The sequence below is a fragment of the Meriones unguiculatus genome, chromosome 17 (genome assembly GCF_030254825.1).
Source record: "Meriones unguiculatus strain TT.TT164.6M chromosome 17, Bangor_MerUng_6.1, whole genome shotgun sequence".
NCBI classification, from domain to species: domain Eukaryota; kingdom Metazoa; phylum Chordata; class Mammalia; order Rodentia; family Muridae; genus Meriones; species Meriones unguiculatus.
The window spans coordinates 20859930-20932018 of NC_083364.1; the positions used below are offsets into that span (position 1 = coordinate 20859930).

General features: G+C 39.1%; 2 pseudogenes; both read left to right on the forward strand.

The window, feature by feature from the left end:
* Nucleotides 1–492: 492 nt before the first annotated feature.
* LOC110543867 (vomeronasal type-2 receptor 116-like) lies at nt 493–27910 on the forward strand (annotated as a pseudogene).
* Nucleotides 27911–38126: 10216 nt separating this feature from the next.
* On the forward strand, nt 38127–50747 carry LOC110542306 (vomeronasal type-2 receptor 116-like; annotated as a pseudogene).
* The last annotated feature ends 21342 nt before the right edge of the window (nt 50748–72089 follow it).

The window sequence follows — 72089 nt, forward strand, 5'->3', positions numbered from 1 at the left end:
CAATTAGAAACAAATAAAACTATTCAATGAATCAATGAAACTAAAAGCTGGTGTCTGGAGAATTTATACATATGAATAAAAATATAATTAATAAATATATATTAGATTTTAATCATTTCATACTTGTTTTAATAATTAAAAATAAAGTATAAAGCACTGTGAACTGGATATATTGTTCACATCATTTGCTTTTCATGTTTCCATAGAATGAGAGTACCAAGACAGACAGACATATAGAACTCTCACTGTCTAGATCTAGTCCATAGATGTGTCTCAGAAATAAAACCAGCTCTTTATAGATTTCCACCAATAAAACTCTCAACCAGCATGACTCACTTGATGAATTCTGAAAATGCTTTCATCTTTAAAGATCTCTTATTTTATACTGTTATAATAGGATAGGTGGAACTTATACAGAAATTTAGAGAGGGCATATTAAAACGTTTACTTCAATACATTTGAAAATTTGATGTTTGCAGTATCCTTTATTATTCTCCTTTGTCTTCTTTTAGAATAACGGATCAGAAATATGAATTTGTTCTTGTACTGCTTTTTGCTACTGATGAAATCAACAGAAACCCTTATCTTTTACCCAACGTGTCTTTGATATATATTTTTGCTACTAGCATATGTTTTAATGCATTAAGTACTTTTGACATCCTAATTTCACAAAACAGCAGTCTTCAAACTATTCTTAATTATATCTGCGGAGAGCCTACGTGGCTTGTAGGCCTTACAGGACCATCGTGGACTACATCTGTAAAACTGGCAAACTTTTACGAGGAACCAAAGGTGAGGCTGTGTGATAAAAAGGAGATTAAATAGCTTATCAATGCCAATCCCAAGGTCATACAGAGAACGAATGGGCAGCATGGATTGCTGTGTGCTAATCAATATATATTCTAGAGGATTAAGGAGTCAGATATTGATATGTCATTAACATTTCCCTATATTAAAAAATAAATGAAATGGAGAAACACAGAAAATGATTTGTTGAATGTCCAGACTTGAAAGACATATTGTAGAACCGTATAAGAATAATGCATGATACTTACAAGGCAACCTTAATTGCCTCTTGTAGGAATTCTGGAAGGTGAGTAACACAACTCATATCTACATATGAACTTCTAGCTAATCATGCTTCTCACTTTGCTTCCTCTGTGTCACAACCTTCAGATTTTCTTTGGACCATTTCATCCTATCCTGAAGGACAAAGTCAGGTTTCCTTATGTCTACTAGATAGCACACAATGATATATGTTTGCCCAATGCCATGGTGTCTCTTATGCTTTATTTTACATGGACCTGGATAGGGCTGGTCATCTCCGATGATGACCAGGGAACTCAGTTTCTCTCAGACTTGAGAGAAGAGATGCAAAGTAATGGAATCTGTCTAGCTTTTGCAAATGTCATTCCAGATAGCATGCAGTTATACTTGACAAGGGCTGTAGTATATGATAAACAAATCATGACATCATCAGCAAAGGTTGTTATTATTTATGGTGAAATGAACTCTACCCTAGAAGCCAGCTTCAGACGATGGGTATATTTAGGTCTAGAAAGAATCTGGATCACCACCTCACAATGGGATGTCACCACAAGTATGAGAGATTTCAGCCTTGATACCTTCCATGGAACTGTCACTTTTTCACACCACAATGGCGTGATTACCAAATTTAGAAATTTTATGCAAACAATGAACATTTCCAAATATCCAGTAGACATTTCTCAGATGAGAAAGAAGTGGAATTATTTTAATTGTTCAGTTTTTAATGTAAACTATAGCACAATGAACCATTGTTCATCCAATACTTCTTTGGAATGGTTATCATAGCATGAATTTGACATGGCCCTAAGTGAAGAAGGTTACAGTTTATACAATGCCGTGTATGCTGTGGCTCATACCTACCATGAAATTATTCTTCAACAAAGAGTCTCAGAAGCTAGAGGATGCAATATTCTTTGACCATCAGCAGGTAAATGATATTACTTTACACAATGCTTATGTTATGGTATTTTTAAATCATACCACAAATGCTCGTATAAATTTTTCAGACACTATTTCCTCAATACAGGAATTCTATAGCAAAAATCTACTTAATACAATAATTTTTTTGTGGATAAATAGACTGCACAACAGTAAAATTTTAATGACTGACAACATTTTTGTGTATCTGTTATTTTTATGAGACTGTGACTTTACATTTTACCAAATTAGTTCAATATTGGAAAGAATAGAGATTTTATTTTACTATAAAATACTCATGTGACAACTAGAAGCAAATTTGTTTTTCAAGAAACAAATCATGTGATGGTCAATGTAATTGATAATTATTTATATGAAGTGTTAATTCATTATGTAGACAAATACTAAGGACTAAATAATCCTTTCATGATATTCATTTTTATTTTTATGTGTATTATATATTTCTTGGTTTACAAGTCCCTCTCTTCTTTTCTTTTTTTTTTTTGTAAATTTTTCATCAATTACACTTTATTCATTCTGCATCCCCCCATAAGCCTCTCCCTCCTCCCCTCCCAACACCACCCTCCCTCCTCCCTCTGCTTGCATGCCACTCCCCAAGTCCACTAGTAGGGGAGGTTCTCCTCTCCTTTCTGATCTTAGTCTGTCAGTTCACATCAAAAGTGGCTGTATTGTCCTCTACTATGGCCTGGTAAGGCTGCTCCCCCCCAGAGGGAGGTGATAAAAGAGCAGGCCAATCAGATTATGTCAGAGGCAGTCCCTCTTTACATTACTATGTAACCCAATTGGACTCTGAGCTGCCCTGGGCTACATCTGTGCAGGGGTTCTGGGTTATCTCAATGAATAGTCCTTGGTTGGAGTATGAGTCTCTTGGAAGTTCCCTGTGTTCAAATTTTCTTGTTCTGTTGCTCTCCTTGTGGAGACCCTGTCCTCTCCAGCTCTTATTATTTCCCAGTTCTTACCTAAAATTCCGTTCACCTGCCCAACAGTTGCCCATCCGGCTCAGCATCTGCTTTGATAGTCTGAAGGGCAGAGGCTTTCAGAGGCCCTCTGTGGTAGGTTCCTAGGTTGTTTCCTGTTTTCTTCTTCTTCTGATGTCCATCCTCTTTGCCTTTCCGGATGGGGATTGGACATTTTAGTTAGGGTCCTCTCTCTTGCTTAGTTTCTTTAGATGCACAGGTTTTAGTGGGTTTGTCCTATGTTGTATGTCTATATGAGTGAGTATATACCATGTGTGTCTTTTTGCTTCTGGGACAACTCACTCAGGATGATCCTTTCCAGATCCCACCATTTACCTGCAAATTTCATGATTTCCTTATTTTTCATTGCTGAGTAATATTCCATTGTGTAGATGTACCACAATTTCTGCATCCATTCTTCAGTTGAGGGGCATCTGGGTTGTTTCCAGCTTCTGGCTATTACAAATAAAGCTGCTACAAACATGGTTGAGCAAATGTCCTTTTTGTGTACTTGAGCCTCTTTTGGATATATGCCCAGTAGTGGTATGGCTGGATCTTGAGGAAGCGCTATTCCTAGTTGTCTGAGAAAGCGCCAGATTGATTTCCAGAGTGGTTGTACAAGTTTACATTCCCAACAGCAGTGGAGAAGGGTTCCCCTTTCTCCACAACCTCTCCAGCATGTGTTGTCACTTGAGTTTTTGATCTTGGCCATTCTCATGGGTGTAAGGTGAAATCTCAGGGTTGTTTTGATTTGCATTTCCCTAATGGCTAGTGAGGATGAGCATTTCTTTAAGTGCTTCTCTGCCATTCGGTATTCCTCTACAGAGAATTCTCTGTTTAGCTCTGTTCCCCATTTTTTAAGTGGATTACTTGGTTTGCTGCTTTTCAGCTTCTTTAGTTCTTTATATATACTGGATATGAGTCCTCTGTCAGATAAAGGGTTGGTGAAGATTCTTTCCCAATCTGTAGGTGGTCGCTTTGTTTTGATGACGGTGTCCTTTGCTTTACAGAAGCTTTTCAGTTTCATGAGGTCCCATTTATTGGTTGTTGCTCTTAGAGCCTGTGCTATTGGTGTTCTGTTCAGGAAGTTTTCCCCTGTACCAATGAGTTCTAGGGTATTTCCTACTTTTTTTCAAGCCGATTTAATGTGTCTGGTTTTATGTTGAGGTCTTTGATCCACTTGGACTTCAGTTTTGTGCAGGGTGACAAGTATGGATCTATTTTCATTTTTCTACATGTAGACATCCAGTTAGACCAGCACCATTTGTTGAAGATGCTATCTTTTTTCCATTGTATGGTTTTGGCATCTTTGTCAAAGATCAGGTGTCCATAAGTGTGTGGGTTTATTTCTGGGTCCTCTGTTCGGTTCCATTGATCCACCATTCTGTTTCTATGCCAGTACCATGCAGTTTTTAAAACTGTTGCTCTATAGTACAACTTAAGATCAGGGATGGAGATACCTCCGGAAGATCTTTTATTGTAGAGGATTGTTTTAGCAATTCTGGGTTTCTTGTTATTCCATATGAAGTTGAGAATTTTTCTTTCCAGGTCTGTAAAGAATTGTGTTGGTAATTTGATGGGCATTGCATTGAATCTGTAGATTGCTTTTGGTAAGATGGCCATTTTTACTATGTTAATCCTACCAAGCCATGAGCATGGGAGATCTTTCCATCTTCTCATATCTTCTTCTAATTCTTTCTTCAGAGATTTGAAATTTTTTTCAGACAAGTCTTTGACTTCCTTGGTTAGGGTTACTCCGAGGTACCTTATGTCATTTGTGGCTATTGTGAAGGGTGTTGTTTCCCTAATTTCTTTCTCAGCCCTTTTGTCTTTTGTATACAGGAGGGCTACTGATTTTTTTGAGTTAATTTTGTATCCTGCCACTTTGCTGAAGGTGTTTATCAGCTGTAGGAGTTCCCTGGTAGAGTTTCTGGGGTCACTCACGTATACTATCATATCATCTGCAAATAGTGATAATTTGACTTCTTCCTTTCCAATTTGTATCCCCTTGATCTCCTTCAACTGTCTTATTGCTCTAGCAAGGACTTCCAGCACTATGTTGAAGAGATATGGTGAGAGTGGGCAGCCTTGTCTTGTCCCTGATTTCAGTGGGATTGCTTTAAGTTTCTCTCCGTTCAGTTTGATGTTGGCTATAGGCTTGCTGTATATCGCCTTTACTATGTTTAGATATGTGCCTTGTATCCCTGATTTCTCCAATACTTTGAACATGAATGGATGTTGGATTTTGTCGAAGGCTTTTTCAGCATCTAGGGAGATTATCATGTGGTTTTTTTCTTTCAGTTTGTTAATGTGGTGGATCACATTGATGGATTTCCGTATATTGAACCACCCCTGCATACCTGGGATGAAGCCTACTTGGTCATAGTGGATAATATCTTTGATGTGTTCTTGGATTCGGTTTGCAAGTATTTTATTAATGAAAGCAGTGCTAAGAGGAAAGTTCATAGCACTAAGTGCCTTCAAGAAGAAATTCGAGACAGCTCATTCAAGCACCTTAATGGCTCACTTAAAAACCCTAGAAAAACAAGAAGCAGACACACCAAGAAGGAGTAGACGGCTGGAAATAATCAAACTCAGGGCTGAAATCAATCAATTGGAAACAAATAAAACAATTCAAAGAAATAAACAATTCAAACATTTTTGCATCAATGTTCATAAGGGAGATTGGCCGGAAATTCTCTTTCTTTGTTGAGTCTTTGTGAGGTTTAGGTACCAAGGTGACTGTGGCTTCATAGAATGAGTTTGGTAATATTCCTTCTGTTTCTATTTTGTGGAATAGTTTGAAGAGAATTGGTGTTAGCTCTTCTTTGAAGGTCTGGTAGAATTCTGCGCTGAAGCCATCTGGTCCTGGGCTTTTTTTGGATGGGAGACTTTTGATGACCGCTTCTATTTCTTTGGGGGATATAGGTCTATTTAGTTGATTTACCTGGTCCTGGTTCAGCTTTGGTAAGTCAAATCGATCAAGAAAATTGTCCATTTCATTTAGATTTTCAAATTTTGTGGCATATAGACTTTTGAAGTAAGTCCTAATGATTGTTTGGATTTCCTCAGTGTCTGTAGTTATATCCCCCTGTTCATTTCTGATTTTGTTGATTTGGGTGGTGTCTCTCTGCCTTTTAGTTAGCCTGGTAAGGGTTTGTCGATCTTGTTGATTTTCTCAAAGAACCAGCTCTTGGTTTCATTGATTCTTTGAATTGTTTTATTTGTTTCCAATTGATTGATTTCAGCCCTGAGTTTGATTATTTCCAGCCGTCTACTCCTTCTTGGTGTGTCTGCTTCTTGTTTTTCTAGGGTTTTTAAGTGAGCCATTAAGGTGCTTGAATGAGCTGTCTCGAATTTCTTCTTGAAGGCACTTAGTGCTATGAACTTTCCTCTTAGCACTGCTTTCATTGTGTCCCACAAGTTCAGGTATGTTGTGTCTTCATTTTCATTGATTTCTAGAAAGACTTTAATTTCTTTCTTTATTTCTTCCCTGACCCAGCTGTCATTTAGTAACAAGTTGTTCAGTTTCCATGTGTGTGTAGGTTTTTTGTTATTTCTGTTATTGTTGAGGTCCAGCTTTATTCCATGGTGATCAGACAAGATACATGGGATTATTTCAATCTTCTTGTATCTGTTGAGGCTTGCTTTGTGACCCACTATGTGGTCTATTTTGGAGAAGGTTCCATGAGGTGCTGAGAAGAAGGTAAATTCTTTTGTGTTTGGGTGTAAAGTTCTGTAAATGTCTGTTAGGTCCATTTGATTCATGACCTCTGTCAGAGACATTGTTTCTTTGTTTAATTTCTGTTTGGTTGACCTGTCCTTTGTTGAGAGTGGGGTGTTGAAGTCTCCCACTATTAATGTGTGTGGATCTATATGTGCTTCAAATTTTATCAATGTTTCTTTCACAAATGTGGGTGCCCTTGTATTTGGGGCATAGATGTTCAGGATTGTGATGTCTTCCTGGTGGAATTTTCCCTTGATGAGTATGAAGTGTCCTTCCCCATCTCTTTTGATTAATTTTGGTTGAAAGTCTATTTTATCAGATATTAGAATGGCTACTCCTGCTTGCTTCTTGGGTCCGTTTGCTTGGAAAGTCGTCTTCCAACCCTTTACCCTCAGGTAATGTCTATCTTTGTGTCTTAGGTGTGTTTCTTGTATGCAACAGATTGCTGGGTTTTGTTTACGTATCCATTCTGTTAATCTGTGTCTTTTTATTGGAGAGTTGAGTCCATTGATTTTGAGAGAGATTAATGACCAGTGGCTGTTAGATCTCTTGATTCTGATGTTGGCTGTGGTCATCAGGTTGTGTGCTTGGTTGCTTTTTGTTTTACTGAAGTGAGGTTATTTATTTCCTGTGTTTTCTTGAATGTAGCTAGCTTTCTTGGGTTGTATTTTCCCTTCCAGTGTCTTCTGTAATGCTGGATTTGTTTGTAGGTATTGTTGAAATTTGTTTTTGTCATTGAATATCTTGTTTTCTCCATCTATGAGGACTGAGAGTTTTGCTGGGTATAGTAGCCTGGGCTGACATCTGTGTTCTCTTAGGGTCTGCATGATATCCGTCCAGGCCCTTCTGGCTTTCATAGTCTCTGTTGAAAAGTCAGGTGTGATTCTAATGGGTTTGCCATTATATGTTACTTGGCCTTTTTCCCTTGCAGCTTTTAGTATTTTTTCTTTGTTCTGTATACTTACTGTTTTGATTATTATGTGGCGGGAGGGTTTTCTTTTCTGGTCAAATTTGTTGGGTGTTCTGTAGGCCTCATGTATTCTAATTGGCCTCTCCTTTAGCTTGGGGAAATTTTCTTCAATGATTTTGTTGAAAATATTTTCTGGGTCTTGGAGAAGGGAGTCTTCTTTTTCCTCTATACCTATTATTCTTAGGTTTTGTCTTTTCATATTGTCTTGCATTTCTTGGACGGTTTGTGTCAGGAATTTTTCGGATTTAACATTTTCTTTGACAGATACATCAATTTCTTCCATTGTATCTTCTACACCTGAGATTCTTTCTTCCATCTCTTGTAGTCTGTTGGTTATGCTTACCTCTGTAGTTCCTGTTTTCTTCCCTAGATTCTTCCTTTCCATTATTTCTTCCATTTGTGTTTTCTTTAATTTTTCCAATTCTATCTTCAGGTCTTGAGTTGTTTTGTTTACTTCCTTCACCTGTCTGATTGTACTTTCCTGTTTTTCTTTTAGTTCCTTCAACTCTGTTTCTATCATTTCATTCAGTGTTTTAAGCATTTCCTTTCTAAAGGCCATAAACTGTTTGGCTGCAGCTTCCTCTATTTCTTTATGGATGGCAATATTCTGTTTGAATTTATCTTCCTCTATGTCTTTACGTATCTTATTTGTTTCCTCTGTTATCATCTTCATGAGTATACTTGTTAGGTCATCTTCTTGGATTTCAGTTATGGTGGGGTGTCCAGGGCTACTTGCCCCTGGGTAACTGGGTTCTGGAGATGCCATATTGCTCTGTCTTTTGTTGCTTGAGCTTTTACGCTGGCCTCTACCCATTGTGTTATCTTAGGTGTTTGGGGTTATTTTCTGGTGGTTCCTGGGGATCCTGTGGTGGAGAGAATCCCCTTTGCAGAAAGCTGGTTTTTCCTGAAGGATGTTTTCTCAGCTTTTTGGGTATAGTCTCTGGATGGCTGGTGTTTTTTCAGGAGTTGCTCACCTCAGGGATATAGACCTGAGTGGTAACTGTGGTCTTTGTTAGTCGAGAGAGTTCTCCTCTCACCCAGGGAAGTCCTGAGGGCAGCTGCCCTGTTTCTGGGTTTCTTGTTGCAAATTTAATAATCAGGTGATGTGACCCAGTTGGACATCAGGCGCGCCTCAACTGTTTGTGCTTGTGTCTAGAGCACAGCTGAGTGCTGGCGCCTCGGCCCCACTAGACTGCTAGACTTTTTCTAGGGAAGGATTGGGTGATTTAGATCAGTACAGTTTCCTTCCTTCCCCGTGGATTCTCTGGAGACACGGACTCCTAGTGTCTTTTTTTGCCCTGGTGCACACTGCTCAGTGTCCGCCAGCTGGCTGGCTGCAGAAATTGCCTGTGCCTGGAGCACAGCTGTGTGATGGCGGCTCAGTCTCTGCCAGCTGTCTGGTGCGCAGAATCTGCTTGTGTCTGCCTTTGCGGCTTTTGGGAGTCTGAGTGGCTCCCTAAGCTGGGTAATTTTCCGGGGACCTTTTCAGGTTGGGGGTGAGCTGAGTGCTCTGAGATCAGACCCGCCGTTTCTATCTCCGGCGGCGAATCAGGCGCGCAGGCAGGCAGGGCTCTGTGCCGGAACCTGGGTTCCCGGCTCCGGGCTGGCTCCTGGGGTGCCCGTGGAACCTGCCCGAGTCTTTTCCAGGGGATGTCTGGGTGACCTAAGGCCGGTCCCAATCGTTTCCTGTACCCTGGGGTTATCTCTCGACTGAAAATTCCAGTCTCTGATAGTGTGGTGCCCACGGTTCGGACCGTGACCAGAGAGACTGGCTTGTGGCTCTGGGCTGGGGCTGGGGCTGGCGGCCGGCAGCCAAGCGTCTGGCAGAACCGGGATCTTTTAGGTGGGTGAGTTAAAAGCTGATTGAATCCCCCACCGTGGGGTATCCTCTCACCTGGGAAACACAATGACTGTGTTTTATGGCCGAGAGTTCTGATTGCTGGTCACTGTGCTGATCCTGCTGTGCTGCTGCTCAGAATGAGAGTCCTCCCGGCTCCGCCATCTTGCCCCTCCTCCCCTCTCTTCTTTTCAACAACATGAAAACACATTACTCACTGTCAGTTTTATGACTTCTCTTTTAAAAAATTAATTTTGACACACATACTTCTGTAAAAATATCTATACTTACTGTTTAGCAGTTTTCATATAAGTAATGAGTATCCAGCTCTGTTGCACTCGGTTATCCAATATTTGGTAAGTGTTTATTTACCATAAAACACAGATGAAGTATAATTAAGTTTAATTAGCCATGAGATACCTTGTTTTTCACTAGATAGAATACCTTCAATATAGTTGCCTTTTCTAGAATATATTGAAAAATATAAAATATTTACAATGTCTCTCAGCCTTACTGGTGGACATATGTAATTATCTAATGATGTATCTCACTTAGGTGGTTTCTTTGCTGGAGAATGTTGTATTCACTAACCCTGTTGGCGAACTGGTGAACATAAATCAGAGAAAAAAAACACTGTGCAGAGTATGACATTTTCAGCATCTGGAATTTTCCACAAGGCTTTGGATTAAAGGTGAAAATAGGAGGCTATTCCCCTTATTTGCCACAGAGCCAACAACTACACATATCTGAAGACTTAGATTTGGCTATGGGATCAACACTGGTGTGTACACATAACTTTCATATTTTAGTATGTTTATATTATTAAAAATTTGTATCATTAAAGCTATGGCTAATTGGGAAAGAAAAATTGCTGCTTTTACAAAGGATCCAGGACCAGTTCATAGCATTCTTGATGGCTCACAGTTTTCATTTTCTTATTTATTTATCTATCTATCTATCTATCTATCTATTTATATTATTAGTTACATTTTATTATTAACTCTGTATCCCAGCTGTATCCCGCTCCCTCACTCCCTCCCAATCCCACCCTCCCTCCGTCATATCCTCCTTGCACCTTACCAAGTCCACTGATTGGGGAGGATCTCCTCCCCTTTTATCTGACCCTGTTTTATCAAGTATCTTCAGAACTGGCTTCAAAGTCCTCTTCTGTGGCCTAGCAGGACTGCTCCTCCTTTGGGGGGTGGGGAGGTCCAAGAACCTGCCATTGAGTTCCTGTCAAAAATAGTCCCTGTTCCCCTTACTATGGGAAACCAATTGGTTACTGAACTACCACGGGATACATCTGAGCAGAACAGAGGTTCTAGGTTATATCTATACATGGTCCTTGGTGGAGTATCAGTCTCAGAAAAGACCCCTGTGCTCAGATATATTTGATCCTTGTGGAGCTCCTATCCTTTCCACATCATACTAACTCCCCCTTCTTTCATATGATTCCCTGCACTCTGCTGAAGGTTTGGTTATGAGTCTTAGTATCTGCTTTGATACACTGCTAGGTAGAGTCTTTCAGGGTACCTCTGTGGTAGGCTCCTGTCTTGTTACTTGTTTTCTTCTATGTCCAGTGCATCTCCCATTTGTATTTCTAAGTAAGTATTGATCATCTTAACCTGAGTCCTCTTTCTTGTTTATCTTCTTTAGGTGTATAGATTTCATAATGTTTATCATATCTTATAGGTCTATATAAGTGAGTATATACCATATGCGTCTTTCTCCATCTGGGATACCTCACTCAGAATGATCTTTTCTAGATCCCACCATTTGCCTGCAAATTTCATGATTTCCTCCTTTTTGATTGCTGAGTAGTATTCCATTGTGTAAAAATACCACAATTTCTGTATCCATTCCTCCGTTGTTGGACATCTGGGTTGTTTCCAGGTTTTTGCTATTACAGATAAAGCTGCTACAAACATGGTTGAGCAAATGTCCTTGTTCTGTACTTGAGCAAATTTTGTGTATATGCCTAGCAGTGGTATAGCTGGGTTTGAGGAAGCGCTATTCCTAATTGTCTGAGAAAGCACCAGATTAACTTCCAAAGTGGTTGTACCAGTTTACATTCCCACCAGCAATGGAGGAGATTTCTCCTTTCTCCACAACCTCTCCAGCTTGTGTTGTCACTTGAATTTTTGATCTTGGTCTTTCTGATGGTGTAAGGTGAAATCTCAAGGTCTTTTTGATTTGCATCTCCCTGATGGCTAAGGATGCTGAGCATCTTTTTAAGTGTTTCTCTCCTATTCTATATTTCTCTACAGAGAATTCTCTGTTTAGCTCCGTACCCCATTTTTAAATTGGATTATTTGATTTAATGCTTTTTAACTTCTTTAGTTCTTTATATATTTTGGATATCAGCCCTCTGTCAGATATAGGGTTGGTGAAGATCTTTTCCCAGTCTGTAGGCTGTCATTTTGTTCCGACAACAGTGTCTTTAAAGCTATACTTACCCAATTATTTGAGGCTCATAAAGAGGAAATAATTTTCTTAGAGCAATAGCTACGCAAATTCAAACAGTTAAAATAGAAATGAACAAATCTATCAAAGATGTGGCCAGTCAATTAGAGGTAAAGAAAGAGGAACTGGACAAAATTCTTAAAGAAACACAGGCAAACATAGCCAAACAAATACAGGCACAAATAGAGATATAGTTAGTGGCATATAGAGAGGAAATGAACAAAAAACTAGAGTCTAGCATAGAAAGACAGGAATCCACATTCAAACAGATGAAGAAAATGGTGCAAGGCATGAAAACAGAATTAGAATCAATAAAGATAACAAACTGAGAAAACCCTGGAGATGGAGAACTTGGAGAAAAGATCAGGAACTACAAAGGTAAGCATCACCAGCTGAATACAAGAGATGGAAGACAGAATCTCTGGAGCTGAAGATACAGTCGCAGAAATTGATACCTCTCTCTCTCAAAAAAAAAAGTAAAATCAGAAAAGTCCCAAACACAAAATATCCAAGAAACCAAGGATGCCATGAAAAGATGAAATCTAAGAATAATAGGAATAGAAGGGAAAAAAAAGATTTAAGGCTCCAAGGTCCAGAAAATATTTTCAAGAAAATTATAAAAGAAAATTTTCCCAACTTAAAGAAAGAGATGTCCATAAGTATACAAGAGGCCTACAGAACAACAAATAGACTAGACCTGAAAAGAAACCCATCACGTCACATCATAGTCAAAACACTAAATCTACAGAACAAAGAAAAGATATTAAAAGCAGCAAGAGAAAAAGGCCAAGTAATGTATGAAGGTAGACCTATCAAAGTCACACAGGACTTCTCATCAGAATCTATGAAAGCCAGAAGGGCCTGGGCAGGTGTCATGCAGACTCTAAGAGACCACAACTGTCAACCCAGACTACTATACCCTGCAAAGCTTTCAATCAACATAGATAGAGAAAACAAAATATTCCATGACAAAACTAAATTTATGCAATATCTACACAGCAAACCAACCCTGCAGAAGATACTAGAAGGAAAACTCCAATCCAATGAAAACAACTTCACCCAAGAAAACATGGCACACAGGTAATATCTCAACAAAAATTAAAAGAAAACAAGCAATGAAACACAGTAAGACCACCGACTCCAATATAAAAGGAACTAACATTCATTGGTCAATATTATCTATTAACATCAATGAACTCAACTCTCCAACAAAAAGACACAGACTAACAGAATGGGTGTGGAAACAAGATCTAACATTCTGCTGCATCCAAGAAACATACCTCTGCAACAAAGATAAACACTACCTCAGAGTAAAGGGCTGGGAAAATGTCTTTCAAGCAAACGGACCCAGAAAACAAGCTGGGGTAGGTATCCTAATATCTAATAAAATAGACTTTCAACCAAAATTAATCAAAAACATGAGGAGGGACACTACATTCTCATCAAAGGTAAAATCCACCAAGGGGACATCACAATTCTGAACATCTAGGCCCCAAATACAAGAGCTCCTACATTCATAAAAGAAACAATATAAAAACTTACATCACACATCAATCCCAACACCTTAATAGTGGGAGACTTCAACACTCCACTTTCACCAAAGGACAGATCATCAAGACACAAGCCTAATAAGGAAATAAAGGCACTGACAGAGGTCCTAAATCAAATGGACCTAATAGATGTCTACATAACATTCCACTCAAACTCAAAAGAGTATAAATTCTTTTCAGCACCTCATGGAACCTTCTCTTAAATAGACCATATAGTTGCTCACAAAGCAAGCCTCAACAGATTCAAAAAGATTGAAATAATCCCTTGTATTCTATCTGACCACCATGGACTAAAGCTGGACCTCAACAACAATGGAATTAGCAAAAAGCCTACAAGCCCATGGAAAATGAACAACTTGCTGCTCAATGACAGCTGGGTTAAGGAAGAAATAAAGAAAGAAATTAAAGACTTCCTAAAATTCAATGAAAATGAAGGTACAACATACCCTAATTTATGGGATACAATGAAAGCAGTGCTCAGATGAAAATTTATAGAACTAAGTGCCTTGAAGGAGAAATTTGTGACATCTCATATAAGTAAGTTAATGGCCCAACTGAAAGCCCTAGAAAAAAAAAGGAGCAAATACACCCAAGAGGAGAAGATGGCTGGAAATAATCAAACTCAGGGCTGAAATCAATCAATTAGAAGCAAATAAAACAATTCAAAGAATCAATGAAACCATGAAACCAAGAGCTGGTTCTTTGATAAAATCAACAAGATAGGCAAACCCATATCCAAACTAACTAAAAGGCAAAGAAACTATCGAAATCAGCAAAATTAGAAATGAAAAGGTGGACATAACTACAGACACCGAGGAAATCCAAACAATCATTAGGTCTTACTACAAAAGCCTGTATGCCACGAAATTCGAAAATTTTAAAGAAATGGACAATTTTCTTGACAGATTCCATCTACCAACATTAAGGCAAGATCAGGTAGAAAGACTGAATAGTCCTATATCCCCCAAGGAAAGAGAGGCAGTCATCAACAGTCTCCCTTCCAAAAAAATGCCCTGGGCCAGATAGTTTCAGTGCAGAATTCTACCAGATCTTCAAAGAAGTGCTAACTCCAATTCTCTCCAAACTATTCCACAAAATAGAAACAGAAGGTACATTACCAAACTCATTCTATAAAGCCACAGTCACCTTGATACCTAAACCACACAAAGACCCAACAAAAAAGAGAACTTCAGACCTATCTCTCTTATGAACATTGATGGAAAAATACTCCACAAAATACTTGCAAACTGAATCCAAAAACACATCAAAGATATCATCCACCATTACCAAGTAGGCTTCATTCCCGGCATGCAAGTGTGGTTCAACATATGGAAATCCATCAATGTAATCCACGACATAAACAAACTGAAGGAGAAAAAAACACATGATATTCTCCTTAGATGCCGAAAAAACATTTGAGAAAGTCCAACACCCATTCATGTTCAAAGTCTTGGAGAGATCAGGGATACAAGGCACATACTTACACACAGTAAAGGCAATATATAGCAAGCCTATAGGCAACATCAAACTAAATGGAGAGAAACTTAAAGCAATCCCACTGAAATCAGGGACAAGACAAGGCTGCCGACTCTCTCCATATCTCTTCACCATAGTACTTGAAGTCCTAGCTAAAGAAAAAAGAAAACTAAAGGAGATCAAGGGGATACAAATCGGGAAGGAAGAGGTTAAAGTGTCATTTTTCACAGATGATATGATAGTATACATGAGCAACCTCAAAAATTCAACCAGAGAACTTCTTCAGCTGTTAAACACCTTCAGCAAAGTGGCAGGATATAAAATCCTGAACACCAAAGACAAAAGGGCCGAGAAAAAAATCAGGGAAACAACACCCTTCACAATAGCCACTAATAACATAAAGTACCTTGGGGTGACACTAACCATGTAAGTGTTTGAAAAAAAAAAGCCTTAAGTCTCCAAAGAAATAAATTGAAGAAGATATCAGAAGATGGAAAGAGCTCCCGTGCTCATGGATTGGTAGGATTAACATTGTGAAAATGGCCATCCTGCCAAAAGCAATCTACAGATTCAATGCAATTCCCATCAAAATACCAACTCAATCCTTTACAGACTTTGAAAAAAAGATCGTCAGCTTCATATGGTGAAACAAAAACCCCAGAATCTCCAAAATGATCCTGTACAACAACAGATCATCTGGAGGTATCTCCATCCCCGATCTCAAGCTATACTACAGAACAATAGTAATAAAAACTGCATGGTATTGGCATAGAAACAAAAAGTAGGATCAATGGAACTGAATAGAAGACCCAGAAATAAACCCACACACCCATGAATACTCAATTTTTCATAAAGCAGCCAAAACCATTCAATGGAAAAAAAGACAGCATCTTTAACAAATGGTGCTGGTCCAACTGGATGTCTACATGCAGAAAAATGAGAATAGATCCATATTTATCACCCTGCACAATACTAAGGCCCAAGTGGACCAAAGACCTCAACCTAAAACCAGATACTCTAAATAGGTTAGAAGAAAAAGTGGGGATCTGTCTGGAACTCACTGGCATTGGAGACAACTTCCTGAACAGAACACGAACAGCACAGGCTCTAAGAGCAGCAATCAATAAATGGGACCTCATGAAACAGAAAAGCTTCTGTAAAGCAAAAGACACTGTTATCAGAACAAAACGACAGCCTACAGACTGGGAAAGGATAACAGTTTTCTTTAAGTGTACGTCATGAGAATATTTCCCTTTAGCTTTCATGGACACCTAAAATCACATTACAATTCACTCCACACCAGAGAAACATATATACAGAATTAAAAATATCAAAAGTATTAAAAAATTGTAACTAGGTGTAATACATGAACTGTGTTGAGTACATCTTCACAGCATAAGAAAGATTAAGATGCAACTGTTCACAAACATTTCTCTGTATACTAGACTTTCATTGTAACTTTAAATTATTTTTATGTTTGAGGGTCTCCTACATAATTTGTTCATTTTTAATCCTCCAACCCTTCACGGTTCTATCATGCTTTCCTTCAACACTCACTAACCTTGCTTTTTATCTATAAACACTCAAAAGCAATTCATGGCACTCATGTATTTCTGGCGGATCAATTCAGGAATAAACAAATTCTGATGTTGTCATCCAAACATTTATACATAAAAATGTTACACAATGTCCTAGATGTTGTATGGTCTTCAATTTCATTGCAGGTTTATAGGAAATGCTCAGATGCTGAATTTGATAAATAATTCAGGATAAAAGGAGCTTGTGTAACCCATGTCTGTTACCAATGCTTGTTTTAACTGCCTCAGGTTCCCACCTCTACATGCAGTGTGACGTGCCCTCCTGGATTCAGGAAATTTCATCAGAATCAAACAGCAGACTGCTGCTTTGATGTGTCTCCTGCCCAGAGAATGAGGTTTCCATTGAGACAGGTACGTGTTTGTGTGCAGAAGAGTTTTCAGAAATTGATGATCTTCTCTTTTTAAAACTAGAACTTTGAAAGGGCCTGAAAGGAAACTACAGAACAAGATGTCTGTTTTTAATATAACTGATATCAGTAAATGATATCAAGCATAGTATGAGCTCTGAATTTTTAATATAATCATTTTACTGATATAAAGTATAGTATGAGCTCTGAATTAATATATACTGTGATGCTCAAAACACTTGCTTTGCTTACATTATGATGCTTACATATTTTATATTTTCTAGAGAATTTTTATGAAAAAATGTAACTAGTATTTTATCAGAACATTTTACACATAATATTGATATGTACATTTCTAATCATTCATGTTCCTTGGAACAAATTAAAGTGATATCAAGATCACTCCACAATCTTATTCTGGCTCCCAGCATGGTCTGTGACAAACACTCAAGGCTCAGGCTCTTGCTGTTGTTTAATACGATGTATTTAAGATCATGGGAATAGCTTATAGAATGAAGGAAGAACTTTCTGTGAAAGAATTAACACAGAGTGCAGACACAAGAATGAACACAAAGATGTGGTAGTGTTTTCAGTGGGCACTTCCTACTGACAAATAGAGAAAGGGCTCAGGATATTCTTAGTGCTGCATGATATCTAGCTTGTAAAATATACCTGAAGATAAAAAGAGACTTTACCACAAAGAGTGGAAAGTGAAGAAAAACACCTTATGATGCCTTCTGAACTGCAAATGCATGCAGAGCTGCAGCTGTTTTCACACTGACATGCAGAAATCACTCTCACATACAATCATGCACACACCTTTATGCATATCACATAAATTCTTACATGTGTAAGAATTTAAGTAATTTAAATATATTTAATTGAATAAAGGTTAAATCTCCTTCCCATTTCCCTTCAGCATCAATCATTACCCTCTCTCAAACCACTTCTATATATCCCCTCTATTCTCAAGTTGATAATATAAGGAATAAAGAGGTAGATTAAATCCAAATATATTATATGTATACATTACATTTAAATAAAAATTCTAAGAAAAATCTATAATTTTATGTTGTGATATATGAAAAATTTATGAATTGTTTGGACATTTTTGCTTCTAATTTACAAGTGAGTTACAGGAACCAAAGTAAATGAATTTAGAGAATCCCATATGGCAGGCATTGTAAGACTATAAATAAATAGAGAATTAAATGTCCCTTTTGTAATTATTACATTAATTGTTCAGGTGAGGGACTTAAACAGAAGAGGATTTTGATGCATGAGAAGCACAGCTTCTTTAATGAAATATTGTATTGTGTGAACAGTACATGCCTGAGGGAATTGCATCTCCTTGTTATATGAAGATCAGACTAAGAGCACAGGGCAAAGTGCTCAATGCATTGTATCAGCTGGCTGTGATCTAGACTTGATTTCTAAGTCAGTGTCTTATTGAATATGGTAATTCTTTAAAAAAGCATTTGGGGGCTGGTTTACACTTTCAGAAGTTTAGTCTATTACTGGAACGGCAGGGAGGATGGCAGCACACAGTCAGGATTGGTTGTGGAGAAGCGGCTAAGTGTTCTGTATCCAGATACTTGGGCAGTAGGAAGAGAGAGACACTGGGGCTCCTTGGGCTTTTGAAATCCCAAAGCCCACCCTCAGGGACACCCTTTCTACAAGGTCAAACTTTCTCCAAGGAGACAACACATTCTAATTTTTTAAATAGTGTTACTCCCCAGTGACCAAGCAGACAAATCTCTGAGCCTATGGGGCTAACCCTTGGTCATACCAGACACCATGTTTTAATTCCGTAGGTGTTTAGCCATACCTTCATGCAAAATGCAGCTATTCCAGCTTCCAAAGTAGGCATCATTTACCACATTATTGACACCGTTTAAGTGTCCAACATTCCAGATTCTGGCTATTACCAATAAAGCTCCTACAAACACGGTGAAGCTAATAATGTCCGTGATGTATACTTGAGTTATCTTGAGGAAGCACTATTTCTAATTTTCTGAGAAAGCGCCAACTTGATTCCAAAGTGGTTGTACAAGTTTGCATTCCCACCAGCAAGGAAGGAAGTTTTCCCTTTCTCCACATCCTCTCCAGCATGTGGTCTCACTTGAGTTTTTGATCTTAGGCATTCTGATGGGTGTAAAGTGAAAACTCAGGGTCATTTTGATTTGCATCTCCCTGATGGCTAAGGACATTGAGTATTTTTCTGCCATGTGATATTCTTCTACTGAGAATTCTGTTTAGCTCTGTACCCCGTTTTTAAATTGGATTACTTGATTTGTGGCTTTTTAACTTCTTTAGTTCTTTATATATTCTGGCTGTTAGTCCTCTGTCAGATGTAGGGTTGGTGAAGATCCTTTCCCAGTCTGTAGAACGTCATTTTGTTCTGATGACAGTATCCTTTGTTTTAAGGAAGCCTTTAAGTTTCATGAGGTCCCTTTTATTAATTATTGACCTTAGAGATTGTGCTGATGGTGTTCTATTCAGGACGTTGTCTCCTGTGCCAGTGTGTTCAGGCTCTTCCCCACTTTTTTTTCTAACAGATTTAGTGTGTCTGACTTTATGTTGAGGTCATTGATCCACTTGGAATTTGGTTTTGTGCAGGGTGATAAATATGGGTCTATTTGCACTTTTCTACATGTAGACATCCAGTTAGACCAGAATATCCAGTGTTATTCTTAACAGCAGTGTTATTCTTAAGAGCCAGAATCTGGAAAAAACCCAGATGTCCCTCAACTGGGGAATGGATACAGAAAGTGTGCTACATTTACAAAATGGAATGCTATTCAGCAATCAAAAACAAGGAAATCATGAAATTTGCAGGCAAATTGTGGGAACTAGAAAAGATCATCCTGAATGAGGTACCCAGAAGCAGAAAGACACACATGTTATATACTCACTTATAAAGATATTAGATATATCATATAGGATAAACACACTAAAATCTGTACACCTAAAGAAGCTAAGCAAAAAGGAAGATGCTGAATAAGATGCTCAATTCTCATTCAGAAAGGGAAATGGGATGGACATCAGATGAGGGAGAGGGAAGGGAACAAGAAAGGAGCCTACCATAGAGGATCTCTGAAAAACTCTACGAAGCTGGGGATCAAAGAAGATGCTGAGACTCACAGCCAAATTTTAGACAGAGTACAGGGAATCTTATGAAAGAGGGGAGAGATAGAAGGACCTGAAGGGGATAGGAGCTCCACAAGTAGAGCAACAGTATCAAAAGGTCTGGCATAGGTGTCTTTACTGAGACTAACACCCCAACCAAGGACCTTGCATGGAGATAACCTAGCATCCTTGCTCAGATGTAGCCCATGGCATTCAAGTGTCCAAGTTGGTTTCCTAGTAATGAGAACAGGGACAGTCTTTGACATGGAGCCATTGGCTGGCTCTTTGATCACATCTCCCTGAGGGGGTATCAGCCTTACTATGACACAGAGGAAGACAATGCAGCCAGTCCTCATGAAACTTGATAGGCTAGGGTCAGAGAGAAGGGGAGGAGGACTTCCCCATCAGTGGACTTAGGGTGAGTCATGGGAGGGAAGGGGTAGGAGGGTGGGTTTGGAGGGGACAATGGAGGGAGCTACAATTGGAATACAAATTGAATAAACTGTAAATAAAGAAATAAATAGGGAACAAAATGGCAGCACCAGGAGAACACTGCATCTGAGGAGCAGGACAACGTTTTAGGTACAGCGACCAAGATACTGAACTCTGGGTCCTAAAACAACAGCACCATGTTTCCCAGGTGAGAGGAAACCCCCACAGCATGGGAATCAGTTGGTTCCACTCTCAGGTCACTTAGCCAGAACCTGGAAGAAATCCCAGGTGGCGCAGGCGCTAGATAGCAGACCAGAGACTTGCTGTGTGCCAAACTCTCCTTCACAGACAGAACTGTGCACCCCAGGGCATCAGGGACTGGGAGTCCCTGTCGGGAGAAAATCCCAGAAGGAAGGAAGGAAGCAAACGAGACTAACCTAGATTCAACCAATCTTTCCCTGGAAAAGGTTTTGCAAAATGGAGGGTATAAGCCAACGTCACTGAACTGGGCTCCAGCCATGAGCACAGAGACAGAGACTTTCTGTGTGCCCAGCTCTACGGCACAGACAAAGCTGTGCGCCCCAGGGCAACAGAGACTGGGAGTCCCTGTCAGGAGTAAACCCCACAGAGAAGGAAGGAAACAGGGACCCAATTAGGTCATCCAGTATATCCCTGGAAAAGGTACCGCCGACCGGCAAGCATGCGTGTCGCCAGCTCAGAGACCTGCTCTGCACCAACGATTCCTCACAGACAGAACTGTGAACCCCAGGGAATCAGAGACTTCGAGACCCTGTTGGGAGAAATCCCCACAGGGAACTAAGCGAACGGGATGGACTTAGGCCACCCAGTACATCCTTGGAAAAGGTCCAGCAGACTGGCCCAATGCAGGAACCTGCTGTGGACCAGATAGTCTGCTGCTACTAGGAGAGCAGTACTCACCTGCCACAGATTACCACTTGGGTACTGGGGCATAGAGCCCCATCCTCAGACCTACAGAAGCCTGGGATCCCCGAGATCAACCCTCAGTACCCTTGGAGGTACTGCTCCAAGGGGCAACCAGTTATTCCTAACAAAACTGACCAAACCATGGAACACCCAGGTTACAGCAACAGCTCACTAAATTTGGAGCAAGAAACCCAGAATCAGGGCAGGTATCTCCAGGACTTCTCTGGGTGAGAAGAGAGCTCTCTCAACTAACAAGGACCACAGTTACTACTCAGGTCTCTATACATGAGGTGAGCAGTGGCAACTCCTGAAAAACACCGGCCATACAGTGACTATACACAAAAAGCTGAGGAAACTTCCGCCAAGAAAAACCATCTTCCTGCTAAGGAGATTCTCTCCACCACAGGATTCCAGGAACCACCAGAAACTAACACCCAACACCTAAGATAGTCCAATGGGTAGAGGCCAGTGTAAAAGCTCAACCAACAAAAGACAGAGCAATATGGCATCTCCAGAACCCAGTTATCAAGGGGCAAGTAGCCTTGGACACTGCAGCATAAATGAAATTCAAGAAGATGACCTAACATCTATGCTCATGAAGAGGATAACAGAGAAAAAAATGCATAAAGACCTAGAGGAAGATAAACTCAAACAGATAATGGCAATCCATAAAGAAATAGAAGAAGATAAAGAAAAACAAATTATGGCCATCCATGAGGAAATACAGGAAGTTGCAGTCAAAGAGTTTGTGGCCTTTAGAGAGGAAATACTTAAATCACTGAAAGAAATAAAAGAAACAGGATTGTTCAAACAAACAACTGAAGGAACTGAAGGAAAAACAGGAAAATACAGTCAGACAGGCCAAGGAAATCAACAAAATGGCTCAAAACATGAAGATAGATTGGAAATATTAAAGAAAACACAAATGGAGGAAATTGTGGAGAGAAAGAACTTAGGGAAGAAAACAGGAACTACAGAGGTAAGCATAACCAATAGACTACAAGAGATGGAAGAAAGAATCTCAGGTGTAGAAGTTACAATGGAAGAAATCAATGTACCTGTCAAAGAAAGTGTTAAATCTAAAAAATTCCTGACATAGACTGTCCAAGAAATTCCAGACAACATAAAAAGACAACACCTAAGAATAATAGGAATAGAGGAAAAAGAAGATTCCCTTCTCCAAGGCCCAGAAAATATTTTCAACAAAATCATTGAAGAAAATTTCTGCAACTTAAAGGAGAGGCCAATAAGAATACAAGGGGTCTACAGAACACCTAATAAATTAGACCAGAAAAGAAAATCCTTCTGCCACATAATAATCAAAACAGTATGTATACAGAACAAAGAAAAAATAGTAAAAGCTGCAAGGAAAAATGACAAGGAACATGTAATGGCAAACCCATCACAATCACACCTGACTTCTCAACAGAGACTATGAAAGCCAGAAGAGCCTGGATGGATATCATGCAGGTCCTAAGAGAACATAGATGTCAGCCCAGGCTACTATACCCAGCAAAACTCTCAGTCCTCATAGAAGGAGAAAACAAGATATTCAATGACAAAAACAAATTTCAGCAATACCTACACACAAATTCAGATATACAGAAGAAATTACAAGGAAAAATACAACCCAAGAAAACTAGCTACTTTCAAGAAAATACAGGAAATAATTAACCTCACTATAGTAAAAGAAAAAGCAACCAAGCACACAAATTTATGACCACAGCCAACATCAAAATCAAAGGCTCTAACAGCCACTGGTCATTAATCTCTTTCAACATCAATGGACTCAATTCTCCAATAAAAAGACACAGACTAACAGAATGGATGTGTAAACAAGACCCAGCAATCTGTTGGATACAAGAAACACACCTAAGTCACAAAGATAGACAATACCTGAGGGTAAAGGACTGGAAGACAGCTTTCCAAGCAAATGGACCCAAGAGGCAAGCAGGAATAGCTATTCCACTATCTGATAAAATAGACAAAATTAAACAAAAGAGATGGGGAAGGACACTTCATACTCATCAAGGGAAAATTCCACCAGGAACACATCACAATTTTGAACATCTATGCCCCCAATACAAGGGCACCCACATTTGTAAAATAAACATTGATAAAACTTAAACCACCCCTGGGGGCGGGGGTAACAGCCTTACCAGGCCATAGTAGAGGACAATGCAGCCACTTTTGATGTGAACTGATAGACTAAGTTCAGAAAGGAGAAGAGAACCTCACTTATTAGTGGACTTGGGGAGTGGCATGAATGCAGAGGGAGGAGGGACGGTGGGATTGGGAGGGGAGGAGGGAGGGGCTTATGAGGGGATGCAGAATGAATAAAATGTAATTGATGAAAAAAAAGAATGCACAATACCATAAAAAAAAACTTAAACCACAAATAGATCCCCACACATTAGTAGTGGCAGACTTCAACACCCCACTCTCAACAAAGGACAGGTCAACAAAATAGAAATTAAACAAAGAAACAATATCTATAAAAGAGGTCATGAATCAAATGAACCTAAGAAACTTTTACAGAACCTTATACCCAAACACAAAATAATTTACCTTCTTCTCAACACCTTATGGTACTGTCTTCAAAATAGACCATATGCTTGGTTAGAAAGTAAGCCTCTACAAATACAAGAAGTTGAAATAATTACTTGTATCTCATCTGATCACCATGGGAGAAAGCTGGACCTCAACAACAACAGAAATAGCAAAAAGCCTACACACACATGGAAACTGAATAACATACTACTCAATGATAGCTAGGTTAAGGAAGAAACAAAGAAAGAAATTGAAGTCAGTATTAACAAACTGAAAGGAAAAAAAACCACATGACGATCTCCTTAGATGCTGAAAAAGCATTTCATAAAATCCAACATCCATTCATGTTTAAAGTATTGGAGAGATCAGGATACAAGGCACATATCTAAACATAGTAAATGCAATATACAGCAAGCCTATAGCCAACATCAAACTAAAGAGAGAGAAACTTAAAGTAATCCCACTGAAATCAGGGACAAGACAAGGCTGCCCACTCTCTCCATATCTCTTCAACATAGTTCTGGAAGTCCTTGCTAGAGCAATAAGAGTTGAAGGAGATCAAGGGGATACAAATTGGAAAGGAAGAAGTCATATTATCACTATTTGCAGATGATATGATAGTATACTTGAGTGACCCCAAAAATTTTACCAGGGAACTCCTACAGCTGATTAACCTTCAGCAAAGTGGCTGGATACAAAATTAACTAAAAAAAAATGAGTACCCCTCCTGTATACAAAAGACAAAAGGGCTGGGAAAGAAATTAGGGAATCAACAATGCCACAAATGACATAAGGTACCTTGGTGTAACCCTAATCAAGTAAGTGAAAGACTTGTAGAAAAAGATTTCAAGTCTGAAGAAAGAATTAGAAGAAGATATGAGAATATGGAAAGATCTCCCATGCTCATGGCTTGGCAGGATTAACATAGGAAAAAGGGCCATCTTACCAAAAGCAATCTACAGATTCAATGCAATGCCCATCAAATTACCAACACAGTTCTTTACAGACCTTGAAAGAAGAATTCTCAACTTCATATGGAATGAAAAGAAAGCCAGAATTGTTAAAACAATCCTCTACAATAAAAGATCTTCTGGAGGTATCTCCATCCCTCATCTTAAGCTGTACTATAGATTAACAGTAATAAAAACTGCATGGTACTGGCATAGAAACAGAATGGTGGAACAATGGAACCAAACAGAAGACCCAGAAATAAACCCACATTCTTATGGACACCTGATCTTTGACAAAGATGCCGAAAGGATACAATGGAGAAAAGATAGTATCTTCAACAAATGGTGCTGGTCTAATTGAATGTCTATGTGTAGAAAAATGAAAATAGAACCATACTATTCACCCTGCTCAAAACTAAAGTCCAAGTGACTCGAAGACCTCAACATAAAACTGGACACATTAAATCGGTTAGAAGAAAAAGTGGGGAAGACCTCAGAACTGATTGTCACAGGAGAGAACTTCCTGAACAAAACACCAACAGCACAGGCTTTAAGAGCAACAATCAATAAATGGGACCTTCTGAAACTGAAAAGCTACTGTAAAGCAAAGGACACCGATTTCCAAACAAAAGAAATGCCTACAGATTGGGAAAGAATCTTCACTAATCCTTTATCTGAAGGAGAACTAATATCCAGTATATATAAAGAACTAAAGAAGCTGAAAAGCAGCAAATCAACTAATCCAATTAAAAAATGGGGAACAGAGCTAAACAGAGAACTCTCTGTAGAGGAATATCGAATGGCAGAGAAACACTTAAAGAAATGATCAACCTCATTAGCCATCAGGGAAATGCAAATCCAAACGAGCCTGAGATTTCACCTCACACCCATCAGAATGGCCAAGATCAAAAACTCAAGTGACAACACATGCTGGAGAGGTTGTGGAGAAAGGGGAACTCTTCTCCACTGCTGGTGGGAATGTGAACTTGTACAATCACTCTGGAAATCAATCTGGAGCTTTCTCGGACAACTAGGAATAGCGCTTCCCCAAGATCCAGCCATACCACTCCTGGGCATATATCATGAAAGAACAGTCTCTTAGCCTCTTTGATTTTCTCCTTTTTAAATTTTTGACCTGGACAACAACTATTCAAATGTCCCTTATACTGTCTTTCATGATCCTTCTGATATGGCCTATTCGTCCCCACTTAAAGCATTCAACTTCTTTCCTAATCCAAAATACCAAAGTTCACATTCCTCCAACAGCAGAATGGTCAGGCCCGTCACAGAAATACAATTCCTCTCTAGTATTTCTGCCTTGGTGTGTGTTCTATTGTTATAAAGAGACACCATGACTATGAAAATACTTATAAAAGAAAGTATTTAATAGGGGCTTGCATACAGTTTCAGAGGTAGTCCATTACAATCATGCCAGGGAGCTTTAGAAGCATGCAGCCATGCATGGTTCTGTAGAAGTTGCTGAGTATTCAGGAAGCAGGTATCAGGAAGAGAGAGTCACTGGATTTGGCGTGAGCTTTGGAAAACCCAAGTTTTATGCTCAGAGTCATATATCCTTCATCAAGACCACACCTAATCCTACAAAACCAAACCAACTCCAAAAATAATGCATCTCCTAATCTTTACAAGTCACTCTACCCCTAGGGACCAAGCATTCAAACTTATGAGCATATAGGGAAATTTCTCACTCAAACCACTATGCTTGCATAGCCCAAAGATATGTGTTAATCTTAAAGCTTGAAGTGTTAACCAATCTGTGCTGTTAAAAATTACCATTTGTAATGTACCAAGAAATTAAAGTATTTTTCCTATTTTAAAATCTTTTATAAATATAAAATTTAATAAGTAAGAATACGTTTTTCTTTTCATTTTTTTATGAAGTTGGTATGCTTCATCATTAGGGATTGTTACAAAACAGCATGATCTCATTCCTTCCTAGAGCAATAAATACTAAAATTGTTAATGAATAATAAAATGTTTATTGTGCTATTATCTGATTAATATAGATACTAAATTATTAAGTACACAGTGATGAAATTTTATTAGAGTTTGTTTGTGTGTTCTTCAGCAGATATGGAACAGTGTGTGAGCTGTCCAGATGACCAGTATGCCAATGCAGAGCACACATACTGCCTGCAGAGGCAGGTCTCCTTTCTGGCTTATGAAGACCCATTGGGGATGGCTCTGGCTTGCATGTCCTTGTGTTTCTCTGTACTCACAGCTCTCGTACTTGGTGCTTTTGTGAAGTACAAGGACACTCCCATTGTGAAAGCCAATAACCGCATTCTCAGCTACATCCTACTGGTCTCCATCACCTTCTGTTTCCTCTGCTCATTGTGTTTTATTGGGCATCCCAACATGGGCTCCTGCATCCTGCAGCAGACCACATTTGGAGTCTGTTTTACAGTGGCTCTTTCTACTGTTTTGGCCAAGACAATTACTGTGGTCCTGGCCTTCAAGCTCACTACTCCAGGAAGAAGAATGAAATGGATGCTGGTGTCAGGAGCACCTAACGTTGTCATTCCCATCTGTACCCTCATCCAACTTATTATCTATGGAATCTGGCTGATAATATCACCTCCATATGTTGATACTGATACACACTCTGAACATGGGCAGATCATCATTGTGTGCAACAAAGGCTCAGTCATTGCATTCCACCTTGTCCTGGGATACTTGGGCTCTTTGGCTCTGGGGAGCTTCACTCTGGCTTTCTTGGCCAGGAATCTACCTGACAGATTCAATGAAGCCAAATTCCTGACCTTCAGTATGCTGGTGTTCTGCACTGTCTGGATCACCTTTCTGCCCGTTTACCACAGCACTAAGGGGAAGGTCATGGTGGCTGTGGAGGTCTTCTCCATCTTGGCCTCCAGTGCAGGGCTGTTAGGGTGCATCTTTGTGCCAATGTGTTATGTTATTTTGATAAGACAAGATTCTAATTTTCTTCAAAGATACCGTAATAAACTACTGTATTGAACCCTTAATAGTTTAAAATTTTTGATTATACCTAAAATATCTCTGTTCCCTTCCCTATGAATGACCACTTTTACAATTCCCAGATTTTTTTCAGTTACCTGTGGTTCTTTGTGTAGGCTTGAATCCTTTTGATCTTTCCTCCATCTACTTTAACAAATTCATTGGTGTCATCTTTGTTCTGCTCACAACTTGAGTGTCATGTGAGTAATAACTTTTCATATGCTTTCTGCAGTTCCTAGAAGACATTATCACAGTATGCTTCCCCATCCTTTGACTCTCAACATTTTTGAAAATTTCTTCTTCAATAATCTGTGAGTCTTTGATTCAGGAAGGCTTTTTCGATGAACCCCTTGATTGAACTGGAGGAATTATTAACAAATTGGCACCAGTTAGTCTTTATTTCTCCTCCTCCTCCTTCTACTTCTCATAGCATTGAGAGTATTTTCTAGGACCTTTCATGCTAGTCAGCAGGCTTGACTCTATAAGTTGGGCCCCAAGTCAACTGTTCTATCTTTGATGACATAAGCAAATGTTGACCCATGAAATATCACCTTACCACCATTGCATAAAGAACAATTCCACCACTGAAGTCTCTGGGATCTATGTTGAAAAGGTGGGGGAAAGACTGTAAAAGGTAGAGTTAGTGGGAAAATTTAGAAAAGCATCATGATGCAGAAATAAATGGACTTATGATCATATGAATTTACAAGCAGTTTGGAAGCATTCATATGGCCTGCAGAAATACAAGCCATAAGCATTCCAGTTCCAACAATTAGACAAGGACTCAAAAATCTCATCTTACAAATCTCATGTTGTAAATCTCATTTACATTTTACACATTTGCTTTGTGAAGGTATTCAATAAAGCTGTTGGTATTAAAAATAAAAAATAAAATGTTGAGACCAGTTCTTGACAATTATATGTCTGCCAGATCCACCTGGGGAAGCACCAGAAAAGGTGAGCTTCATTTTGTCCTCTGAGATCCATTGTCAGGCCCTTGTCTCTGCCTTTTTTCCCAGGAGACCTACAAGACCCCAGGAACATTCATGTCCACCTAGGACACAGCCAGCAGAGGTAAGCGGTGGGTTGTTCTCCAAGCACAATTGTCAGGCCTATGATTCTGTCTACCTTTCTGAGGACTCCTGTCAATATCAAGAACATCCAACCCAAATCAGAGCCAACAAGATGGATAAAGGCCAGCATGAGAATACAATCAACAAGAACCAGGGCAATATGGCACCACCAGAGCCCAGACATTCTACTACAGCAAGCTCTAGATATTATAACACAGCCAAAGCACAAGAAGATGACATTAAAAAAAAAACAATCTTATGGACATGTTAGAGGCTTTTAAAGAGGAAATAAATAAACCTCTTAAAGAAACACAAGAAAATACAATCAAATAAGTGAAGGAGATGAATAAATCTGTTTAAGACATGAAAAATGGAAATGAAAGCAATAAAGAAAACAAAATATGAGGTAGTCCTGGAGAAGGAAAACCTATGGAAGAGAACAGAAACTAAAGACACAAGCGTCACCAACAAAATTAAACAGATGGTAGAAAGAATCTCAGGCATAGAAGTTATAATTTAAGAATTTTATACATCAGTCAGAAATGTTACATCTACGAAGTTCTTGACAAAAACATTCAAGATATCTGTGACAGCAGGAAAATGCCAAACCTAAGAATAATAGGAAAAGAAGAAAGAGAAGACTCACAACCCTAAGGTCCAGAAAATATTTTGAACAAAATCATTGAAGAAAACCTCCCCAACCTAAAGAAATAGATAGCCTATAAATACACAAAAATTGCACAGAGCACCAAATAAATTGGAGCAAGCATGATTCCTACTGCCTCATAATAACCAAAACATTAAATGTACAAAACAAATAAGGAATATTAAAAGCATCAAGAGAACAAGGCCAAGTAAAGTCAGAGCTGTCAGAATTACAGCTGACATCTCAACAGAGACTCTAAAAGCCAGACAGGCCTGGGCATTTGTCTTGCAGAATCTAACACACCACAGATGTCTAAACATACTACTATACCCAGAAAAACTTGCACTTACCATAGATGGAGAAAACAAGATATTCTAGAACAAATCCAAATTTAAATAACATCCAACCATAAATCCAGGCAACAGAATATAATAGAAGAAAAACTCCAATCCAAGTAGATTAACTACACCTAAGAAACCATGGAAAAGAAATAACTCCACACCAGCAAAATAAAAAAAAAATGTCTTAACACAGGATCTTGAGAGATGATGAAGCATCTTAGAACCCTGATAACTCTCCCTGATATCCCAGCCTCCATTCCCAGCACCCAAGTGACTATGGATTACTGTCCAAAAATTTAGCCCCAGGATGAAAAATGCACACTTCTGTTTTATATAGGCAAGAGGAACACATATGTTGCTCAGACCAAGCATCCATACACATAAAATAGCATAAAAATAAAATGTTATTTATCTTTACATTTTAAATAAAAAACTAAATAAAACTAAAATAAAAACTAAAGCCACTTTGAAATTTCATCCTACTAGAATCAAAATGGCTAAGATATTTTTAATGACATCAAATGCTGCTGTGGGTGAGGGAAAATAACAACCACTTATTCATTATTTTTGGAAGTGCAGACTGGTTTTTGAAACCATGTAATTTGATATTTCAAAAAAAGGAAAAAATTAGAAATAGATCTATTATATTTCCTACCTATCCCAATTTTTTTTATATACCCAAAGGATTTTATATCCTACAACAAAAATAATTGCTCCTACATATCCATTGCTGCTCTCTGTACCGTAGCCTAAAATGAAAAGCCTAGAAGTCAATAAGGAGGGGGTAGATAATAACAAAATGAGGCCACTACACTGTAGTGTATTATATACCTATTAAGAAAAATAAGACTCAAAGATCACTAAATGGAGCTAGAAATTATCATTGTAAGAGAGGGAACCTAGATCCAGTAAGAGAAACATTGCATGGTCTCTCTCATCTGTGAATGCTAACACTGAAATCTTCCAGAATTGGTCTTATTTTATTCCCCAACCCCCTCACCCCAGGCCTGTGGTGCAGGAACCAGGATTGCTTTTGTCTCTCTCATCTGTGAATGCAAGAAGAGCAGAACAGAAATAAATGTCAGTATTTTTCTTTTCAACATGCCAGACTGACCAGAAATGAAACCCACATCAGTAGATCAAACAGAGGTGAATGTGTGTAAGGATATGTGGACAGTTATTCATGTTCCCAGAAAGTCCACTAATACTTTATTACTCCATTCACCCCATCTTGTTTCTCTCCTTAAGCCAAATCTTCAACTACCTCTAAACTCAGGCTTCACAGGTCACTTGTTCTTTAAAGGTGGCATACATAAGTTGAAAAAAAAATACGCCTTAGGATAGGAGCTCCACAAAGACCAAATATATCTGGGCACAGGGGTCTTATATGAGACTGTTTCTCCAACTAAGGACCATGTATGGATATAACCTAGAATCTCTGCTCAGATGTAGCCCGTAGTAGCTCTGTAATAAAGTAAGTTATCCTAGTAAGGGGAACAGGGACTATTTCTGACAGGAACGCAATGGCATGCTCTTTGAACTCCCCAACCCTCCAAGGGAGGAACAGTCCTGCTAGGCCACAAAGGAGGACTTTGCAGCCAGTCCTGAAGATACCTGATAAAATAGGGTCAGATGAAAGGGGAGGAGTTGCTTCCCTATCAGTGGACTTGGAAAGGAGCAGGGAGGAGATTAGCGAGGGAGGGTGGGATTGGAAGGGAATGAGGGAGCAGGAAAAAGGTGGGTTACAGAGTTAATAAAATGTAACTAATAATAAAAAGAAAAAAGAAAAAATATGCCTTAGGATAAGCTGGTAAGGGAGATTGTAACCCATATCTAAGAAAAACTAAGCCAGGGTTCAACTCAACTTGGGAAGATTGACCATTCCATTTGCTATAAACACCATTCAAAATTAAGTTAGTGGCTTTCTATTTCTGCTCTAGAGCCAATCCCTCAGGAATGTTCTAAATGCTTCAGGATAAACCAGCTGTAAACAGCTTTATCTCTTCTCCACATCTGTGGATTCCCTAGAGCATCCCTTTTTCATGCTTCCCATCTCTAGGCACTGTATCTCAGCACCCAACATCAGTAGGTATTCCACATGAACCTATCGGCTGACTACTCCAGTAAAACAGGAAACAGTTATCACAGTGTCTGAAAAATTCAGAGAGGAAACAAAATCCAAGGAACAAATAATAATAATAATAAAAATAAACAGAAGGAAAAGAAAACCCCCCATCCAAGAAGATAAGCTCACAAATCAGTCCCTAGACCTGTAATCATCCCAAACCCAGATTCCTTATTCCACTGTAAAAATACATTCAATAGTAGCCAGGAAATATGTCTCCACTAGAGCCCAGAAGTACTACCTCACTAGGCCCTCCTTATTCCACCAAGAATGAACATGAGAAATAGACCTTAAAGCAACTTTTTGAAGATAGAGGTTCTTTAAATAGGACATTGGAAAAGTAACTTTTATTCGCCTGATGCAATTGTTGTGTTGGAGGCTTATTGCCTTCATCTTCTAACCTAGGTCAGTTTCTGGAAGCCTCTAGCCTCTGTACAAGCTAATCTAGGCCTAGAATAGGCCTCTGAGACTGACTGCTGAATAAGATCGCCCTTTCTAGATCGTTCTGAATTCCTTCTGGCTGGTTCAGCTCAGGTGGTCTGGTTCCAAGGCCTCTCCAAGCAGACTGATTCACACTGGCTTCTCTCAGCCTCTGATGGAATTGCTCTGCTTGGCCTCAAACTAACTCTACCAATCTCTTGTAATCTTCTGGATCCATCTCAATCTCTGACTCATTCTGCCTTTACCTGTGTCTAGATTGTTCTCTCTAAAAACACCAAAATCTTTTGCAGTAAAACTACCTCTGAATTCCAGGAACTGAACTGCCATAAACTCAAATCTACTGCACACTGCCTTTCAACTCAGTCTCAACACACTGCCTCTCCTGACCTGCCCTGAACTCATGAATGAACTCCAAACACTCTGCTTTCTTCTACAAACTGTTATCTTCACTGTTTGAGATTAAAGCTGTGCACTAAGCGAATTTTTGTATTCAAGCCAGAGTAGTATGTTGTTAGATTAAAATCCCTCTAGAGGAAATGAAAGTATCCATAAAAAAACCCCAAGATAGGTGTTGTACCTCCACCCCCTGATGCATGATGCCCCTGCTCCTCTCCTCGACCCCCCCCCCGACCCTATTCTCGCCCCTGTCCCGGCCCTGCGCCTGGCCACCTCTGCAGCTGCTCATGCACTTTGTGGCTGGCCTTGCTGCCTGAGGTCTGGGTGCTGTGAGCCTGTGCACGAGCTGCCTTCCCTCAGCCCCCACATTGCTGCCGTCCAGGTTTATGTCCACCTGTGCCTTTGTCCGCATCAGCCTCCAGGTGTTTGTAGTCTTAGTGAGACCCAAGTTGGAGGGCCTTGTTGTGGGTGTCAGGAGAGATGCAGGAGGACATTGCGCCCCACTCCCGTGGAGCCTATGAAGAGCAGTGCCTGGATTTGCTCTTTTTTTCCAGTGCCACGCTGAGGACGCCTGAGTAATCCAGAGGACATCTGTGCTGCATCCTTTCACCAATGGCAAACATACTCAGACGTTTCCTTTCTCTGCTGCTTTTCGAGTACCCTTTTTTTGACTTTGTAGACGTGGCAGAGTTCTAACTCTGTGGACTCCACACTCCTTTTTTTACTCCCAACTTCAGCATCTTCTCTTTATGTTATTAGATTTAATGTGCGTTTTGCCTGGACGTGTATATGTGCACTATTTAAGCGCCTGGGGCCTGCAGAAAACAGAAGCTTTCTTCTGTGGCCTGGTAATGCTGCTTCGCCCTCAGGGGGAGGTAATTAAAGAGCCAATCAGTTCATATCAGAGACAGTCCCTGTTCCTATTACAATGGTACCCATTTGGATACTGAACTGCCATGGGCTACATCTGTGCAGGGGTCTTAGGTTATCTCCATGCATAGTCCTTGGTTGGACTATCAGTCTCAGGGAAGACAAGACCCCTATGCTTAGACTTTTTGGTTCTGTTGCTCTCCTTGTGGAGTTCCTGTCCTCTGCAGATCTTACTGTTTCACATTTCTTTCATAAGATTCCCTGCACTCTGCCCAAAGGTTGCCCATAAGTCTCAGCATTTACACTGATAGTCTGCAGGGCAGAGCTTTTCAGAGGTCCTCTGTGTCAGGCTCCTGACTTGTTCCCTCTTTTCTCCTTCTTCTGATGTCTGTCCTCTTTGCCTTTCTGGATAGGAATTGAGCATTTTAGCAAGAATCCTCCCTCTTGATTAGTTTCTTTAGGTGTACAGATTTTAGTAGTTTTACACTATATTATATATCTATATGAGTGAGAATATACTGTGTGCATCTTTCTGCTTCTGGGATAGCTCACTCAGGATGATTCTTTCCAGATCCCACCATTTACAATAGAGGCATATTGAGTGGCAGAGAAACACTTAAAGAAATGCTCAACATCATTAGCCATCAGAGAAATGCAAATCAAAACGACCCTGAGATTTCACCCTACACCCATCATTATGGCCAAGATGAAAAACTCAAGTGACAGCACATCCTGGAGAGGTTGTGGAGAAAGGGTAACTCTCCTCCACTGCTGGTGGGAATGTAAACTTGTACAACCATTCTGGAAATCAATCTGGCCCTTTCTCAGACAACCAGGAATAGCGTTTCCTCAAGATCCAGCCATACCACTCCTAGTTATATATCCAAAAGAGGCTCAAGTACAAAATAAGGACATTTGGTCAACCATGTTTGTAGCAGCTTCATTTGTAATAGCCAGAAGCTGGAAACAACACAGATGCCCCTCAACTGAAGAATGGATACAGAAATTGTGGTACATCTACACAATGGAATATTACTCAGCAGTGAAAAACAAGGAAATCATGAAATTTGTAGGTAAATGGTGGGACCTGGAATGGATTATCCTGAGTGAGCTCTCCCAGAAGCAGAAAGACACACACAGTATATACTCACTCATGTAGGCATATAATATAGGATAAACCTACTAAAATCTGTACATCTAAAACACTAATCAAGAGGGAGGACTCTGAGTAAAATGCTCAATTCCCATCCCTAAAGGCAAAGAGGATGGACATCAGAAGAAGAAGAAAACAGGAAACAAGTTAGGAACATGCCACAGAGGGCCTCTGAAAGGCTCTGCCCTGCAGACTATCAAAGCAGATGATGAGACTCATGGCCAACTGTTGGGCACAGTGTATGGAATCTTATGTAAGACGTGGGAAATATTAAGATCTGGAGAGGACATAAATAAATCTTTTAAAGCCAAGGAACTACAAACAAACAATTGAAGGTACGATGGGCTGCCTCCTATGTTATTGGTATTAGCCATTCTAGGATGTAGACAATTGGATCTCACTAGTATTTTGATTTGCATTTACCTGTTGACTAAGGATTGTGTGCATTTCTCAGCCATTTGGGTTTCCTCTATTGACAGTTCTCCACTTAGATCTGTACTATATTTTCTTTTACAGGGCAGGTTTATCTGTGTAGCTTTGGCTGTCTTGGACTTGCTTTATAGTCCAGGCTAGCCTTGAACTCAGAGAGAACTGTCTGCCTCTGCCTCCCTGAACACTGGGATTACACATGTGTGTCACTGTAAATTGATTACTTGGTTTTTAATATTTAGTTTCTTATTTTCTTCTTATGCTAAAGCTATAAGCATTAGTGATTCTTTCAAAGAAAATAAGTATTCTTCATCACAAGTATATCAAGTGCTTTAAAACACTTTGATGCTTGAAAAAATTCACAATTGACAAGTGCAATCTTCAAAAGAACATGGTGGGTATTTGTGTTTCAGATGAGAGATAATTGATAATTGAAATAGAAGTCCTGCGAAGCTATGCTGAGACATAAGAACACATTTCATAGGGAGAAAATGGCCCAGTGTTCTGACTCACTAAAGGAATGCTGAAGAATTAGGAAGGCTGTAATGTTAAGACTAGTCTGATAGGATTTTCTGTTTGTTTTACCAATTTGACATAGTAAAATTCACAAAAAATATATATAAGAGAAAATTGATGTATGAATTACACCAAAATGAAATAATAGTCATAGGATGTTGGTATATAGTCTTTTATATATGATGTGCATGGTTACATAAATTTAAATGATATATTTGACAAAAATTTACAGGTGAAGGTACTAAAACCATGTTATAAAACTGTTGTGGGAACATCATTATTGATGATGTTTCTCATGGTGCATGAAATTAGCAAAATCAATCGTAATCTTTTGTGAGTAAAAATTTATTCTTAGGAAATGTCTTACAGGTATATAATGCTTTCTAAGTTTCTTCACTCCATTTCAGAAAGTATAATATTGTCTTCAGAATATACTCATATGTAATTCACTTTTAATATTTTATGTTCTTTTACTATCTAATTTTCAAATAATAGTTGACAATTATAATATAAGAAATCAAACCACAATTTGGCATCAGCCATTTGAAATGTTATTGTTAGTTATGGCTATTATTAAATATGATTTAATTAGGTTTTTATGATGCTGAAGAATATGAACATGAAAGCAAAATAACGTTTGATGATATATTTTATGAGCCTTTATGCGTCAAGACAATTTATATCCATGAATAAGAACATAATTAATAAATCCATTTGATTTTCATCCTTTAATATTTATTTTTAATAATTAAAAATAAGGCATAAGGTACCATGAATTAGATATTCTATTCAGGTCATGGGCTTTTCATGCTTCCATAGCATGAGAATTCCAAGACAGACAGATCTGTAGAAAAGTCAATATCTAGATCTAGTCCATAGATGAGTCACAGAGACCAAACCAGCTCTTTTGAGATTTCCAGTGATAAAAGTCTCAATATAAAACAATAAAAATTTAATTTAAAAAACTTCCAATCACCATGACTCATTTTGTAGATTTCTGAAATGCTTTCATCTTCATAGATCTCTTCATCCCCACATTTATATTAGGATACACAGAATTTATACATAAATTTAGAGAGGATGTATTAAAATATTAACTTCAATATATTTGAAATTTTGACGTTTTCAGTATTCTTTACAATTTTCCTATGTCTTCTTTTAGAAAAACAGATCATAAATATGAGTTAGTTCTTGTAATGCTTTTTGCCACTGATGAGATCAACAGAAACCCTTACCTTTTACCCAATATGTCTTTGGAATTTGATGTCGTTACTGACATGTGTTTAAATTCATGAGATATGTTGATGAAATGATGTCATCAAAATATTGTAGAACCTCCTAATTATGTCTGTGGAGTGTATGAATGTATTGTAAGCCTTACAGGACCATCACAGACTTCCTCTGTAAAACTGATGAACATTTCTACTTTTCCAAAGGTGAGTCTGTCTGGTAAGAAGGAGATTTAATAGCTCATCAATGCCAATCCCAAGTTCATAGAGAGAATGAATGGGCAGCATGAATTGGTGTGTGCTGATTAATATATTCTGGAGGGGTAAGGAGTCAGATATTGACATGTCATTAACATTTCCCTGCATTACCAAAAATGGATGAAATGGAGTAACACAGAAAATGATTTGTTGAATGTCCAGACTTGTAGACATTATAGAACCATATAAGAATAATGCATGATGCTTACAAGGCAATCTTAATTGTCTTTTGCAGGAATTCTGGAAGGTGAGTAACACAACTCATATCTACATATCAACTGCTAGCTAATTATATTTCTCACTTTGCTTTCTCTGTGTCACAACCTTCAGATTTTCTTTGGACCATTTCATCCTATCCCGAACAACAAAGTCCAGTTTCCTTACGCCTACCAGATAGCACACAAGGATACATGTTTGCCCAATGCCATGGTGTCTCTGATGCTTTATTTTACATGAACCTGGATAGGGCTGGTCATCTCAGATGATGACCAGGGAACTCAGTTTCTCTCAGACTTGAGAGAAGAGATGCAAAGGAATAGACCCTGTCTAGTTTTGCAAATGTCATCCCAGATACCATGCAGTTATACATGAGAAGGGCTGTAGTATATGAAACAAATCATTACATCATCAGCAAAGGTTGTTATTATTTATGGTGAAATGAACTCTACCCTAGAAGCCAGCTTCAGACGATGGGTATATTTAGGTGTAGAAAGAATCTGAATCACCACCTCACAATGGGATGTCACCACAAGTAAGAGATTTCAGCCTTGATACCTTCCATGGGACTGTCACTTTTTTACACCACAATGACTTGATTACCAAACTCAGAAATTTTATGCAAACAAAACACTTCCAAATACCAAGTAGACATTTCTCAGATGAGAAAGAAGTGGAATTATATTAATTGTTCAGTTTTAAATATCAGCTATTTCACCATGAATCATTGTTCATCCAACACTTTCTTAGAATGGTTATCACAGCATGAATTTGACATGGTCCTAAGTGAAGAAGGTTACAATTTATACAATGCCATTTATGCTATGGCTCATATGTACCATGAAATTATTCTTCAGCAAATAGAGTCTCAGCAACCAGCAGAACGCAAAGTAATAATCTACAACTGTCAACAGGTAAATGATATTATTTTCCACAATATTAAGTTATGGTATTTTAAATGGCACCAGAAACGCTCATATAATTTTTTCAGACAGTATTTTCTCAATGCAAGGATTTCTATAGCACAAATCTTAATACATTTTTGTGGATAAATAGACTGCACAACACTAAAAGTTAATGACTGACAAAATTTTTGTATGAATAGATCTCATTTTTTTGAGACTGTGTCTTAACAGTTTACCAAATGAGTGCATTACTCTTGGAAAGAGTAATGATTTTATTATAAAATCTTCATGTGACAACTAAAAGCAAATTAGAAAGACAAATGGGATGAATATTGGAAATAAGAGAAAACAAGACAGGACAGGACAGGAGCGTACCACAGAGGGCCTCTGAAAGACTCTGCCTATCAGTGTATCTAAGCAGATGCTAGACTCATAACCAAACCTTGGGCAAAGTGCAGGGAATCATATGATAGAAGGGGAGTTAATAAGACCTGGAGAGGACAGGAGCTCCACAAGGACCAAATATATCTGGACACATGTTTTGTTTTGTTTTTTTTTTTGTTTTGTTTTGTTTTGTTTGAATCTGATTCTCTAACCAAGGACCATGCATGGATACAACCTAGAGCTTCTGCTCAGACATAGCCCATGACAGCTCAGTATCCAAGTGGGTTCTCTAGTAAGGGGAACAGGGACTGTCTCTGACATGAACTCAGTGGCTGTCTCTTTGTCTCCACCTCCTGTGGGACGAGCAGCCTTGCTAGGACACATAGGAGGACATTGCAGACAGTCCTGATGAAACCTGATAAACTAGGGTCAGATGGGAAGGGAGGAGGACCTCCACTATCAGTGGACTTAGAGAGGGGCATGGGAGGAGTTGAGGGAAGGAGGGTGGGACTGGAAGGGAATGAGGGAGGGGACTACAGCTGGGATACAAAGTAAATAAACTGTAATTAATATTAAAAAATAAAAATGTAATTAAAAGAAGAAACAAAAAATGTGATGGTCAATGTAATGGATATCTATTTGTATGACGTGTCAATTCATTATGTAGACAAGTGCTAAGGACTAAATAACTGCTTTTATTAATTCATTTTTATTTTTATATGTATAAGGCATTTCTTAATTTACCAGCCCCTCTCTTACTTTCAACAACATGAAGGCACCTTACCCTCTTTCAATTTTAAGACTTCTCTTTTTTAAAATAATGTCTTTGGTACAAACACACACACACACATTTTTGTAAAAATATCTACACTTACTTAGTGTTTAGCATTTTTTTTTTATAGGTAATGGATATCCAGCTCTAGTTACTCAACATTTGGTAAATGTTTGTTCTGATAATTTCCACCATGATACATGGATGAAGTATAATTAAATTTAATTAGATGTGAGATACCTTGTTTTTCACTAGATAGAATACCTTCAATATAGTTGTCTTCACTGGAATATATTGAAAATTATTGAATATTCACAATGGCCCTTGGCCTTATTGGTGGGCATATGTTAATTATCTAATGATGCATCTCACTTAGGTGTTTTCTTTGCTGGAGAATGTTGCATTTACTAACCCTGTTGGAGAACAGGTGAATATGAATCAGAGAAAAAAAACACTGTGCAGAGTATGACATTTTCAGCATTTGGAATTTTCCACAAGGCTTTGGATTAAAGGTGAAAATAGGAGGCTATTCCCCTTATTTGCCACAGAGCCAATAACTATACATATCTGAAGACTTAGATTTGGCTATGGGATCAACACTGGTGTGTACACATAACTTTCATGTTTTAGTATGTTTATATTATAAAAATTGTGACATTAAATTTATGACTTATTGGGAAAGAAAAATTTCTGCTCTTGCAAAGCAATCAAGATCAGTTCGTAGCATCCATGTGTGATTGCTCACAATTTTCTTTAATTATAGCTCATGCAAGTATTTGCCTCTGGCTTTCATTGACAAGTAAAATCACATTACAATTCACCCCAAACCAGAGAAACACATATACTGAATTAAAATTATCAAAAGTATTTAAAAAATTGTAACTAGGTATACAACATGAAATGAGGTTATCCTGTGTGTATATCTTCATAGCATAATAAAGATTATGATGTAACTGTTTTCAGAAACATTTCTCTGTATACTAGACTTTTTTTAACTTTTATTAATTACATTTTATTAACTTTGTATTCCCCCATAAACCCTTCCCTCCTCCCCTTCTAATCCCACTTTCCTTCCCCCTTCTTCATACATGCTCCTCCCCAAGTCCACTGATAGGGGAGGTCCTCCTCTCCTTCCTTCTGATCCTAGACTATCAGATCTCATCCGGAGTGGCTGCATTGTCATCTTCTGTGGCCTGATAAGGCTGCTCCCCCCTCAGAGGAAGGTGATCAAAGAGCAAGCCAATCAGTATATGTCAGAGGCAGTTCCTCTTCCCATTACTATGGAACCAACTTGGACACTGAACTGTCATGGGCTACGTCTGTGCAGGGGTTCTAGGTTATCTCCATGCATGGTATTTGGTTGGAGTATGAGTCTCTGGAAAGACCCCTTTCTTCAATTTTTCTGGTTCTGTTGCTCTCTTTATGGAGCTCTTGTCCTCTCCAGATCTTCATATTTCCCACTTCTTTCATAACTCTTTCTTCCATTTACTCTGCCCAATAGTTGGCCATAAGTCTCAGCATCTGCTTTGATGTCTGCAGGGCAGAGCCTTTCAGAGGCCCTCCGTGGCAGGTTTCTAGCTTGTTTCCTGTTTTCTTCTTCTGATGTCCTTCCTCTTTGCCTTTCAGGATGGGGATTGAGCATTTTAGTCAGAATCCTTCCTCTTAGCTAGTTTCTTTAGGTGTACAGATTTTAGTAGATTTATCCTATATTATATGTCTATATGAGTGAGTATATACTGTGTGTGTCTTTCTGCTTCTGGGATAGCTCACTCAGGGTGACCTTTTCCAGTTCCCACCATTTACCTCCAAATTTCATGATTTCCTTGTATTTCATTGCTGAATAATATCCCATTGTGTAGATGTATCACAATTTCTGTATCCATTCTTCAGTTGAGGGGCATCTTGGTTGTTTCCAGCTTCTGGCTATTATAAATGAAGCTGCTACAAACATGGTTGAGCAAATGTCCTTATTGTGTCCTTGAGCCGCTTTTGGATATACGCCTAGGAGTGACATGGCTGTATCTTGAGGAAGCGCTATTCCTAGTTGCCTGAGAAAGTGTCAGATTGATTGTACAAATTTACATTCCCACCAGCAATGAAGGAGGGTTCCCTTTCTCCACAGCCTCTCCAGCATGTGTTGTCACTTGAGTTTTTGATCTTAGCCATTCTGATGGGTGTAAGGTGAAATCTCAGGGTTGTTTTGATTTGCATTTCCCTGATAGCTAATGAGGTTGAGCATTTCTTTAAGTGTTTCTCTGCCATCCTCTATTGAGAATTGTAAGTTTAATTTTTTTTTTCAGTTTGAGAGTCTTCTTCATAATTTGTTCATTTTTATCCTTTAAACCTTCACTGTTACATCATGTTTTCTTTCCCACACAACTCACTAACCTTGCTTCGGGTTTATAAACACTCAAAAGCAATTTTGCCACTCATGTATTTCTGGTGGATCAATTCAGGAATAAACAAATTTTAAAATCTTCAACCAAACAAGGACAATGCATGGAGAGGACCTAAAACCCTGGCTCATACGTATTCCATAGGTTCAGTCTCCAAGTGGGTTCCCTAATAAGAGGAGCAGAGGCTGTCTCTGGCATGAATTCAGTGGCAGGCCCTCTGATAACCTCTCCCTGGGGGGTGCAGCCTTGCCAGGTCACAAAGGAAGATAATGCAACCAGTCCTGATGAGAACTGATAGGCTAGGATCAGATAGAAGAGGAGGAGAAACTTCCCTCCCCTATCAGTGGACTAGGGGAGGGGCATAGGGGAAGAAGAGGGAAGGAGGGTAGTATTGGGAGAAGACACGGGAGGGGGCCACAGCTGAGATACAAATTGATAAATTGTAATAAATGATGATGATGATGATGATAATAAAATGTAAGATAAATAAATAAAGTCAATCCACATTCAATCAATTATTTCACAATATAAAAAAAAAATCTTCAACCAAACATTGATACCCAAAAATGTTACACAATGTCCTAGATATTGTATGGATTTCGATTTTATTGCAGATTTATAGGAAATGCTCAGACGCTGAATTTAATGAATAATGCAGGATAAAAAGGAGCTTGTGTAACCCATGTCTGTTACCAATGCTTGTTTTAAATGCCTCAGGTTCCCACCTCTACATGCAGTGTGACATGCCCTCCTGGATTCAGGAAACTTCATCAGAATCAAACAGCAGACTGCTGCTGTGATTGTGTCTGGTGCCCAGAGAATGAGGTTTCCAATGAGACAGGTACGTGTTTGTATGAAGAAGAATTTGTTGAAATTGATTATCTTCTCTTTTTAAAACGAACTTTGAAAGGACTCGAGAGGAAACTATATAGACAAAAAAATGTCTGTTTTAATATTATTTTACTGATATCAAGCATAGTATGACCCCAGAATTTTTATTGTAATCCTTTTTCTGATATCAAGCATAGAATGAGCCCAGAATGAATATATACTGTTTACCTCAAACTACTCATTTTGCTCACATTATGATGTTTACATATTTAATATTTTCCAGAGAACTTTTTATGAAAAAATATAACTCGTATTTTACCAGGAAACTTGGCACATAGTATTGATATGCACATTTCTACTCTTTTTTGTTCCTTTGCAAGAATTAAAGTGATAACAAGATCATTCCACAGTCTTATTCTTCTGGCTCCCAGCGTGGTCTGTGACAAACACTCAAGGCTCAGGCTCTTGCTGTTGTTTAACACCATGTAGTTAAGATTCTAGGGAATAGCTTAAGGAATGAAGAACTTACTGTGAAAGAATTAAGACAGAGTGCAGACACAAGAATGAACTCAAAGATGTGGTAGTGTTGTCAGTAAACACACCCTAATGACAAATAGAGAAAGGGCTCAGGATATTCATAACACTGCATAATATCTAGCTTGGAATATGTAGCTGGAAATAAAAAGATATTTTACCATTAAGAACTGAAAGTGAAGAAAAAATGCCTTATGCCTTCTGAACTGCAAATGCATGCAGACCTTCAGATGTTTTCACACTGACGTGCAAAAATCACTCTCACATACAGTCATGCACACACCTTTATGTATGTCACATACACATAAGAATTTAACTAATTTAAATATATTTAATTGAAAAATTGTTAAATATCCTTCCCATTTCCCTTCGGCACCAATCATTACCTTCACTTAAGCCACTTCTGTGCATCCCCTCTATTCTTAAATTGATAATATGAGGAATGAAGAGGTAGATTAAATCCAGATATATTATATGTATACATTAAATTTAAATAAAAATTCTAAGAAAAATCTATAATTTTATGTTGTGACATATGAAAAATTTATGAATTGTTTGAACATTTTTGGTTATAAGAACCAAAGTAAATGAATTTAGAGAATCCCATATGGCAGGCATTGTAAGAATATAAATAAATAGAGAATTAAATGTCCCTTTTGTAATTATTACATTAATTGTTCAGGTGAGGGACTTAAACAGAAGAGGATTTTGATGCATGAGAAGCACAGCTTCTTTAATGAAATATTGTATTGTGTGAACAGTACATGCCTGAGGGAATTGCATCTCCTAGTTATATGAAGATCAGACTAAGAGCACAGGGCAAAGTGCTCAATGCATCCTATCAGCTGGTTGTGATCTAGACTTGATTTCTAAGTCAGTGTTTTATTGAATATGGTAATTTTTTTTAAATTTTTCATCAATTACACTTCATTCATTCTGCATCCCCCCATAAGCCCCTCCCTCCTCCCCTCCCAATGCCACCCTCCCTCCTCCCTCTGCTTGCATGCCACTCCCCAAGTCCACTAATGGGGGAGGTTCTCCTCTCCTTTCTGATCTTAGTCTGTCAGTTCACATCAAAAGTGGCTGTATTGTCCTCTACTATGGCCTGGTAAGGCTGCTCCCCCCCAGAGGGAGGTGATCAAAGAGCAGGCCAATCAGATTATGTCAGAGGCAGTCCCTCTTCACATTACTATGTAACCCAATTGGACTCTGAACTGCCCTAGGCTACATCTGTGCAGGGGTTCTGGGTTATCTCCATGAATAGTCCTTGGTTGGAGTATGAGTCTCTTGGAAGTTCCCTGTGTTCAAATTTTCTTGTTCTGTTGCTCTCCTTGTGGAGACCCTGTCCTCTCCAGCTCTTACTATTTCCCAGTTCTTACCTAAAATTCCGTTCACCTGCCCAACAGTTGCCCATTTGGCTCAGCATCTGCTTTGATAGTCTGAAGGGCAGAGGCTTTCAGAGGCCCTCTGTGGTAGGTTCCTAGGTTGTTTCCTGTTTTCTTCTTCTTCTGATGTCCATCCTCTTTGCCTTTCCGGATGGGGATTGGACATTTTAGTTAGGGTCCTCTCTCTTGCTTAGTTTCTTTAGATGCACAGGTTTTAGTGGGTTTGTCCTATGTTGTATGTCTATATGAGTGAGTATATACCATGTGTGTGTTTTTGCTTCTGGAATATGGTAATTTTTTTTTTAAAAAAAAAGCATTTGGGGGCTGGTTTACACTTTCAGAAGTTTAGTCTATTTTTGGAACGGCAGGGAGGATGGCAGCACACAGTCAGGATTGGTTGTGAAGAAGCGGCTAAGTGTTCTGTATCCAGATACTTGGACAGTAGGAAGAGAGAGACACTGGGGCTCCTTGGGCTTTTGAAATCCCAAAGCTCACCCTCAGGGACACCCTTTCTACAAGGTCAAACCTTCTCCAAGGAGACAACACATCCTAATCTTTTAAATAGTGTCACTCCTTAGAGACCAAGCAGACAAATCTCTGAGCCTATGGGGCTAACCCTTACTCATACCAGACACCACTTTTACTCCAGAGATGTTTAGCCATACCTTAATGCAAAATGCAGCTATTCCAGCTTCAAAAGTACCCATCATCCATCACATGATTGGCACTGTTTAAATGTCCAAAGCTCCGGAATCTGGCTATTACAAATAAAACTCCTATGAACATAGTGGAGTAAGGGTCCTTGATGTATACTTGAGTGTATTTTGAGGTAGCACTATTCCTAATTGTCTGAGGAAGTGCCAGATTGATTTCCAAAGTGGTTGTACAAGTTTACATTCCCACCAGCAGTGGTGGAGGGTTCTCCTTTTTCCACATCCTCTCCAGTATATATTGTCATTTGAGTTTTTTACCCTATCCATTCTGATGGGTATAAGGTGAAATCTCAGGGTCATTTTGATTTGTAGTTCTCTGATGACCAAGGATGTTGAGAATTTCTTTAAGTGTTTCTCTGACATTTGATATTCCCCTATTGAGAATTCTCTGTTTAGCTCTGTACCCCATTTTTTTCTTTATTAATTACACTTTATTCACTTTGTATCCCCCTGTGGTTCCCTCCCTCCTCCCAGTCCCAGTCCCTCCCTTCCTCCACCCTCTGCATGCATGCCCCTCCCCAAGTCCACTGATAAGGGAGGTCTTCTTTTCTTTCCTTCTGATCCTAGTCAATTAGATCTTATCAGGAGTGGCTGCATTGTCTTCTTCTGTGGCCTGGTAATGCTGCTTCTCCCTCAGGGGGAGGTAATTAAAGAGCAAGCCAACAGTTCATGTCAGAGACAGCCCCTATTCCTATTACAATGGAACCCACTTGGATACTGAACTGCCATGGGCTACATCTGTGCAGGGGTCTTAGGTTATCTCCATGAATAGTCCTTGGTTGGAGTATCAGTCTCAGTGCAGATGCTGAGACTTATGGCCAAGCTTTGGGCAGAGTGCAGAGAATCTTATGAAAGAAGTGGGAAACAGTAAATCTGGAGAGGACAGGAACTCCACAAGGAGAGCAACAGAACCAAAAAATCTGAGCACAGGGGTCTTTCTTGAGACTGTACTCCATTTTTTAACTGGATTACTTGTTCTTTGCTTTTTAAGTTTTTGAATTCTTTATATATATTTGATATTATCCCTCTGTCAGATATAGGGTTGGTAAGGATCCTTTCCCATTTGTAGGCTGTCATTTTGTCTTGATGAGTGTCCTTTGCTTAAAGAAGCTTTTCAAATTCATGAAGTTCCATTTATTGATTGTTGATCTTATAGCCTGTGCTGATGATATTCTGTTCAGAAAGTTGTCTCTGGTGCCAATGAGTTTAAGGCTCTTCCCCACTTTTTCTTGTAACAGATTTAGTGTCTCTGGTTTGATGTAGAGGTCTTTGATCCACTTGGACTTTACTTTTGTGCAGGGTGATAAATACAGATCTATTTGCATTTTTCTACATGTAGACATCCAGTTAGACCAGCATGTTCATAGCAATTTTATTCATAATAACCAAAATCTGTAAACAACCCAGCTGTCCCTCAACTGAGGAATGGATACAGAAAGTGTGCTACATTTACACAATGGAACTACTCAGCAATTAAAAACAAGGAAATCATGAAATTTCTGTACAAATGGTGGGAACTAGAAAAGGTCATCCTGAGTGAGGTATCCCAGAAGCAGAAAAACACATATGATATATACTCACTTACAAGGATATTAAACATATAATATAGGATAAACATACTAAATCTGTATACTTAAAGAAGCTAAGCAAGAAGGAGGGCCCTGGGTAAGATACTCAATCCTTACTCAGAAAGGCAAACGGGACATCAGAAGAGGGAGAGGGCAGGGAACAGGACAGAAGCTTCAACAGAGGGCCTCTGAAAGACTCTTCCCAGCAAGGCATCAAAGCAGATGTTGAGACTCATAGCCAAACTTTGAGCAGAGTGCTGGAAATCTTATGAAAGAGGGGAGAGATAGAAAGACATGCAGGGGACAGGAGCTCCACAAGGAGAGCAACAGAACCAAAAAGTCTCAGCACAGGTGTCTTTTCTGAGACCGATATTCCAACCAAGGACCTCGAATGGAAATAACCTTATCACCCCTGCACAGATGTATTCTAAGGCAGCTCAGTGTCCAGGTGGATTTCCTAGTAATGGGGACAGGGACTGTCTCTGACATGGATTCAATGTCTGGCTCTCTGATCATGTCCCTCTGAGGGCAAACAGCCTTACCATACCACAGATGAATAAAATACAGCCAGTCCTGATGAAACCTGATAGGCAAGAGTCAGAGGGAAGGGGAGGAGGACCTCTCCTGTCAGTTGACTTGGAGTGGGGCATGGGAAGGGAAGGAAGAATGAAAGTGAGGTTGGGAGGGGACAAGGGAGGGGGCCACAGTTGGGATACAAAGTGAATAAACTGTAATTAATTAAAACAAATAATTAATTAAAAAAGGATTTTAAAAAATCCAAAGTTCAAAGTTTTTCTGAGACTCATGGCAATCTCTTAACTGTAACATCCTGTTAAATCAAAATAAAAAAAGATCACATACTTCTAACATACAAATGCACAGATATATATTGTACAATTCTAAAAGTAGGAAAGAAACCAAGTAAGGAAAGAAGGACCCAAATCCAGGAGGGAACTTTCCAAATTCTGCGTCTCCATGTCTTATGTCAAAGTGTTTTTCAGATTCCCAAATCCTTTTAATTTTGTTCATTGCAAAAAGTTTCTCTCTTGGGCTGGTTAAACATCCTGTCTGTTGGTCTCATTGGAATGTATTCCCTGACTCTGGCATTTTCACTATCTTGGTATCTCCAGTGAAATCCAGGGTTCATTCACAGATTCACTCAACAGCTTCTCTTGGCTTCCACACAGAGATATCTGACAAATTTCCAGTGTAGTGGCTTTTCTTAGCAATCGAAAGAGATTGTACAACCATTTTAATTTATCCTTTTCTCCTAAGCTACAACTATGTGGCCAAAGCTTCCATTGTTTTGTGCTTATTGGGCATGTAACTTCACCTACTTCTTTAAGTATGTTTTCACCAGGTTTCTATTTTTGATGATTTCATTCATTGCTTAGCTTCTCTCTAATTCCCTTTCAGAAACTGGAAGTTTAGCTCTGTGAGGTTTTCATTCTATTTAGCATCATTCCATTTAGTTGTCATTCCATTTACCTTCAGGATTCAGGCTTTAATCTTTTTTATCTCCTTTAGCTCTACATGTAGCTCTATTACACATTCTGGTGCTCTTTTTTTCCCCCCTCAAACTGGACATTTTGTATTTTTTCCTTGCTTACCTGCTCCTTTCCTCTACTTAAGATGGATCATTAATATCCACACAAGGAAGTCAAAATTTTTAACACTTCTTCCAACATCCTTCAATTTAGCCTCAGGGAAGCTTTTTAGAACAAGAGCAAAAATTACAAACATTCTTTGCAAAATCATAAAGGAACAGTCTCTTAGCCTCTTTGATTTTCTCCTTTGAAAATTCTTGACTTGGACAACAACTATTCAAATGTCTCTTATACTGTCTTCCATGATCTTTCTGATATGACCTATTAATCCCCACTTAAAGCATTCAAGTTCTTTCCTAATCCAAAGTACCAAAGTTCACATTCCTCCAACCAGCAGAATGGACAGGCCTGTCACAGTAACACAATTCCTCTCTAGTGTTTCTGCCTTTGTGTGTGTTCTATTGTCATAAAGAGACACCATGACTATGAAAATACTTATCAAAGAAAGTACTTCACCATTGGGGCTTGCATACAGTTTCAGAAGTAGTCTATTATATTTATGCCAGGGATGGTTCTAGAGAAGTAGCTGAGTGTTCTACATCCAGATTCTCAGATATCAGGAAGAGAGAGTCACTGGAGTTGGCCTGAGATTTGGAAAACCAAGGTTTGTGCTCAGTGGCAGGCATCCTGCAGCAAGACCACATCTAATCCAACAAGACCAAATCGACACCAAAATTGATGAATCTCCTAATCCTTACAAACCATTCCATCCTCTATTGACCAAGCATTCAAAATTATGAATATACACGGAAATTACTCACTCGAATCAGTTTACATGTACAGCACAAAGATCCATGTTTAATAAGCTTAAAGACTGAGTTCACCAATCTGAGCTGTTGTACATTATCATTTATAAAGCACCAAGAAATTAAAGTAATATCCTGCTTTAAAAATTTTATAAACATGAAGGTTAATATGTAAGAATACGTATTTTCTCTTCATTTTTTTTGTGAAGTTGGTATGCTCCATCATAGGGATAATTACAGAGCAGCATGATCTCACTGCTTCCTAGAACAATAAATAATAAAGTTGTTATTGAATAATAAAATGTTTATTGTGCTACTGTCTGATTAATACAGATATTAAGTTATTAAGTACACAGTGATGAAATTTTATTAGAGTTTGTTTGTGTGTTCTCCAGCAGATATGGAGCAGTGTGTGAGCTGTCCAGATGACCAGTATGCCAATGCAGAGCATACATACTGCCTGCAGAGGCAGGTCTCCTTTCTGGATTATGAAGACCCATTGGGCATGGCTCTGGCTTGCATGTCCTTGTGTTTCTCTGTACTCACAGCTCTCGTACTTGGTGCTTTTGTGAAGTACAAGGACACTCTCATTGTGAAAGCCAATAACCGCATTCTCAGCTACATCCTACTGGTCTCCATCACCTTCTGTTTCCTCTGCTCACTGTGTTTTATTGGGCATCCCAACATGGGCTCCTGCATCCTGCAGCAGACCACATTTGGAGTCTGTTTTACAGTGGCTCTTTCTACTGTCTTGGCCAAGACAATTACTGTGGTCCTGGCCTTCAAGCTCACTACTCCAGGAAGAAGGATGAAATGGATGCTGGTGTCAGGAGCACCTAACTTTGTCATTCCCATCTGTACCCTCATCCAACTTATTATCTATGGAATCTGGCTGATAATATCACCTCCATATGTTGATACTGATACACACTCTGAACATGGGCAGATCATCATTGTGTGCAACAAAGGCTCAGTCATTGCATTCCACCTTGTCCTGGGATACTTGGGCTCTTTGGCTCTGGGGAGCTTCACTCTGGCTTTCTTGGCCAGGAATCTGCCTGACAGATTCAATGAAGCCAAATTCCTGACCTTCAGCATGCTGGTGTTCTGCACTGTCTGGATCACCTTCCTCCCTGTCTACCACAGCACTAAGGGGAAGGTAATGGTGGCTGTGGAGGTCTTCTCCATCTTGGCCTCCAGTGCAGGGCTGTTAGGGTGCATCTTTGTACCAAAGTGTTATGTTATTTTGATGAGACCAGATTCTAATTTTCTTCGAAAGTACAGACATACATTCCTGTACTGAACCCTTCATAGTGTAAAGTTTTAGATTATGCTTAAAATATCTCTGTTCCCTTCCCTGGAATGAAAACTAACTGGTATCCATATTTACAATTCCCAGATTTTCTCAGTTACCTGCAGTTCTTTGTGAAGGCTTGAAACCTTTTGATCTTTCTCCCATTTAGCTTAACAAATTCATTGGTGTCATCTTTATTCTGCTCAAAAGTTGAAAGTCATGTAAGTAATAACTTCTGGTATGCATTCTGCGGTTCCTAGAAGACACATTCTCACAGTATGCTTCCTTATCTTTGACTCTCAAGATTTTAAAAAATTTCTTCTTCAAAAATCCATAAGACTTTAATTCAAGAGGGCTTTTTAGATGACCCCTTTGCTCGAACAGGAGGAACCATTAACAAATGGATACCAGTTAGTTTTTTTTCCCCTTCCTCTTCTTCTGGTAGCATGCAGAGTACTTTATTGCACCTTCCGTGCTGATCAGTAGGCTTGACTCTAAGTGGTACTCCAAGTCAAAGCTTCTCTATTAGGAGGCATAAGCAAGTGCTGACCCATGAACTATCACCTCACCACCATTGCATATAGAGCAATCCCGCCACCAGTATCTATGTGGAAAAGGTGGTAGAAAACCTGTAATGATGGAGTTAGTGGGTCGATTTTAAAAAGCATCATAATACAGAAACAAATGGAGTCAGGATCATAGGAATTTACAAACAGTTAGGAAGCGTTCATAAGCCCTGCAGAAACACAAACCATAACCATTTCAGTACTAACAATTAGACAAGGACTCAAAAACTCAGCTCCAAAAAAGACATATTTTCAATTTACCTGTTGTAAAGAAAATCATGTTTTTTAATGACAGAATATCACAATTTGTTTCAACCACACTTCAGGAAATGGTCATGCCTTATGTTTTAGTTGGCCAAAACAACACAAAACACATGTGTTTTTGTTTTCTCTGTGATATATAGGGACATTTAGAGTTTTTATTTTCTTTGGGTCTTTATTGTATCTTATTCTTTTTGTTTTTTACAATTTCCATTTTTTGTTTTGTTTTCTTTAACAGAGAGAAAAACAAGCAGAAGATACATAGACTGTTGACTAGGATTGGGGAGCATCTTACAGAGGGAGCATAAATAAGATCAAAATGTATAATTGAAAAAATAATAAGAATTAAATTAGCAATGCATATAAAATATATCTAGATGTACATTCAGATATATAAATATTAAATAGATGTATGTTTTTTGGGTTGATAACACACACCCAATACTTACAGGTAATGTTTCAAAAGCCTCCTTATCAGCATAATAAATTGTTCTTTGAGTCATATTCCAAGGGACTCCAAAAGATTCTCAAAACTATAAATGCAGACATTCAACTTGTTGCCTCCCAGAAACTAAAATGATGTCCTATTGCTGAAGATACCACATACTTCAGATACAGGACAGGCCAGAAGAAACTGACTGGGAAGCTCCAAGTTCAACATAATTGTAAGGCCTGTAAAATCAGAAAAGCAAAATCATTTGCAATAGCTACAAACATCAAAAATATCTTGGGGGAACCCTAAAAAAGCAAGTGGAAAATCTATACAATAAAAACTATTAATTTTAAAGAATGAACTTGAAGAAGATATCAGAAGATGGACATATGGTAATGGTATATTGGTATAATTATATTGGTATAATTAAAATGGTAAAATGACCAGGCTGCCAAAAGCAATCTACAGATTCAATACAATCTCCATCAATATTTCAACACAATTCTTTGCACACCTTGAAAGGAAAAATATTCAATTTCATGTGGAAAAAACAAAACAACAAAACCAGGGTGGCTAAAAATAATCTTATTCTTTAAAAGAACTTGTGGAGGCATCAGCAATCCTGATTTCAAGTTCTACTACAGAGATAAATGTACTTGTTTCTCTACACACACTGATGGTAATGCCCTATCACTGAAGACAACACCTACACAAATCACCGAAACAGTGACATATTGAGCTACTGCCTACTTAGAATCTTCACGATTACTGCCTATTGTTCATGGTACTGCAAGGTACTCTGCACGTTAACAGAGTAGAAAGGTAAAAACTAAAACAACTACAAAACCTTTGATCTACAAAGGTTCCCTTCTCCTCAGCACCTCAAGGAACCTTCTCCAAAACTGACCCACATACTGGGACAACAAATACAAGAAAATTAAATAACAAGAATTAAATACAAGAAAATTAAATAACACCCTGTATTCTGTCAAACCACCATGGATTAAAGCTAGACTTCCACAACGACAGAAGCAATAGAAGTCCTACAAACTCATGAAAACTGAACACTTTCTACTTAATGACCACTGTGTCAGGGATGAAATAAAGAAAAAAAATTAAAGACTTTCTGCAATTCAATGAGAATAAAGGCAAAAAAAAAAACCTAAACTTATGGGACACAATGAATGTAGTGTTAAGAGGAAAGTTCACAGCACTAAGAGCCTTCATAAAGAAAGTGGAGAGAGTTCATATTAACAACTTAACAGCTCACCCTAAAGCTATAGAAAAAAGGAATCAAAGACTCCCAAGAGGCAGGACATAATCAAACTCAGGGCTGAAAGCAATACCTAGAAACAGAGAGAACAAGGCAGAAAATCAACAAAACCAAGATCTGTTTTTTTGTTGTTGTTGTTTTTGTTTTTTTCTTGAGAAGCCCACACACACTTTAGTGCAGAGGTTTAATATTGTTCCTTTCTTTTTTTTTTTTTTCAATGCAGTTTATTCAGGAACATTGAACAATCCTCGGACCCCGGGGAAAGCCAGCCCACAGCTTAAATGGCCTCTGGGTAGCCAACCCAGGCGTGCCACGGGGGCAATGCAGATAGGTCCACATACATGGAAGCAAGCCAGATCCTCGGCCTTAGCCAAATGTGGAGTTGTTCGTGACAGAGAGCATTCACCATCGGGAAGGTGGAAGGCGGAAACCAGCTCCATCTTTAAGGCATAGCATTCCGCAGCTCTCTACAGTTCCCCCTTTTTGTTTTAGACGCATCAGGCAAGAGTAGAGGTCTGATCTCTGATATTAGAAATAAATTGGGACTTTGTACAGATGTTCATTTAGGTGTCATCCGCCCAAAGAGCATCAGACCCATCCGATACCTTTTTCTCAGAGGCGGGACCTGGGGCATCAACCGCATGCAATCAGACATGCTCTTCTCTGGGTCCAAAGCTGCTGACCCTGAGTGCAGTGCTTAGCCTCGCATCCTGAGCGTATCATTTTAGCTTTTTATGGTATCCAACCATGCTTGGGGAGAATGTCCTGCTTCAATGGCTGTAAAGGCCTGAATGATCATGGCTGCATCACACTGTTGTGAGACTCTAATCTTGCATATATACCACAGGCAAACCAAGGAGACCAACACCAGAAGGCCTGCTAACACTCCCATGCCCGCCCATTCCTTCAGATGATTCATGGCTGCAGCAATCCATGTTGATAATCCTGTGGCTAGTCCTGCGTCCACTCTGGTAGAATTTACTGTGACAATGGCCACTCTCAGCTGCTCCATCGTAGTATCGAATTCTCCAGTCCAATTACCTAAAATATAGCTCGACAATTATTTAGACAGATTTGCAGCACAGGAAAAATTCTCATGTTGTATGCAGAAAATCAACAAGATAGACAAACTTTGATTGAAACTAACTGAAATACAAAGGGAGAGTATACAAATTAATAAAATAAAAAATGAAAAGGGGGATATGACAACAGACACCGAAGAAATCCAAAGAGTCATTAAATCATACTTCAAAAACCTGAATGATGTAAAATTGGAAAATTTAAATGAAATGGATTATTTTCTTGATGCATACCACTTACCAAAGTTTAAATCAAAATCAGGTTAACAATTAAAAAAAACCTTATAACCCCTAAGGAAGGAAATAAAAGTAGACATCAAAAGCTTCCCAACCAAAAAGAGCCCTCGGCCTGATGATTTTAGCTAAGAATCCTAGCAGACTTTCAAAGAAGAGCTAATACCAATACTCCTCAAACTATTCCACAAAATAGAAACAGAAAGAATATTGCCAAACTCATTTTATGAGGCCATAGTCACACTGATACCTAAACCACTCCAAAGACCCAACAAAGAAAGAAAATTTCAGGTCAATCTCTCCTATGATGAATGATGCCAAAATACTCAATAAAATACTTGCAAACCTATTCCAGTAATACAACAAAAATATATTAACAATGATCAAATAGGCTTCATACCAGGAATTCGGGGATGGTTCAACATGCGAAAATTCATCAAGTTAATCCATCTTATAAACTAACTGAAAACAAACACAAAAACAAAAACAAAAAACATGGTCATCTTTTTAGAAACTGAAAAGACATTTGACAAAATTCAACACCCTTTTATGTTTAAAGTCATTTCTATCTCTTTGATTAAATTTGGTTGAATTTCTATTTTATTACATATTAGAATGATTAGTCCAGCTTTGTCTTGGTTCTGTTTCCTTGGAAAACCTTTTCCCAGGCCTTTACTCTGAGATAATATCTGTTAGCCTATGTATTTTTGTTGAGGAATTGAGTCCATTGATGTTGGGAGATATTAACGATTAGTGATTATTAATTCATGTTATTTTTTGTTGATGGTGGTGGTGTGTGTGTGTGTGTTTCTCTCCTTTTGGTTTGGTGGTCTGGATTTACGTATTTCCTATATTTTCTTGGGTATAGTTAACTTCCTGGGATTAGAGTTTTCCTTCTAGTATCTTCTATAGGGCTGGATTTGTGCATTGATAATTTTAAAGTTTGGTATTGTCATGGAATATCTTGTTTTCTTCATCTATGATGATTAAAAGTTTTGTTGGCTATAGTTGTCTGGGCTGACATCTGTGGTCTTTTAGCCTCGGCAAGGTATCTGCTCGGGCCCTTCTGGCTTTCAGAGTCTCTGTTGAGAAGTTGGCTGTATTCTGATAGGTCTGCCTTTCTGTTTTCTTGGCAGTTTTTTCTTGTACCTTTTAATATTCCCTCTTTGTTTTGTACATTTAGTGTTTTAATCAAAACACTAAATAGCAGTAGGATTTCCTTTCCTGATTCAATATAATTGGTGTTCTATAAGCTTCTTGTGTGTTATTAGGATTTTTTTTTTCTTTTTACATTGGGGAAATTTTCTTAAATGACTTTGTTGAAAATATTTCTGGGCCTAGGAGCTGGAACACTTTTATTTATATTTATCTTATTTTTTTAAGTTTATTTATTTATGACAATTTATTCACTTTGTATCTTCTCTGCAACCCCCTCCCTTGCCACTAATAACATAAAGTACTTTTGTGTGACTCTAACAAAGCAAGTGAAAGACCTGCTCGATAAAAATTTCAAGTCTCTCAAGAAAGAAATTGAAAAAGATATCAGAACATGGAAAGATCTCCCATGCTCAAGGCTTGGCAGGATTAGCAGTGAAAATGATAATGTTGCCATCCTACCGAAAGCAATCTACAGATTCAATGCAATTCCCACCAAAATACCAGCACAATTCTTTACAGACCTTCAAAAAAAATTCTCAACTTCATATGGAAAAACAACAAAACAGAATTGCCAAAACAATCCTGTACAACAACCAATTATCTGGAGGTATCTCCATCCCTGATCTCAAGTTGTACTACAGAGAAATAGTAATAAAAACCACATGGTATTGGCATAGAAACAGAATGGTGGATCAATGGAATCGAATCGTAGATCCAGAAATAAACCCACACACCTATGGATACTTGATATTTGACAAAGAATCCAAAACCATTTAATGGAAAAAAGACATCGTCTTCAACAAATGGTGCTGGTCTAACAGGATATCTACATGTAGAAAAATGCAAATAGATCCATACTTATCACCCTGAACTAAACTAAAGTCCAAGTGGATCAAAGACCTCAAAATAAAGCCAGACACACTAAATCACTTAGAAGAAAAAGTGGGGAAGAGCTTAGAACTCATTGGCACAGGAGACAACTTCCTGAACAGAACACCAACAACACAGGCTCTAAGATCAAAAATCAATTAATGAGACCTCATGAAACTGGAAAACTTCTGTAAAGCAAAGGACACTGTCATCAGAATAAAAAGACAGCCTACAGAATGGGAAAGGATATTCACCAACTCTATATCTGACAGAGGGCTAATATCCAGAATATATAAATAACACAAGAATTTAAAAAGCAACAAATTGAGTAACAAAATTGAAAAAATGAAGTAAAGAGCTAAACAGAGAATTCTCTGTAAAGGAATATAGAATGACAGAGAAACACTTTAAAAACCTTAGTAATTAGGGAGATGCAAATCAAAACTACCCTGAGATTTCACCTTACACCCATCAGAATGGCTAAGACCAAAAACTCAAGTGACAACACATGCTGGAGAGGATGTGGAGAAAGGGGAACCCTCCTCCATTGGTGGTGGAAATATAAAAATTGAACAACCACTTTGGAAATCAATCTGGCTCTTCCTCAGACAATTAGGAATAGCACTTCTTCAAGATCCAGCTATACTGCTCCTAGGCATATATCTAGAAGATACTCAAGTACACAACAAGGACATTTGTTCAGCCATGTTTGTAGCAGCTTTATTCATAATTGCCAGAAGCTGGAAACAACCCAGATGTCCCTCAACCAAGCAATGGATATTGAAATTGTGGTACATTTATACAATGGAATACTACTCAGCAATTAAAAACAAGGAAATCATGAAATTTACAGGCAATTGGTGGGATCTAGAAAAGATCATCCTGAGTGAGGTATCCCAGAAGCAGAAAGACACACATGGTATATACTCACTTATAAATGGATACTAGATATATAATATAGGATAAACATAATAATTTTTGTACACCTGAAGAATATAAGCAAGAAGGAGGACCCTGGGCAAGATTATCAATCCTCACTCAGAAAGATAAACAGGATGGACCTTGGAAGAAGGGAAAATCCGTTAACAGGACAGGAGCCTACCACACAGGGCCTCTGACTCTACCTAGCAGTGTATCAAAGCAGATGCTAAGACTCATAACTAAACTTTGGGCAGAGTGTTGGGAATCATATGAAATAAGGTGGAGATAGTACGACCTAGAGAGGACAGGAGCTCCACAATGAGAGCAACAGAACAAAAATATCTGGGCACAGGGGTATTTTCTGAGACTGAATCTTCAACCAAGGACCATTCATAGATATAACCTAGAACCCCTGCTCAGATGTAGCCCATGCCAACTCAGTGTCCAAGTGCGTTTCCTAGTAAGGGGAAGAAGGACTGTCTCTGACATGAACTCGGTGGCTTACTCTTTGAGCATCCCTTACTGAGGGTGGAGCAACCTTACCAGGCCACAGAGGAGGACAATGCATCCAGTCCTGAGGAAACCTGAAAAGCTAGGGCTGAATGGAATGGGAGTAGGACCCCCTTTCAGTGGACTTGGAGAGGTGCATGGGAGGAGGTGAGAGAGGGAAGGTGGGATTGAGAGGGGGAAAGGGATGAGCTACATGTGAGATATAAAATGAATAATCTGTAATTAATAAAAAATGGAAAAAATACCTTTCCCAGAAAATCATATGGTCAAATTACAGCAAACCTGGAAATTCTATGCTATGATTAGTGTCTGATGTAACCTTATACTACTTTGAGCTTTGGTTTGATGAAACCTAAGATCATTTTGACTTTCAGATAAAAGTATTCATCTGGAAGTCACATACAGAGATAAGTTATAGCTGGCTGATTAGATCTGTATGATGACCCAAGATAATTTGGTTCAATGTTACACAAACACTGAATATATGAGTAGCCAATCAGCCTTGTGGGGTATATCGTGTTGTGCAGCAGTTTTCATGAGAATTTCTGTTGACACAATTAAAACCCTAAAATTTAACATGAGTTATTAAAAAGACTGCTTATTTCTACTGAAATCTTTCTTTCATGGCTTTCAATGAGGTCTTATCAGGTCTCATGAGAATGATATAGCACTTAGGGATAAAGATATAGCCATATAGCCTGGGAGCCCTGTAATGGAGGCCAAGATGAAAAGGACTTCCACAGCCACCATGACTTTCCCCTTGGTGCTGTGGTACAGAGGGAGGAAGGTAATCCAGACATTGCAGAAAACCAGAATGCTGAAAGTCAGGAACTTGGCTTCATTGAAGGTGTCAGGCAGGTTCCTGGCCAAAAAAGCTACAGTGAAGCTCCCTATAGACAGAGCCCCCAAGTATCCCAGGATACAACAGAAGGCAGTGACTGAGCCCTTATTGCACACAATGATGATCTGACCATGTTCAGAGTGTGCATCTGTATCTATAAAAGGAGAAGGTGTTCCCAGCCAGATTCCACAGAAGACAATTTATAGGAGTGTACAGACAGGAATGATTAATTTGTACCACCTCCTTCTTCTTACTAGAAATGAGGTCTTAATATCCTGGACCACTGTAATGGATTTGGCCAAGAGAGTAGATAGAGCCACTGTAAACACAACTCCAAAGGCAGTCTCTTGCAGTTCGCAGGTGGCTGTGTTGGGCTGATCAATGAAGAGCAAAGACCAAAGTAAACAAAACTTAAGGGAGATGAGGAGGATGTAGCTGGGAGTACTGTTATTGTCCTTCACAACTGGAGTTTTTCAGTGCTTCACAAAGACTGCAAGGACAAGTTTGGTGACTGAAGAATAGCAAGGCCGTGCCAGCCAGTGTCATCCCATGGGATTTTCATAAGCCAGGAACGTCACAGTTTTTTGGAGGCAGTGAGTTTGTCTGTGTCTGAGTTTGGTTTGTGTTTGCACACTGCTCATCTGGACACTTCACACACTGATCCACATCTGACAAGAAATGTAACGTGGTATCAGCACAACCTCAGTGGTTTTCTTTTGCTGCATGGTCTGCAGCTACCATGTTAATCTCTTGTCCCTCGAGATCTTTACTGTTCTATCAGCAAATGCTCATCCACATCAAGTGGTAGTATGGAAACTTGCTTCCAAAATTATCCTTGACTGACCAATAAAAAAGCATACACCTGAGTTAGGCAGAACTAAGATTCATAGGCTTGGAGGATAGAAGGATCACAGGAGAGGGAGGAAAAGAGGAAGGAAGAAGAAAGGAGCAGGTCACCGTGGGTTAGAGTGAACAAGAAACATGTGGCAAGGAGGAGCTGGCTCTGAGGATTGGCATGATGGAGAAAAGCAATCCAAATGGAGCGTGTGCAAGCAAGTATTTATGGAATTTTGAGTTGGATGTGTGGATGGGAGATAAGAAGGCAGCTTAGGGGGTTAAGATCTGCCAGCCACAGTGTTTCAAGGCATATTAAAATTTTGACAGGTGTCTTTATTTCTCTACTATCAGGTTAAGCAATAACGGCTGTATTCAACAAAGATATGAGTCAATACTGAATATTAATAAGAATTAGAACATTTTCCTGATTTCTTATACTCTCACACCCAAAAGTAGCACATTAGCGAATGTAAGCCACTTTTTCTTCTGATCATTGATGGTTATGAATAATAGGCTACTGGTTTTATATTTTTGCCCAGTATTACATATCCTCTTTGGTATCAAGGAAATAGATAAAATTTTTCACTTGTCATGTTTGTTCATGACACCTCCTTTCTTATCTCTAAATTAACACAGCATACTTATTTTCATTTTATACTTTGTATGCTGTGGCACTTTAGACTGGGAGTTTGACAAAAACAAGCATTTACTATTCTTAGCTCTAGAACATTGAATGTTCATTGTTTCTTAGAAACAGGAGGATTTGTATCTGTTAGATGTTATTACTGTTTCTTCACATGGCATAAAAAATAAACTAATGCCTCCAAAACATGCTAGGAACTGTGTGACTCCCACTAATGCATGTAAATGCATCCCCATTTAACAAGCATCCAAACTTATGCCTTAAAAATATTATCTCATTGTTAATTTTGTTTTTTTTAACTGATTACAAACTAAAGTCATTTTTGAAAAGAAAATGTCAAGTGAGAAAAAGCCTCCATAAAAGTTGCCAATAGACAAGTCTATGGCGTATTTTCTTAATGATTATTGTAAAACGATCTAGCCATTGGTGGGTAGTGCCAACCTTGGAAATAATTTCTAGGTTGTGTTAACATATTAAACTAAATGAGCATGGAGAGCAAGATAGGAAACAACTCCATGGTTGCTGCTTCAGTTTCAGCATCCATTTCTTTTTTTTAATTTTATTTTTTATTTTTATTATTGGTTACATTTTATTAACTCTGTATCCCAGTTGTATCCTACTCCCTCATTCGCTCCCAATCCCACCCTCCCTCTCTCATCTCCTCCCTGCCCTTTTCTAAGTCCCCGGATAGGGGAGGATCTCCTCCTCTTTCATCTGACCCTGTTTTATCAAGTATCTTCAGGACTGGCTGCAAAGTCCTCCTCTGTGGCCTAGCAGGGCTGCTCCTCCATTGGGGGGGGGGGGTGGAGAGGTCAAAGAGCCTACCATTGAGTTCATGTCAGAAATAGTTCCTGTTCTCCTTACTAGGTTTCTGAGCTACCATGGGCTACATCCGAGCAGAGCTTCTAGGTTATATCCATACATGGTCCTTGGTTGGAGTATCTGTCTCAGAAAAGACCCCTGTGTCCAGATATATTTGGTCCCTCTAGAGCTCCTATCCTCTCCACATCATACTAACTCCCCTTTCTTTCATATGATTCCATGCACTCTCAGCATCCATTTCTACCTTGTATTTCTTCTATAACTTCCATTCATGATAGACTGTACATTTTACTTCCAAATTTGCTCTTGGTAAAGGTCTTTATAAAACTAACAGAAAACAAATTAATGCATCACATTTTGTGTAAATGCAATCTAACATCAATTTTAGGAGAATAGAAAGCACATTTCTTTGCATTAAACAAGACTTTTGAAACCTATACCCTTGTTTTTTTCATTGTATAGCATGTAGTTTTCAAAACTACCACAAGCAAGAGGATGTACAAACTATCAAGAAGATACAGATGATGTGCACTATGATTTCTTGGCGAGTCTGATGTCCCTAAGTCTACGTCTTTGTGTGCACCACAGAAATTGTTAAAGTTTTTTAATTTTAGTTACGAAGAGACAGTAGGTAAATCTTGTTCATTTTTCCTGGTTCCTGCTTTTCAGTTACCAACAGTCTGTGGGTAGGAGTGAGGCCTCCTGGCCTTTCTCCTAATCACATCAATGTATCTATTAATGTCATCATTTTTTTTTAATTTATTTCAGTTTACATTTTGGGTGTTTCACTTTTAAGTCTTTTGGGTACAGTTTTAGAAAACGTATGTCACAGAAAAATTCTTGATGCTCTGGCACTTACAATTTTTCTTCTCCCTCTTCCACAATGTTCCATGAGCCTCAGATTGTGTAGTTTTTGTAGATATATCTATCATTGAGATTGGATTCCACAACTCTGCATTTTCACTGGTTGTGGTTTTCCGTAATAGAATCCATCTGCTGGCAAGATAATTTTCCTTGATGAGGAGTGAGGAATGTACTTATATGTGGGTATTAGCACAAATGTTTATAGATTGTTTTTAAAAATTATATTGGTTGAGTAAATTAGTGATTGTAGATCCTCATCCAGTAACTACAATTTCATTATCACTGAGAAGCAAGGTCGATTTCAAACATCAGGCATGTTTTGTTGAGCAGATATTAAGGCCAGTTAAGGAAAGGGTGATTTCCACCCAGGCATATGTACTCTATCCTTAAGGTTATCATTCTATGTTAGTAAAATAAAATAAATGATATGGTTCATATGCATCAGAGCTGTGCAGAACTATTGGTTGATTTGCTCCCTTAGAAGTTTTCTTAACTTTTTTTTTTTTGCTGTTAAATTCATTTATTACTACTTCTTTTTATTATTATTATTTTTTTATCAGTTACATTTTATTAACTCTGTATCCCAGCCGTGTCCCGATCCCTCATTCCCTCCCAGTCCCTCCCTCCCTCCCTCATCTCCACCATGCCCCTTTCCAAGTCCACTGATGGGGGGACCTCCTCCCCATTCATCTGATCCTGTTTTATCAGGTATCTTCAGGACTGGCTGCAAAGCCCTCCTCTGTGGCCTAACAGGACTGCTCCTCCCTTCGGGGGTGGGGAGGCCAAAGAGCCAGTCATTGAGTTCCTGTTAAAAATAGTCCCTGTTCCCCTCACTTTGGGAAACCAATTGGTTACTGAGCTACCACAGGCTACATCTGAGTGGAGGTTCTAGGTTATATCCATACATGGTCCTTGGTTGAATGTCAGTCTCAGAAAAGACCCTGTGCCCAGATATATTTGGTCCTTGTGGAGCTCCTATCCTTTCCCCATCAGACTAACTCCCCTTCTTTCTTATGATTCCCTGTACTCTGCCAAAGGTTTGGTCATGAGTCTTTGCTTTGAAAACACTGCTAGTTAGAGTCTTTCAGATGCGCTCAGTAGACTCCTGTCATACGTTCAATGCACATCCCATCTGTCTTTCTAAATGAGGATTGATCATCTTACCCCATGTCCGCTCAATTGATTATCTTTTTTAGGTGTATATATTTCATTATGTTTATCATATCTTATAGGTCTATATAAGCGAGTATATACTGTGTTTGTCTTTCTCCTTCTGGGATATTTCACTCAGAATGATCTTTTCTAGATCCCACCATTTGCCTGCAAATTTTATGATTTCCTCCTTTTTGGTTGCTGAGTAGTATTCCATTGTGTAAAAATACCACAATTTCTGTACCCATTCCTCCATTGATGGACATCTGGGTTGTTTCCAGGTTCTGGCTATTCCAAATAAAGCTGCTATAAACATGGTTGAGCAAGTATCCCTTTTGTGTACTTGAACGAACTTTGGGTATATACCTAGCAGTGGTATAGCTGGGTCTTGAGGAAGCACTATTCCTAATTGTCTTAGAAAGCGCCAGATAGCTTTCCAGAGTGGTTGTACCAGTTTACATTCCCACCAGCAGTGGAGGAGGGTTCCCCTTTCTCCACAACCTCTCCAGCATGTGTTATCACTTGAGTTTTTCATCTTGGCCATTCTGATGGGTGTTTTGATTTGCATTTCCCTGATGGCTAATGAGGATGAGCATTTCTTTAAGTGTTTTTCTGCCATTCGATATTCCTCTGTCGAGAATTCTCTGTTTAGCTCTGTTCCCCATTTTTTACTTGGTTTGCTGCTTTTCAGCTTCTTTAGTTCTTTGTATATACTAGATATTAGTCCTCTGTCAGATAAAGGGTTAGTGAAGATTCTTTCCCAATCTGTAGGCAGTCGTTTTGTTTTGATGACGGTATCCTTTGCTTTACAGAAACTTTTCAGTTTCATGAGGTCCCATTTATTGATTGTTGCTCTTAGAGCCTGTGCTGTTGGTGTTCTGTTCAGGAAGTTGTCTCCTGTGCCAATGAGTTCTAGGCTGTTCCCCACTTTCTTTTCCAATTGATTTAGGGTATCTGGTTTTATGTTGAGGTCCTTGATCCACTTTGACTTTAGTTTTGTGCAGGGTGATAAATATGGATCTATTTTCATTTTTCTGCATGTAGACATCCAGTTGGTCCAGCACCATTTGTTGAAGATGCTGTCTTTATTCCATTGAATGGATTTGGCTTCTTTGTCAAATTTTGAGTATTCATAGGTGTGTGGATTTATTTCTGGGTCTTCTATGTGGTTCCATTGATCCTCTTTTCTGTTTCTATGCCAATACCATGCAGTTTTTATTACTGTTGCCCTGTAGTACAGCTTGAGATCAGGGAAGGAGATACCTCCAGATGATCTGTTGTTGTACAGGATCATTTTGGAGATTCTGGGTTTTTTGTTTCTTCATATGAAGCTGAGAATCTTTTTTTCAAGGTCTGTAAAGAATTGAGTTGGTATTTTGATGAGAACTGCATTGAATCTGTAGATTGCTTTTGGTAGGATGACCATTTTCACAATGTTAATCCTACCAATCCATGAGCATGGGAGATCTTTCCATCTTCTGATATCTTCTTCTATTTCTTTCTTCAGAGACATGAAGTTTTTCTCAAACAGGTCTTTCACTTGCTTGGTTAGAGTCACACCAAGTACTTTATGTTATTAGTGGCTATTGTGAAGGGTGTTGTTTCCCTAATTTCTTTCTCAGCCTTTTTTTGAATATATATTTTTTCTCTTTTTTTAAATTTTTCATTAATTACACTTTATTCATTCTGCATCCACCCATAAGCCCCTCCCTCCTCCCCTCCCAATGCCACCCTCCCTCCTCCCTCTGCTTGCATGCCACTCCCCAAGTCCACTGATAGGGGAGGTTCTCCTCTCCTTTCTGATCTTAGTCTATCAGTTCACATCAAAAGTGGCTGCATTGTCCTCTACTATGGCCTGGTAAGGGTGCTCCACCCCAGGGGGAGGTGATCAAAGAGCAGGCCAATCAGATTATGTCAGAGGCAGTCCCTCTTCCCATTACTATGTAACCCAAATGGACCCTGAACTGCGCTGGGCTACATCTGTGCAGGGGTTCTGGGTTCTCTCTATGAATATCTCTTGGTTGGAGTATGAGTCTCTGGGAAGTTCCCTGTGTTCAATTTTTCTTGTTCTGTTGCTCTCCTTGTGGAGACCCTGTCCTCTCCAGCTCTTACTATTTCCCAGTTCTTACATAAAATTCCATTCACTCTGCCCAACAGTTCCCCATCAGGCTCAGCATCTGCTTTGATAGTCTGAAGGGCAGAGGCTTTCAGAGGCCCTCTATGCTAGGTTCTTAGGTTGTTTCCTGTTTTCTTCTTCTTCTGATGTCCCTCCTCTTTCCCCTTTCCGGATGGGGATTGGACATTTTAGTTAGGGTCCTCTCTCTTGCTTAGTTTCTTTAGATGCACAGGTTTTAGTGGGTGTGTCCTATGTTGTATGTCTATATGAGTGAGTATATACCATGTGTGTCTTTTTGCTTCTGGGACAACTCACTCAGGATGATCCTTTCCAAATCCCACCATTTACCTGCAAATTTCATGATTTCCTTATTTTTCATTGCTGAGTAATATTCCATTGTGTAGATGTACCACAATTTCTGCATCCATTCTTCAGTTGAGGGGCATCTGGGTTGTTTCCAGCTTCTGGCTATTACAAATAAAGCTGCTACAAACATGGTTGAGCAAATGTCCTTTTTGTGTACTTGAGCCTCTTTTGGATATATGCCCAGTAGTGGTATGGCTGGATCTTGAGGAAGCATTATTCCTAGTTGTCTGAGAAAGCGCCAGATTGATTTCCAGAGTGGTTGTACAAGTTTACAATCCCAACAGCAGTGGAGAAGGGTTCCCCTTTCTCCACAACCTCTCCAGCATGTGTTGTCACTTGAGTTTTTGATCTTGGCCATTCTGATGGATGTAAGGTGAAATCTCAGGGTTGTTTTGATTTGCATTTCCCTAATGGCGAGTGAGGTTGAGCATTTCTTTAAGTGCTTCTCTGCCATTCAATATTCCTCTACAGAGAATTCTCTGTTTAGCTCTGTTCCCCATTTTTTAAGTAGATTACTTGGTTTGCTGCTTTTCAGCTTCTTTAGTTCTTTATATATACTGGATATGAGTCCTCTGTCAGATAAAGGGTTGGTGAAGATTCTTTCCCAATCTGTAGGCGGTCGCTTTGTTTTGATGATGGTGTCCTTTGCTTTGCAGAAGCTCTTCAGTTTCATGAGGTCCCATTTATTGGTTGCTGCTCTTAGACCCTGTGCTGTTGGTGTTCTGTTCAGGAAGTTTCCTCCTGTACCAATGAGTTCTACTGTATTTCCCACTTTTTTTTTTCAAGCCGATTTAATGTGTCTGGTTTTATGTTGAGGTCTTTGATCCACTTGGACTTCAGTTTTGTGCAGGGTGATAAGTATGGATCTATTTTCATTTTTCTACATGTAGACATCCAGTTGGACCAGCACCATTTGTTGAAGATGCTATCTTTTTTCCATTGAATGGTTTTGGCGTCTTTGTCAAAGATCAGGTGTCCATAAGTGTGTGGGTTTATTTCTGGGTCTTCTCTTCGGTTCCATTGATCCACCATTCTGTTTCTATGCCAGTATCATGCAGTTTTTAAAACTGTTGCTCTATAGTACAGCTTAAGATCAGGGATGGAGATACCTCCAGAAGATCTTTTATTGTAGAGGATTGTTTTAGCAATTCTGGGTTTCTTGTTATTCCATATGAAGTTGAGAATTTTTCTTTCCAGGTCTGTAAAGAATTGTGTTGGAGTGCTCTCTGTCACGAACAACTCCACATTTGGCTAAGGCCCGAGGATCTGGCTTGCTTCCATGTATGTGGACCTATCTGCATTGCCCCCGTGGCACGCCTGGGTTGGCTACCCAGAGGCTATTTAAGCTGTGGGCTGGCTTTCCCCGGGGTCCGAGGATTGTTCAATGTTCCTGAATAAACTGCATTGAAAAAAAAAAAAAAGATCATCTAAAATTAACGATGCAGTCACAGGACAAATGAATTGAATACTGTTCTACCACGCTTTGCTCCATGGAAGCCCTTGGAATGAGTATGTAGACCTCTGCTTTTCAAAAATTTCAATGTTAGGGATAGGCTAACTCTGACAACTGAAGTTTTTTATGCCAAGGGTATTGAACCATGTTTTCACCCACTGGTACGAGTAATGGTGATATGAGCAATATCTAAATTTATTTACTTATGAATTTACTTTTGTTTGATTCTAGCTACATCAACCAGGCTGGCCTTGACCTTTCTGTGTAGTCCAGGCAGATGTCCAACTTGTAATTGTCCCACTTTTCTCAAGTGTTGGGCTTACAAGTATGTACCACCATACCTGGATTTTTACCTCTATTTAAGGCATTTTATTTACTTCCACAGTTGATTCTTGGAATATCTCATGTTTTTGTTTGTCAGCCTTCTGCTTGTATAAATGTACCCGAAATAAATCAACTTAAAGACAGGAAAGACAAAAAAAAAAAAAAAAAAAAAAGAATTGTGTTGGTCTGTAGATTGCTTTTGGTAAGATGGCCATTTTTACTATGTTAATCTTGCCAAGCCATGAGCATGGGAGATCTTTCCATCTTCTCATATCTTCTTCTAATTCTTTCTTCAGAGATTTGAAATTTTTTTCAGACAAGTCTTTGACTTCCTTGGTTAGGGTTACTCCGAGGTACCTTATGTCATTTGTGGCTATTGTGAAGGGTGTTGTTTCCCTAATTTCTTTCTCAGCCCTTTTGTCTTTTGTATACAGGAGGGCTACTGATTTTTTTGAGTTAATTTTGTATCCGGCCACTTTGCTGAAGGTGTTTATCAGCTGTAGGAATTCCCTGGTAGAGTTTTTGAGGTCAATCACATATACTATCATATCATCTGCAAATAGTGATAATTTGACTTCTTCCTTTCCAATTTGTATCCCCTTGATCTCCTTCAACTGTCTTATTGCTCTAGCAAGGACTTCCAGTACTATGTTGAAGAGATATGGAGAGAGTGGGCAGCCTTGTCTTGTCCCTGATTTCAGTGGGATTGCTTTAAGTTTCTCTCCGTTCAGTTTGATGTTGGCTATAGGCTTGCTGTATATCGCCTTTACTATGTTTAGATTTGTGCCTTGTATCCCTGATCTCTCCAATACTTTGAACATGAATGGATGTTGGATTTTGCAATGGCTTTTTCAGCATCTAGGGAGATTATCATGTGGTTTTTTTCTTTCAGTTTGTTAATATGGTGGATCACATTGATGGATTTCCGTATATTGAACCACCCCTGCATACCTGGGATGAAGCCTACTTGGTAGGCCTCATGTATCCTCTGTTATCATCTTCATGAGCATACTTGTTAGGTCATCTTCTTGGATTTCAGTTATGCTGGGATGTCCAGGGCTACTTGCCCCTCGGTAACTGGGTTCTGGAGATGCCATATTGCTCTGTCTTTTGTTGCTTGAGCTTTTACGCTGGCCTCTACCCATTGTGTTATCTTAGGTGTTTGGGGTTATTTTCTGGTGGTTCCTGGGGATCCTGTGGTGGAGAGAATGCCCTTTGCAGAAAGTTGGTTTTTCCTGAAGGGTGTCTTCTCAGCTTTTTGGGTATAGTCCCTGGATGGCTGGTGTTTTTTCAGGAGTTGCTCACCTCAGGGATATAGACCTGAGTGGTAACTGTGGTCTTTGTTAGTCTAGAGGGTTCTCCTCTCACCCAGGGAAGTCCTGAGGGCAGCTGCCCTGTTTCTGGGTTTCTTGTTGTAAATTTAATGATCAGCTGCTGTGACCCAGTTGGACATCAGGCGCGACTCAACTGTTTGTGCCTGTGTCTGGAGCAGAGCTGAGTGCTGGCGCCTCGGCCCCACTAGACTGCTAGACTTTTTCTAGGGAAGGATTGGGTAATTTAGGTCAGTACAGTTTCCTTCCTTCCCCGTGGATTCTCTGGAGACACGGACTCCCAGTGTCTTTTTTTGCCCTGGTGCACACTGCTCAGTGTCTGCCAGCTGGCTGGCCGCAGAAGCTGCCTGTGCCTGGAGCACAGCTGTGTGATGGCGACTCAGTCTCCGCCAGCTGTCTGGTGCACAGAAACTGCCTGTGTCTGCCTTTGTGGCTTTTGGGAGCCTGAGTGCCTCCCTAAGCTGTGTAATTTTCCCGGACCTTTTCAGGTTGGGGGTGAGCTGAGTGCTCATTTAAGGTTCTTAAATTATTTTTTTCCCTTTTTTAAAAATTTTTCATCAATTACACTTTATTCATTCTGCATCCACCCATTAGCCCCTCCCTCCTCCCCTCTCAATCCCACCCTCCCTCCTCCATCTGCTTACATGCCACTCCCCAAGTCCACTAATAGGGGAGGTTCTCCTCTCCTTTCTGATCTTAATCTATCAGTTTACATCAAAAGTGGCTGCATTGTCCTCTACTATGGCCTGGTAAGGCTGCTCCCCCCCAGAGGGAGGTGATCAAAGAGCAGGCCAATCAGATTATGTCAGAGGCAGTCCCTCTTCACATTACTATGTAACCCAATTGGACTCTGAACTGCCCTGGGCTACATCTGTGCAGGGGTTCTGGGTTATCTCCATGAATAGTCCTTGGTTGGAGTATGAGTCTCTGGGAAGTTCTCTGTGTTCAAATTTTCTTGTTCTGTTGCTCTACTTGTGGAGACCCTGTCCTCTCCAGCTCTTACTATTTCCCAGTTCTTACCTAAAATTCCATTCACTCTGCCCAACAGTTCCCCATCAGGCTCAGCATCTGCTTTGATAGTCTGAAGGGCAGAGGCTTTCAGAGGCCCTCTGTGGTAGGTTCCTAGGTTGTTTCCTGTTTTCTTCTTCTTCTTCTGATGTCCATCCTCTTTGCCTTTCCGGATGGGGATTGGACATTTTAGTTAGGGACCTCTCTCTTGCTTAGTTTCTTTAGATGCACAGGTTTTAGTGGGTTTGTCCTATGTTGTATGTCTATATGAGTGAGTATATACCATGTGTGTCTTTTTGCTTCTGGGACAACTCACTCAGGATGATCCTATCCAGATCCCACCATTTACCTGCAAATTTCATGATTTCCTTATTTTTCATTGCTGAGTAATATTCCATTGTGTAGATGTACCACAATTTCTGCATCCATTCTTCAGTTGAGGGGCATCTGGGTTGTTTCCAGCTTCTGGCTATTACAAATAAAGCTGCTACAAACATGGTTGAGCAAATGTCCTTTTTGTGTACTTGAGCCTCTTTTGGATATATGCCCAGTAGTGGTATGGCTGGATCTTGAGGAAGCACTATTCCTAGTTGTCTGAGAAAGCGCCAGATTGATTTCCAGAGTGGTTGTACAAGTTTACATTCCCAACAGCAGTGGAGAAGGATTCCCCTTTCTTCACAACCTCTCCAGCATGTGTTGTCACTTGAGTTTTTGATCTTGGCCATTCTGATGGGTGTAAGGTGAAATCTCAGGGTTGTTTTGATTTGCATTTCCCTAATGGCGAGTGAGGTTGAGCATTTCTTTAAGTGCTTCTCTGCCATTCGATATTCCTCTACAGAGAATTCTCTGTTTAGCTCTGTTCCCCATTTTTTAAGTGGATTACTTGGTTTGCTGCTTTTCAGCTTCTTTAGTTCTTTATATATACTGGATATGAGTCCTCTGTCAGATAAAGGGTTGGTGAAGATTCTTTCCCAGTCTGTAGGTGGTCACTTTGTTTTGATGACGGTGTCCTTTGCTTTGCAGAAGCTTTTCAGTTTCATGAGGTCCCATTTATTGACTGTTGCTCTTAGAGCCTGTGCTGTTGGTGTTCTGTTCAGGAAGTTTTCTCCTGTGCCAATGAGTTCTAGGGTATTTCCCACTTTTTTTTTCAAGCCGATTTAATGTGTCTGGTTTTATGTTGAGGTCTTTGATCCACTTGGACTTCAGTTTTGTGCAGGGTGACAAGTATGGATCTATTTTCATTTTTCTACATGTAGACATCCAGTTAGACCAGCACCATTTGTTGAAGATGCTATCTTTTTTCCATTGTATGGTTTTGGCGTCTTTGTCAAAGATCAGGTGTCCATAAGTGTGTGGGTTTATTTCTGGGTCCTCTGTTCGGTTCCATTGATCCACCATTCTGTTTCTATGCCAGTACCATGCAGTTTTTAAAACTGTTGCTCTATAGTACAACTTAAGATCAGGGATGGAGATACCTCCAGAAGATCTTTTATTGTAGAGGATTGTTTTAGCAATTCTGGGTTTCTTGTTATTCCAGATGAAGTTGAGAATTTTTCTTTCCAGGTCTGTAAATAATTGTGTTGGTAATTTGATGGGCATTGCATTGAATCTGTAGATTGTTTTTGGTAAGATGGCCATTTTTACTATGTTAATCTTGCCAAGCCATGAGCATGGGAGATCTTTCCATCTTCTCATATCTTCTTCTAATTCTTTCTTCAGAGATTTGAAATTTTTTTCATACAAGTCTTTGACTTCCTTGGTTAGGGTTACTCTGAGGTACCTTATGTCATCTGTGGCTATTGTGAAGGGTGTTGTTTCCCTAATTTCTTTCTCAGCCCTTTTGTCTTTTTATACAGGAGGGCTACTGATTTTTTTGAGTTAATTTTGTATCCAGCCACTTTGCTGAAGGTGTTTATCAGCTGTAGGAGTTCCCTGGTAGAGTTTTTGGGGTCACTCACGTATACTATCATATCATCTGCAAATAGTGATAATTTGACTTCTTCCTTTCCAATTTGTATCCCCTTGATCTCCTTCAACTGTCTTATTGCTCTAGCAAGGACTTCCAGCACTATGTTGAAGAGATATGGAGAGAGTGGGCAGCTTTGTCTTGTCCCTGATTTTAGTGGGATTGCTTTAAGTTTCTCTTCATTCAGTTTGATGTTGGCTATAGACTTGCTGTATATCGCCTTTACTACGTTCAGGTATGTGCCTTGTATCCCTGATCTCTCCAATACTTTAAACATGAATGGATGTTGGATTTTTGTCAAATGCTTTTTCAGCATCTAGGGA